General features: G+C 37.3%; 2 protein-coding genes across 2 annotated transcripts; one reads left to right on the forward strand and one right to left on the reverse strand.

Annotated features, from left to right (window-relative positions):
* Positions 1-2,371: 2,371 nt before the first annotated feature.
* Positions 2,372-13,812, reverse strand: WDR77 (WD repeat domain 77). Its single transcript, XM_014054098.2, has 10 exons — positions 13,578-13,812; positions 11,841-12,026; positions 10,666-10,807; positions 10,531-10,580; positions 9,012-9,082; positions 8,726-8,780; positions 6,207-6,278; positions 6,013-6,121; positions 4,499-4,567; positions 2,372-2,968 (listed from the first exon to the last, which is right to left on the reverse strand). The coding sequence occupies exons 1-10, from the start codon at positions 13,699-13,701 to the stop codon at positions 2,806-2,808; spliced, it is 1,041 nt and encodes a 346-aa protein (XP_013909573.1). The 5' UTR covers positions 13,702-13,812; the 3' UTR covers positions 2,372-2,805.
* A 1,575-nt stretch (positions 13,813-15,387) lies between these two features.
* On the forward strand, positions 15,388-27,273 carry ATP5PB (ATP synthase peripheral stalk-membrane subunit b). Its single transcript, XM_014053986.2, has 7 exons — positions 15,388-15,508; positions 15,603-15,651; positions 17,956-18,101; positions 19,576-19,739; positions 22,549-22,674; positions 23,343-23,522; positions 27,136-27,273. Exons 1-7 carry the CDS (start codon positions 15,478-15,480, stop codon positions 27,205-27,207), a joined length of 768 nt encoding a protein of 255 aa, XP_013909461.2. The 5' UTR covers positions 15,388-15,477; the 3' UTR covers positions 27,208-27,273.
* Positions 27,274-51,972: the final 24,699 nt, after the last annotated feature.

Consider the following 51,972-nt stretch of genomic DNA (forward strand, 5'->3'; position numbering starts at 1 on the left):
TCTTGAGCAGAACATAAGTAGGATTCTATACCAAGAGGTTAATGGGAAATAAAGCTCAAGAGTAATATGCAAGTCTTCTATGAGTTGAGAAAAAAACAAAAATTATCTTATTAGGCAAACAAGATGGCAAAATTTTTGCTTGTAAATTATATGGGCACAAGAATCTTTAACTGCAATTGAACAGGAATCAGTTTGTGATATGCTTCATGAACAGTACATATTTTAGACTGTATCAATATGATCTCCCAAACCATGGAAAATAATTGTTTCACTCTGAATATTGGCCAGAATAAAATATTTTTAAAAAATTAAAAACAAATATTGTATGTGTTTAAAGAAACATTTTCCGTTTCCTGAAGAATCAACAAAAATACCTGAAGATGTATGAAGAAAGCCTTCACCTATGCTCTATTATACTAGGATTCATGCTATGGAATAATGACCTTAACATTTTTTTTTCCAGGTTTAAGTGGGAGTACTTCACTTAGCTGCAGAGATATCCTCTGGCTGCACAAGGTCCATAGTTCCTCTTTGAAATAAAGAATGAATATCCCTGATACATAGGGCAAATTGCAGTAAAGTACTATATTCAGCAAAGCTACGTAACTATCTGCCTCCTTGTGGTACAACAGTAGAAACAGTAGACCATGTAGCAGAATGAATATTAGCACCCCACCAAAGTGTTGTTGTTTGATCTTATATTTCATGAGAATAAAGTAGCATTTGGATCTTGATCATTTGCAATGCAAACTTAATCAGTTTTAACCATGGGTTGTGGTTAAGTGACAAAATTTATGTGCAATTTGAAAAGTAATATAGGTTCTGAAAAATGTGACATGACTATTTTTCACACTTATGAACTTGGAGCATCCTCATGGTCACGTAATTTGCATTTGGATGCTAAACAAGTGACTCATATTTATGACAGTTGAAGTGATCATGTTTTGTGACCTTCTGACAAGCAAAGTCAATGGGGAAACCATATTCGCTTAACAGCCGTGTTACAGAGTCATGTACTTAACAAACATGTAACAAAAGTTGTAAAATGGGGCAAAACTCATTTAACAAATTTCTCATTGGGCTCAATAGTGGTGGTAGGTTGAGGACTGCCTGTAGTCCCCAATTTTATTAAAACCTGCAGACATAAAAAGGACAAGATTCAAACAAAAGTCACAAATTTAAAAATGAAGTCTATTTTAAAAACTGCCTTCAATTTGAGTATGGTTGTTATGCTTTTCAGATTTCACAAGTCATGGGACAGTACTCAATGGTTAAGAACATAAAATAGCGATGTTTCTCCACCTTCCCCAGAAGTTCTCCTAGCATTTCATTACAAAACCATTATGTGCCACATCAATATGCTTATAATTTTTTATTCCAGAATGAAATTAGGGTTGAATATAGTGAATAAAATAAAAGCATACATGCTTAGAAATCAATGGTGGACAACCCCAACAACACATTTTACAACAAACTTGTTTCTATGTCTTTCCCAAAAATGTGGAAGCTCATACTGAAGACAGGAGTTTGCGAGATTTCAGACTTTTTATACTCAAGAAATCCTGGAATGTTTGATAACTTCAGAATAGATTCCCTTTTCCATTCATATGCACATCTATCTGGATCTGTTATACAATCTAAATTAAAGCCATTAGATTCAAAGTGACTCCCTCCTCCCTCCATGCATACCTAAATGCTGAGCCAATAGGAGAATTCATAATGTAAACATATTCAAAGTCTTCTTGCCAAGGAGCAAACAAGGGAATCTGCAGAACAGTGTCTAGGATGCCCTGTAATTCCCAGAATTCTTAGCCAGCATATCCTATGGGAAGAGCAATCCCAATGTCTTTTGAGAAAGCCCATTTTGGAAGGCTTTTCTAATGAGTATTGTAAGACAATTTAAAGGCAAACTGCACTTTAAGAGGCATAGAACTTACAATACCATTTTTGTTATATTACTTATCAAAGACAGGGGGGGGAGGGGAGTAGGGTGAAATAGTAAGTATCTGCTAAAAACCCCTAAATACAGTAGCTTTTTTATCTTTAGGAAAAGATGTGGACTTTAAAAAGGAAACTTGGAAGGCTGAGTCAAGTCCAACAAGATACGCTATGCAAAACATTTTTCCCAACTATTGTCTCCGGCCTTTTTTAAACAGCACATCCTAAATTTAAGTTAAAAATTATTTTGCAGACATCTTGCTATTGTTACAAGTGAGGTTTTGTCTGCAATGTATGTTAGAGAACCGTGGAAAGAGTTGCTGTTCAAGAAACAGAAATCCCAAAAAACTATTGGATTTTATTACTGCACAGTTGAATGTATTAAGAAATTCTGTATTAGGAAATTGGAAAGATTTTTTTACTTCACACTAGAAGATTCCCCAACTGCAATATGTCAAATTGAAGCATTCAGCCTCACAACTAAACTGATGTATATGCCCAGAATATATTAAATTATAAATTCCGCCAAAATCTGGCAGGCAAATCCAGGAAGGCCTGTAAGATTTATTCCACAGTAAAAAATACACAAAAGAAAAATACGCATTTGCAACATTTTTGAGGTTGTATAAAGTATTGCCAACAAAAATTGAATGAAACCAATTCTTTTGTATTATTGTCCAAATCACTAGAAAACTTCAGGTTCTTGAAGAATGTGACTGGCTGTAATAAGCAGCTGGAAGGCATCTCCCATTCATTTAACTTGAAATTGTTATCAGACCACTCTTTACTGCATGGAACATTATTTAGCCCCATTACTTCTCCTCACAAAAAGAGCCATTCCAGAGGAAAGGAGCCCGGAAGTACAAATTATGCAGTGATAATATCATTTTTTCCAGAACGGTGGTTATTCTGCACTGGGATTGTGTGATGTAGAACTTGATGGTCCCATCCAACTGTTGTCAACAAGTTTTTATTCAAGGGAGACCATGATAAGCCTGTTACAAAATCTCGATGAGACCGATTCCTAAAACTGGGAAAGATAGGAGACATTTCTGCTGTTAGTTTAGAAATCCACAGGTGAATTCATAAATAAATAATTAATACCAGACTACCTGCAAATTGCTAGGAGAAAAATATGAATTGCTAAAATGAGGAAGAACTAATGTTTGTAAGCACTCCACATGGGGTTATCTGTAAACATTGACTATGTTCCTTCAAAAATAAGCCAATTAGCAAAAACTGCTTTGCTCTGTTCAAAGGGCCATTCTCCACATAGCAAAAGGTAGGACATTATTATTTGCCTCATACGCAGGAGAAACAAACAAATGAAAGAGCTTCTGGGGGCAAAAAAGGTTCCTCCTCACTAAAGTCCCACCCATTTTTTCCAAAATATTCAGCCACTAGAGTGACATCAACCCAGCTTTCAGTCTGCATTTAATTTCCCAATTTTAGATAAACCCTTATTAGTGAAAGCTAAAGGAATCCGCTATTGATTTATTTAAAATATTTATAGCCCACACATTATCTATTGCACAGAGTAGGCCTCCTCCGAATTCCATCCGCCAGTCAGTGCCGACTGGCGACTACGCGGAGGAGAGCCTTCTCAGTTGCAGCTCCGACATTATGGAACCACCTCCCCGTGGAGATCCGTACCCTCACCACAGTCCAGGCCTTCCGCACAGCCCTCAAGATCTGGCTATCCCGTCAGGCCTGGGGATAGGATTACTCTCACCCCGCCCGAATGTTGAGTGAATGTTGTGTTTTTATGGATAATTTTCTTTTATTCACGATTTTTTTTCTTTTAAGTCTTGTCTTGCACTCCCTTCCCCTCATTGTTGTAAGCCGCCCTGAGTCCCCTCAGGGAAAAGGGCGGCATATAAATCCTCAATAAAATCCTAAAAAAATCCTAAATCCTATTGGGATCTTCAGATGGTGGAGATAATGTTGCTGTTCCACTATTTGAAGATCCTACTGAACAATGGGTGGGCTATAAATATTTCAAATAATATAATGGTTCCAGAAAAGGGAATATTCAACCATTTCTGAAGCATCAATGTAAGCAAGTTTCTAATTTTCTCTTCTTGTCTAGAACAGAGGTGGTATCTATTCTGAACAGAGTCTACAGGCATACTACCTCCCTACAATGCAGCGTCCAATTTCCTACTGAGGAAAATGCACTGTGTGGAATTCTTCATTTTACTGTATTATCCTACGTGCAAGCTGCTTTCATTGTGCAAGGATCTGGATAAATAAACCCTGGATAAACTATGTTCTACTCTTGCATGGCTCCATTCATCTGGTAGACCAATTATGAGACTCAGGTGATTTGCCTTTGGCCATAAGATCCACCAGGATAAAAATGGGCATGCTTTGTTCTGATCATCACTTTAACCAGAGGGGGCAATTTGAGTCTGAACTGTGGCACACAATTATTTTTATATAAATATATGCAACTTTTAACCAAGATGGCAATCATATCACTGAGAGCCTAAGTGACTATATGGCACAGAAACTTAGAGAATTGCAAGAGAGAAGTGGATTGAACTCTTTTGTAACTCACATTTCTGAAAAACTGGAATCAAGAACAACGACAGAACAATCTTCACTGATAGAAGCCAGCTGAGATGAACTAGAAGAAAAAGCTTCTATTAACACATACAATATTTTTTCTGTTACTTTAAATGTGACAAACAAATATGAGAGCTTATTAATGACATATAAATAAACATGTCATAGCAAAGAAAACCTTATAATCTGTATGTTAAAACTGGAGAAGAAACAGAAATAATTATCAGATTAATGCATGTGAGCAGACACAGAGATGTACTTATGACTGATATAGGATGGACTAAGGGATAAAGCAAACAAAGTCATCCAAGAGGAGAGGTATAAAAGAGATTGCCTGAAGTGAAAAAAATACACTATATATTTAGTGAGTTCCAGAGAGAATGAATGTATTAGCTTTACATACAAGAATCTTTTTTTGTAACAACACAACACAAGATGAGCAAAGATAAAGTAGCTTTTGTAGTTTAAAACTGAAATTAAAAGATTAACAATATCTTAGTAAAAGCCAAATCTGGTTAGGTAAAATCATGTTGTATTTTAATTTTAGCCAAGCGTACCAATCAAGTCCTTTTTTGTTACAAAATAGCATCAACTGAAAATAAAGATACCAAATCAAATTTATAGAAAAAGAAATTATTGCGCAGAATCTAGAAGTATTTGTAACTTTTTAGCTTTCATTGTTTCAAAGGAAAATCTAAAGTTGAAGGACAAATTTCTATAAGACGACTGTAAACTTGAAAAAGACTTTCGGTAGCGATTTCCCCTTCTGTTGATTACTGAAGCAAAATAATCTTCCAGGTCCCAAGTGATGACAACCTATAGCCAAAGCCATATACTTCTGAATTATATAGATATTTGTAAATTGAAATGGCCATGGGAAAATTCTTCTGGAGGTAGTAATTTTAGAAAACATCAGGGAAGAAGCAGCTTTTATCATCTTTGGCATCTTTGGCAACTATTTTTACATCCAGTGGAAGAGAAAAAGCTGTAACGCTTTTATAGTGTTTGTAATTGCAAGGCAGGATTAGTAGGCCTTTTATATATCATGCTGCTGTTTGTACAGTTTTTAGAAAGCTTTTCTTTGTGTACATGTAATCATTAAGAGACTGAATCAGTACGCTGCAGTATGAAGGCCTGTTCATAAAGATTATAGATTATAAATCAATTTGATCCAATATAGGTTGATAAACATTTTTTACTTATTTAATTGATTTGTAAAATTTCTTGGCTACCCATCTTACCACAGGATAATTCTGGGTGGTTTACAATCTTAAAAGCGATAAAAACTATATAGGGACATATATTCACTGAGACACCTTCCATGACTAGAACCCAACTCTCCACATTCCCAGGCCAGCCCCTTAGCAATTACCTAACATTGGCTCTCATACGATTATGAGATAATGTACACATATACATGAATGAGTTGACTTCCAAGAGTGAATGGCACATACATTTGTACATAAAAACTACATACAGTTTTTTCTTTTGACACTGCAGTCCTACCTGTGTGCAGAAAAAGCAAATCCTGTGATACTACGGGAATGCACAGTTGAACTGATGATGGTATCTGGCTTCTTTGTATCTATAAGTGCAATCATCCCACTTTCGTCACCTTTGAAATAACAATGGAGAACAAACAGCTGGAGTTAAATGGGTATTTAGTATGTAAAAAGGATTTTAAAAAAAATATTCCTTACCCAAAACAAAAGTGTCATTTTGATGTGGATGCCACGCCAGTGAGGTAGCAAGATTACAAGAGGCATTGCAGGCTGAATATATGTAATGGCAGAAAAAAATATAATTAGGTTCACAAGCCTATATCAGAGAAGACAATTGATTACTAGCTAATATTCAAAAGAAAACACACACAAGTAGACATTTCCTCCTTTAAACACACTTAGTTAGCTTATTTCTAAAAAAAAAGTAGTTTAAGACTTTACTCATCTATCTAAAAATACATGATTTTTAACTATAACAAAAATACATTGAGAGAAGTTTTACATATTTATTTATTTCTTGCATTAATATTCTGCTTTTTCTTGGGATCTAAGGATAGAATTAGAATTGTGAATTCCCCAAATTTTATTCCCAAAGCCAGCGTGGAAGGTTGGTTAGCTTGAGAATGCTTCACTGACCATAAGTAAGTGTTGTGGCCCAGCAGGAGCCGTTAGAGCTGCAAACCCTTTGGGACGAACTCCCCGTGGAGATTCGAACCCTCACCACCCTCCAGGCCTTCCGCAAAGCCGTTAAAACCTGGCTGTTCCGACAGGCCTGGGGCTAAAGAGCTGTTGCCCCCGTCTTGAATGGTATGACTGTTGTGTGTTTTTAAATTATGTATTGTTATGTATCGTTTTTATTTTTTATTTTTTGTCTGTACCCCCCCTTCCCTGATTTGATTTGTTAGCCGCCCTGAGTCCCCTTCGGGGGAAAAGGGCGGCATATAAATATAATAAATGAAATGAAATGAAACAGACTTCAACAGCAAGGGGCCCTATGAGTCGACTCTGGAAGATGTGGAGGACCCTGGACAGGGTTCAGACTCCGAGCAGGGACCAGAGGCTGGTTGGCCACCATGAGGCGCCTGAGACATGGAGCAGCAGTGAAAGCCAAAGGGAATTGGTCCCTGATGTCAGGCCCTGGAGCAGTGGGAGGAGCTAAGGGAGTTAGTCCCGGACACCAGGGAAAGGCGGGCAGATAAGCGCCGACAGCAACTACGCAGATACAGAAGATAATTGGACCCAGGTGGTTGAAATTAGGCTCCTCCCAAGAGTGTATATAAGGAGAGACTTTGGGAGGACGCTGTTTGCAGGATTCAACTATTATACTAAAGCTGGAGAAGCTCTGGTGTGTATTTCTTATCTGTGGAAGTCTGGGTTGCTGCTAAAGTCTTGTCGGTGTGTTAATTTACTGTGAATAAATTGTCTAGCAGTAATCTTTGTGTCGGCGTGCTTCACCGTATGGAGTGGGGTCAGAACAAGTAACCATTCAAATTTAAGAGGAAATGTGAATCAATCCTATATTTTATGCTACACTATTTCAATTTTATATCTTTTGATTTTCCTTTTAGAAGGCTAACATCTAAGAAAACAGGGTTATAAAGGAGGGGGGGAACACTTAAATCTACTGCTCAGAAGTAATTTGAGCACTTAATTAGATTACTTGTTACAATACTTCTGGATCCTGCATGCATTTCTACAATAAGGACAATTTAACATAAATATTTTTAGAATTCATAATTGGATTTCCTTCTTGATTCAAGTGACTCCATCTGCTGCAAATAACTAAGTACTGGGATGTGAGCTGGCTTTTAGGTATACTGGTAAACGACTACAGTCTTGAACTACCTCCATCTGATTACATCATGCTCAGTGAGCCCCTTTGACCAAATCCCACCTCAAATCCATTCTTCTTTTTTTACTTACTTGGAATAATGTTATATTTCTGCATTCCACATCCAATAATTTAAACCAGGCTTTAACTCGAAGTGAGAGTGCAAACCATAACTTAGTGATCATTAATACCCACTTTGTGTATCTATAAAACTGCTCTAATGACTGGATTAAAGCATTCCTACTATGAACTATATTTTGTGATTATAATTTTTACACAGCACAGTGATTCAATCAATGTTAAGAATGTGTGCTTAGAAAAATTCATTTCATGGGAACAATCGCGTTTCTCCCTAACCTTTATCAGAAAGATCTTTAACAGCTCCTGCTGGAAACTATAGTTCACTGATATTTGAAAGTTACAGGCTGCAGTCACTTGATCCCTTGGGCTGTTCTCCTGAAATTTATCATCCTCCACCCCCAGACTGAAAGGAGGTTGACCCTAAACAGGCAAAATCTTACATGTCTCCATTCCCTGCCAAAAAGGCCATAATGCAGACTAGGCATTATGCTAGGCACAGACTAGCTTTGGAATCAAAGACTTAAAACTTTTCCAACTTTTTGCCACCTCCAACTGTCAAAAAAAATAAACACTAATGTTTCTTTAGGCCTTCTTCTGATGGCAATGGATGAAATACTCTATCCACCTCCACCCAGAAGTGGGTGCGCAGGAGTACATGAGAGTATGTATATAAAAAATGGTATTTTAGGACTTTCCAACTGGCTACTGAATAACCCACTCAAAGGTTATGTTGGAGGAGAAAGAACCAACATTTTTTTCTACTTAAAGGAGAAACATTTCCAAAACTATCAAGCATAAGACATACCAATTCGAGATGCTGGCTTTGGAGATCTTGTATCCCACAGTAAAACCCTGCTGTCCTAAAGAAGTACAAAATTAATAAAACAGAATTAAAAGTGAAATTGTCAACCAAAATATACACTTCAGCATTCCAATTTTGCCACATTTTCCCCATTTCTTTGCAATACTGTACTATTATACTTTCATCCCTTTGATGATTTCTAACATTCCATTCACTTTTGCCTTAAGAATACAGAGGTTAAGTCTGAACTTATATCTACGGTAATTCAGAAATAGAAAGTGGAGTTTACCTCAGCGCAGGACAGGAACATTGTATCCTTTCCAGGGCAGGAGGCTACACAGGCCACTTGACCAGAATGAGCTAGTCCAAACCAAAACAAAAATTATCATATCCCATTCATACAGATTTGCTTATGATTTAAATCAAAGATACTCCAGAAAACATCATTGGATTCACACAAGACAAAAACCTTTCTACACAAATTCAGTTCAAAACCATTAGTGCTGCTCAGAAGGTAGAAATAATAACATTATATGTATGTGTGTGTGCTACAAACAAAAGTTCAAACTCCATTAGTTATGAAGTTCAACAGATAACCATTACTCAGCCCAATCTACTCCTTAAATGTATGAAGCCACAACGGAATGAATGTGTCTGTGCATATGTGTCTATGCATATAATAAATAAATACATAATGGGAATAAATAGCCATAAACAGGATTATTTAAGGAATGAGAATACTTCCAATTGAGACATAAAACCATAAAGCTCCTAGAGATGAGAAAATACATTTAGATCCACATTTCCTAAAACATTGCATTCAGTTTAAAGAAGGCATACTAAAAAGTTTTAAAATACATATAAAAGGTTTTAAAAGTCTATATAATTTTAAATTTTTAAAGTTTGTTTTTTTAAAGCTTTATGTCAAGCATTGAATCTTTAGGCCTGCCACATTTAGTCTATGGAAAACTGGGGGGTGGGGGGAGTTGTATGGAGCTGGGGAAGATATATAGTCATAACAACAGTCCTTTCTCCGAAAATCAAAGACATTCTGCCAGGCACCTGGTGTGACTGGCAGGCATCTCCAGTTGGGATGGTGCGTTGATTGGACCATATGAAGGACATGTGGGTGCTGATTAGGTGCTTGGACTTTCTTTCTAATTTTCCCAGATGTGCCAATATGACATCTCTAATAAAAAAAAATTGATATCAAGTTATTTTGCAGTAAATTTTAAATATGGTACCTGAACAATTCAAAAATTTCATATAACTTTCTGTCTCCAATCCATGCTGGACAGAACTTGAAACATGGCTCAGACAAACGAAAAGTAGCAACTACATGACTAATTCTTTCAAACTCCCTGTAAAATGGAGCAAATCAGTCCTGTCCAGCATAAATGGCATAGTTTTCATCCCACTGAGATGATTTCCGCTAAAAAAATTAGGTGAATAAGACCAATGGAAAAACAGTAAACCTTTCATAACAAAAATTGATTTTTGAAAACTACTGGGTGTCTGAAAGCACATCGATCTTCTGTCAAAGTATGTACAAAGTATGACAAAACTCAGATGCACTGACTACAAATAGAGAAAAGAAAGTAACTGGACACCACCAGTGTGTTGAAGGTAGACATTTTGATTAAACTCTGCTCATTCATGAAGTTTATTAGATCAGATTGCGATAACTGTCCTCAAACCTCCCATATGAAGATACACTGTGACAAAGGTGAATCGCTTGCAATTTACTTGGGAAGAAAGACAGGATGAAATAATTGAGTAAAGAAATGTTTGGCAAGCTTGGCTCTTACCTCTATATGTGCTGAGTACTGTTTGTTGAGGGATATCCCAGATCTTCACACTAGACATAAAATTCAGATCAGGTTCATGATTCAAAAACACAGATGTTTTTATATAAAGCAGAAAAACAACAGCACAAGAGTCACCTGAAATCTTTGCTGCCACTGATGGCCTGTGTGTTGTTGGAAACAACACTCACAGTTGTCACAATGTCATCATGCTCGTATTTACAGAATTTGTTCACTATCAAAGTCTCATTCTCATCCAGCTCCCAAAATTCCAGAGCACCTGAGGAATAGGGGAGAAGAAAGTCAAATTCATATACTGCAGCTTGCATTATTTGACTGTCTTACTCCAAAAACTTTAGTTTGTATATAACTTGGCAGCTAGGCTTGTCCTAGTAAGAATGTAAAGAGTCCATATTACACCTGGGCTTAAAGCACTCCAGTTGACAATTTTAAGGCCCTTCAAGACTTAGATCCAGTCTATCTGACAAAACACTTTGTTTCATACGAACATCCATGCTTTTATAGATTGTCTACCTTCGTGTGGCTAAAGTTGCTAAGAGTTTGTCTGATTTGGAACCAAGCCTTCTCTTTTACAGTCTCAGTTCTTTAGACCACATTCCCTATAGAGTTGGGTTTAATATTTCCATTAGTCTTTTAAAAAACCCATTAAAACGCATATGTTTCTGTCAACCTTTAAAAGTTGATTTTCAAGTTATTTTAAAATGTTTAAGTTTGCTATGTTCAATATTTCTAATGTTTGCATTTAAAACAATATTCAATTGTTAAGTCCCTGAAAGATTTCAGTACTGAGCAGTGTGTTGAAATTAAATCGTAACCAAGTTGCTCAGCTGTGATATGTGGTATTTTGATTTGTTCCATCAAATGTTCATTGAAATATGGGATACCCTAAACTACAATAAAATGCAGCTTCATTACAAAAAGGAAGAGAAATTACTCAAGCACTCACAAGATCCTTCAATAATTTTTACATCACTCATTGTTTGGCTAAATCACACATATGGAATAGATAAGGCAGAGAGAAATAGACACTTTTATTTTGTCACCGGCTTTAAAAAAGAATTAAAGCAAAATCCCAAATTTGCATTTTGTATCCAAACTCCATTGTCCAGTTTCTCCAGAATATTCTGATTTTCTATATGATCATTCTGTTATTTTCTGGAAGTGATTCTTCCAATATTGGAAGTAGTTTTCAGCAATCTTGAATCACTATGTTCTAGGAAATTTCATTCTATCTTTGACACTATCTTTAAACTCTAACAAGTTTTAGGAGGCAAATATCTTTTGACATTCACCTGAATCTGATGCTACCAAAATTCCTTTGTCTGCTACCCACTTCAGATCTGCTATTCCTGCTTCGGTTTGAACACCCGCAGAGCAAAAGCCTTCATTAGGAGCTCTTGATGTATCTTTGAATACCCAAATGGAACCAACCCAGCAACGTCCACTCAAACTGGATGCCCCCAGGAGAAGAGAACCATCTGAAAAGCAAAATTAAAACAGATTAGTGTAATAAAATATTTTAATATATAATGAATAAAGCATACAAAGATTTGAGTTTTGCATTTTACCCAGGACCTTTGTTCTTCAACAGAGGACTGTTCCAATAAAGAAAATATAGTTTTGTCTTGAATGATGTTCTTAATTCTTAGTCCCGTTTTGGATTCTTCTCGTAGAGAGAGAGAGAGAAGTACAGGCTTTTTTTTTTGCATATACTTTCAATTTACCAAAAAGAGTAAAATGAGTATATGTTTAAAGTATAAAAATATGAAGCAGCTAATGGTATGCTGAGGACAAAGATATATTTCATGACAGCACTAAAAATATCTGAGTAATAGAAGGGAGTTCATTCAAAGATGATCTAGCTGTTTGCCAAGGTGAACATTTAGACTCAGAGTTCACCAAACTGTTATTTAAGATTTTTTTTATAACTTAAAAAAGATCAGAGGATTGTTCAACTCAGGTAAGGTTTGAATCTGATTTTTAAATGACAAACGTTTATCCATCTTTAAATTATGATAAAATTGTATAAGAGGTGCCTTTCAATCAACATTCACATGGATGTGTGTGTGTCTGTGAACCTTCACATATGGAGAAAAGCTGTCTTTCCCGAGTGGTGTCCAGGTTTACAAATAATGCATTACACATGAATACTTTAATACACAACTATAGAAGCAGACCAAAGCACAGTGATTGGTACCAGCAGTTTATATTCCTAAAAGTGATTGATAACCTCAAAGAACTTTCAATAGCCAGGTGATGTCTATATTTACTATATTCAAAAATGAAACCGACAGTTTAAAATGTTATTTGGGAATCACACTTTAAAATCGACTGATTTAGATTAGAGCACCCTTGCCTACATCAGACTAGGATATCTGCAACTGCTACTGTCAATCCTCATCACTTGCTATGAAAGATGGGGATTGTAGGCAAGGATAGCTGGAGTTTGAAGTGCGGGAAGACTGATCCTACAGTAAGAGTTTTATACTCTATAGTGCAGAGGTCTTCAAACTTGGCAACTTTAAAACTTGTGGACTTCAACTCCCAGAAGTCCACAAGTCTTAAAGTTGCCAAGTTTGGGGACCCCTGCTGTAGTGATTCAGAACATCGCAGGATAATTGTTAAGTTTCTGCCATTTTTTTAAAAAAAAACCGAATAGAAATTATAAACACATCAAAAGGCGGCAGATTTAAATTGCGTATAATGAGTACTATATAAAATATATCAACAGAATGAAACTCGGCTCACATGGCAGAAATGGCCAATTTAAGAGAGGCTCCAGCTAACAGCGGAGTTCAGGAGAAAGATAACGTGGGCAGGGCACCCACAAGGCATACATCCTTGGATCCCCAGCCACGAGAACCCCGTAAAAGATCGCAAGATCTCTGAAATGCAGGCTGCAGGCTTCCGCAGCTTGCTGCCTTTCAGACGTTCGGGGCTACACCTGTCATTATTCCCTGGCAGCGATGGTGATGAGTTGTAACAAAGGGCGCCTGGGGACATCAACGTGGTAAACACTCAAGGGGTACCTGTTCGGTAATGGGCCCCGTCCAGGTGGCGCTCCATGCAGGCGGGAGCATTGGGCGGAATATTCCACTCGGGTCCGGCTTCTGTCTCCACTGCATGGCCGGGACTCGCCTTGGCTTCTTCCATAGATGCAGCAGTGAAATGCTGTCCAACAAACTCCAAGAACGCCCACGTGTTCCAAAAAAGACACTCTTACCGCTCCGATAGTACTCTCCCTTATCTCGCGAGAGCTTCCAAAATACCCTCAAGGCGGAATTCAAGAGTGCGCCTGCTTTTCTCGCGATATTTTCCTAGACCGTATAATCGAATTATATAGAGCTAGAACCAAGTGTTTCTAAATCTTAGCCATTTAAACCGTACGAACTTCAACTCCCAGAATTCCGCAGCCAGCATCTCGCGAGAACTTCCAAGATTCCCTTCCAGGGAAGGAGTCAAGGCAGTAAAAGATTTTCTTGCGAGATTTTCCGAGACTACAGAATCAAACTCTATAGAACAGAATAGGAACCAATAGAGGAATCAATGTTTCTCAACTTCAATAACTTAAGTTGTGTGGACAAACTCCCAGAATTTTCCGGTTAGAGAAAATTCCCCATAGTGGCTAGGGAATTCTGAGAGTTAAAGTTCACTCTTAAATTGCTGAGATTCAGAAACACTGAAATAGAAGACACTTAACTAACAAGACAATTTACATTATGGAGCTTAACTTTTTCTCAGTGTAGGAATTTAAATTAAAGTACAGATGGCTACCATGCCTGCACTTGAACTTATCACGGAGAATGCTATTAAAATAAGTCATATTTTAATATTGCTATAGACTTGGCCCTTTTCTTATATAAATGCATGGCTTTATAGCTATACTTTGGAATGATGGAGAACAGGACTATAGCTATTATGAATCTTGATGTCAAAATGATCAAAGATGTCATATCACAGTGCTGTTTTTGTAGCTGTATACTACTACTGTATTATACAAATATGCAATCAACTACTATTCCAAGATACTTTTCATTAGAACTTTTGCCAGGCCAGGGGTCCCCCACTACAAAATCTAAGGGAAAGTGTTAAACTGCATTCTGTCTGTAGTATTCATCTCCAATCAATCGATGTAATTTGAACTGATATTTATCAGGTATGATTGTTGTAAGACTTCGGAAAATGGATTAAATGGCTGTAATCATGTTGAATTCTGGAATCCTATTATATGGTTCTAAACAGCTGTATCTTGAGACTTCCTAGTACATTACCAAGTGTTCATAAATAAATTTTCACTTTCAGCTGTGCAATGCATGCACAACAGCAGAGGGGGGTGTTTTTATTTTACATAATTGCTCATTTATTTTAGTTTCATTGTAACAATTTTGGAGATTCGTTTTAGAGGTGAAAAATGATATAGACATGTTGAATGAATGAATGAATGAATGAATGAATGAATGAATGAATGAATGAATGAATGAATGAATAGCGGCATTGCCTTGCCTTGAAGTAATCTCAGCCACAGCCTGGAAAAATGAGACCAATGATACATTTAAATTGTGGGGTGATACGAACCACTGCCAGTTTACCAATTGTTTAAAAGGGTCTTATCAGATTTCCCCACAAACTCAAGCTTGAAAAAGAGCATATTTCAGCATCAAAGAAACACAGTCCTGCATTCACCAATAGATATATATCCCTGTCGAATTTTTTTTAAAGCTCCGCGGGTATTACCCCCACCCGCCTAGCTTTTAAACTACTCTCCGTTGCCTTGTCGTAGCTCTATGGTGATAGCCCTTGAGTCGGAGGCGGCGCTAAGAGGACACAGCGCGAGTCCGGTTTTCTCGCGAGATTCTGGTGACGGAGGCGGCCATTTTAGTGCTGTGACCGGGGGTCACAGGGACGTTGGGCAGTGCGGGGGAAGGCAAGATGTTCTCTCGCTTGGCGTTGCGTGCCCTGGGTGAGTAAATTGAGAGAGGGGTGGCCCAGGGGGCGCGAAGCCGGGGAGGAGGCGTTGCACTGTGACCTGATCTGCTTTTTCGCCCTCTCTGCAGCCCCGGCCGCCCTGAAGAGCTCGGTGGCTCTACCCTCCCTGTCATCGGGGTGAGTATAGTTGGATCAGCGGGAAAGGGAATGAGACGCGCTGATGGCCTAGAAAGCTGGGGCTGGGCCCCTGGGGCTTCTCTGTTAAAAACACCGGTTTGTTCCTGCCTCGAGTGAACCCACACGCCATTTGTCCTAAAAGGTGCTTTTTTTTCAGGAGGCAACTGGACTTCCTTGTTTTCCCTTTGAGGACGTTTCCCTTCTCATCCAAGAAGCTTCTTCAGCTCTGACTGGATAGTGGGGAATGGAAGGATTTATATTACTTGCAGACAAGCTGGTCATTTGCATCCGTTTAGAAGGTCATTGATTGAAGCACTTGGAGGTTTATCTGTGTCCTCGGGGTCACCTGAGTGGTGCTCCTGTTTCCTGTGGACTGCAATTTTTCCTCTGAAAACCCATTCCGACTCCAATGCCATTCAAAGGATGTTTATCCCAAATTGTATAACTAAAAGTCTGAACAGATTATCAGTCATCCAAGTCACGGTTGTCCCAAAGGTGCTTTTTCAGAAGGCAACTGGGCTTTCTTGTTTTTTCTTTTGAAGATATTTTGCTTCTCATCCAAGAAGCTTCTTCAGCTCTGACAGGATAGTGGAAGGAATGGAAGGATTCATATTCCTTGCAGACAGCTGGTCACTTGCATCTTTTTAGAGTGCTGTTGGAGGCTTACCTGAGTAGTGCTTCTGGTTCCTGTAGTCTGAAATTTTTCCTCTGGAAAAGGATCCTCTAAAACGATGCAAATGACCAGCTGTCTGCAAGGAATATAAAGCCTTCTTCCATTACCCACTATCCTGTCAGAGCTGAAGAAGCTTCTTGGATGAGAAGTGAAACATCTTCAAAAAGAGAAAACAAGAAAGTCCAGTTGCCTTCTGAAAAAGCACCATTGAGACAACCATGACCTAGATGACTGAGAATCTCTACAGATACATGCCATATGAATATTTTCATCATTTGGATGGCAAATGCCTTTTGATTGAAAGCCTTAGATGAAATTGCAATGAACCCTGCGGTTGGTCAGCGACTCTTGGCCACATTTACTGTGGTTTATACATTGATGCAGATTTATTATCACAAAATATGGGAAACAAAACCTGCGTTCTATACTTAGGTGGAATTGAAAAAAGTAGTGAATTGCCTGGCTACAAGTAATCCAGCTCTGTAAAGGAGGATACATTTATTCAAGTCTGGTCTCTTATTAGCTATAGGAATGATGGTCTTTGTAATACATGTTCTTGTGCGGACATAACTTTGCATAGTGATAATGAATTGATTAAAACATTTGTATTTCTCCTTAAGGTTAGGTTAGGTTTATTTGGTTTGTATGCCGGCCTATTCCTGGAGGACTCAGGGTGGCTAACAATCAGGGGAAGGGGTACAAAAGAAACAAAAAACAAACAATTTAAAAATACAGCAACAGTCATAACCTCGGAAGGGGCTGGAAAATTCAACAGCCCCAGGCCTGCCGGAACAGCCAGGTCTTAGTCGCTTTGCAGAAAGCCGGAAGGGTGGTAAGGGTCCGGATCTCAACGGGGAGATCATTCCAGAGGGCCGGAGCAGCCACAGAGAAGGCCATCCCCCGAGGGGTTGCCAGCTGGCACTGGCCGGCAGATGGAATTCGGAGGAGGCCTAGCCTGTGGGATCTAATAGGCCTTTGGGAGGTAATTGGCAGGAGGCGGTCTCTCAAGTACCCAGGTCCGATACCATGTAGGGCTTTATAAGTAACGACTAGCACCTTGAAGCGTATCTGGAGACCAATAGGCAGCCAGTGCAGCTCGCGGAGGATAGGTGTGACGTGGGTGAACCAAGGTACACACACAATCGCTCGTGCGGCTGCATTCTCTACAAGCTGAAGTCTCCGAACACTCTTCAAGGGCAGCCCCATGTAGAGCGTGTTACAGATTAAGATTGTATCTGTATTCATAGTATTCAATATGCAAGGTTTTTTATTTGCATTTTGTGTACCTTCAAAATTTTGCCTGGTTATTTTAGAAAAAAATATGGAACATGAAGCCAATATTGTATTTCCTTTGTAAAAGTTTGGTTGGGAGGTGAAGAATTTGGGAAGTTATGTTTATATTTGCATAACCTGGCAAGATGCAATGTACTTACAAAGGTTAGAAATATGCTGGCTTCTCCCATGACAAAGAATGGCTAACAAATAATGAATGATATACTATGCTATGCAAATTAGAAGGACAGATTTTCTTTGAAAAATAGACGTACTTTTGAATATTGTCAAGAAAGCAATTTAAACTAAAATAATTGGATTTATTTAGCAAAATTATTAAATGACTTTTCAAATTACAGCATAATTCATGTATCAAGATCACTTCACACAAATCAGCAACACTTGGCTCCGGTGCCATCTCTTCCAGAGAAAGGTGGAAAAGTTCGCCATGGAATAATCCCTGAAGAATTTTTCCAATTTTTGTATCCTAAAACAGGAGTCACAGGTATATCTTTGAAACTATTCTAGTGTTAACACAATTACTGATTTTTCAAAGTATTTTATATATGCATTAGGGAATATTGAGGTGCTGCCATTAATGGAGGGATATTCTATTGTACTAATTAGTGGCAGTGAAATGATAAATATAATGAATTTATGATTTTATTTTTAAATTATGCATTTAAACATATTTGTGGCAACTGCAGGCTTGTGCAATGAATTTTTAAAGGCATGTATTTACTATTAGGAAATAGTCAGATAATCACAATAAAAACTGACAGTCTGGGGCGACACATTCCCACATATCAGCATTTCTCGGTTTTACACTAGTTCTACTCCAGTATTTGCAGAAATACCAATACCTTTTGGGGTTTTGAGTGAATGGTGTTTGACTGGGCAGAAGCAGAAAAGGAGAAAAAATGCTTTTTAGGTCCCACTATATGACATTAATTAAGGAATGGGACCTGGGGCACACTTACCCTGTCTGACTTGGTGGGATGGTTAGATATCCTGACGAAGAAACAGTCCTGTAATTTTTCTTTTAAAATTGACAAACATTTTTGTAGTTAGACCTGTGCATTTATCAACTCATTTCAAGGTTAATATAGCAGAGCCCTTGTATCATGTGGGAAAGCCCTATTACAAGTTGACTTATTGCTATTACAGAGACAGTTTGGTGTAGTGATTTAGTGATTTTTGCTCAATTTTGTCCCAGTCCCCAGGAGCACTCTAGAAGCTTCCTAAAGGCTATGCATGCTTTTTTTTTTTACAAAAACCTGGCCTGTCTTCTTGAAAAATGGCCCATTTTTTGCTCATTTTTGGCAGGGAAACCTCCTAGGAGCACTCTACAAGCCTCCTAAAGGCTATTCATGCTCTTTTTTTGGGGGGGGGAGAACCGGGCCGGTTTTCACGAAAAATTGGCCCTTTTTGGGAGGTCTGCAGAGTGCAAAAACTTTTTTTTTAATTTGCCTCTTCAAAACCTTGGTGCATCTTATAGTCTGAAAAATACAGTACCTTAGGCAAAAGCACAGTGAATAACCTTGAAGTATTCACACTCTTGCAGTCCTAGAAAGCAGGCAATAGGAAATCACTTCTGAAATCTTGCCGTGAAAACTACAGAGGCTTTCCCAGGCAGTCACCAGGAGTCAACACTGATTCATATAATCAGTAGCATTTTAGAGAAAATTGTGAAGTGATAAGGTCCCTGAAATATTACTTTAATGTTTGAAAGGAAAGTTAATTAAACTTGCTTAAGTGCTATATCTTGATGAAATTTTGTAAGAAAAAAAACCAACAAAATAAGGTTTGCATTCTTTCAAGCTTATGTGGCCTGCCTCAAGAGCAATAGCTTTTGTCTCTTGCAGTTTACATGCAGGGGAAAGATAATGTGCATAATATTCTCAAGAATCATTTTGCTCCTTTCTATTATATTGAGTATTTCTGCCCTCTGCATAATATTATATTTTGCTTATTGTTAGGTCCATATATGCTTGCAACTGGATTGACACTCTACCTTCTATCTAAGGAAATTTATGTAATAAATCATGAAACAATAATTGGCATTACTGTTTTGAGTGTATTAATCTATGGAATTAAGAAATATGGTCCTCTTGTAGCAGCTTTTCTTGACAAAAAAATGGACGTAAGTACAGTGCTTCAGTTGTATTATACTTTGTTGAATAGCTTATTTTGTTGCAGGTACAGTATATTATAACTTAATATATTCTGCATAATGTGAAGCATTTTAAAGTGATCTTTAGAATGTAGAATACTTTTTGGTATTTGCAAGCATATTATTGTAATAAATAGCTCCCAATTTGACTTTGGCCTTTCTAATTCCTATTTTAATTATTTATTACTGAGATTTCTAGTTGCTGTAGGCTGGTTGTGAATCTTTTGCAGGAAAATACCATGCATTAATAGTAACAAAAAAGACAAAAACAATAGAATAAAAAATAATATCCATTATGGGAAAAACCCAAACTAACATCTTCTCAAAGCTTACAAAATATCCAGGTTTGTACAGCCTTGAAAAGCCCAGATTTGTAAGGACAAGCAGTTTGACAAAAATATCATACGTGTGTTTACATAGGCTAATTCCATGATTTTCATCCAGGCTGCCTCCTAAATAAACATTTATAGGATTGTAACAAAATCCTAATTTTTATGTGATTCAAAATCATCTTGCAGATAGTCCTTGGATTGCAGCCCTAATTGGAACTGGAATTTGCATCACTAATTTGCTTTGTTAAGCAAAGCATCACATGGCTACAATGCATAGTGATAGCAGTCCTTGCAATCCAGATTGTAGTCATTAGGTCACAACTGTGTGGTTGTTAAACAAGGACTTCATTCTCCTCCTGTTCTGATTGAATCTCTTCTGCTTCACTTCTCCCTGCTTGCCTCTTTTGATTGCCTGTACTTTACTGCCACCTTTGCTGTTCCAGTTGACTTTCATCATTCTTTTCCTCTCAATGCTGGCCTGGAATCCAGGTGCTGGGAGAGGACATAGCCCTAGTAGGGCATCAGAAACTTCTCTGCTGAGGAAGCTTGCCAGACTGGGCTAGGGAGGTAGCAAGACGGAGCTGGCAGATGAGCAGTGAGGTAGTGTGAGTTGAGGAGCCCCATTTTGTAACACAAAGAACAAGCCCTCAGATTGTAAAGAGCGCAGTGAATCAGGCCAGCAAAGTACAGCATACTCTGTGGCTGGGTGGGGCCGGAGAGGCAGAGGTGGTTCCCGGGGGAAAGATAGCGACTGCGCAGGAGGAAGGTACTATTCGATGTGGTGGAATAGTAAGAAGTGAGTAGGCTCTTTTGGTGCTGGGCTCACCTCTACCCTTGCTGAAGCCCACATGCTAGTTTCTTGCATATGCTCCATAGCATGCATTGGAAGCTGCTGGCCCTTTACAAGGCTTTGCAAGAGTAATGCTGGACTGAATGAGCAGAGGGTGTGTAGGTAGCCTCTTTGGGTTCATGTCCATCCTTCATTGAAGCTCACAGGCTGCTTCTTTATGAGCAATTCAGGATCTGGAGACAATGCTCTGTGCCTCTGGGAAGCCCTCAACCCTCTGCTTCCTCTGGTTCCAGTGCCATCCTGAATAGGACTTCCTGTAGAATCACCATCTTTGCCCAGGGATCTCTTGTTTTGCTCAGCAATGGAGGCTGTGGCCTGTTCTGCAGGTGCTGAGCAAATGCCATCTTGCCTATTCCCAGCTGGGTCTGGCAAGCTTTCTTTGGCACATAAGATTCTGCTGCTCTGCCATGCTCACAGTGCATATCCTTGGACTGCATCCTCATTCAGTGCCTAGACCTGGAAGAGCAGGAGAAGAAAGGAAGGAAGATCAGCTTGGAATAGGAGTGGCAGAGTCTAGGGTGTCTGAAAGGGCAGATATTTGTGTGGAGAGAGAGATAGAAGTGGCTGGCCCATTGGCAGACAAGGCTCTCTCACATTGCCACACATGTCCAGGGATGCATCCTTACAAAGCACATGGTTCTCAGACCAGCAGTGGGAGGAAGAAGTCAGTTGGGGTGACAATGGCATAGTCTGTGGTGAGTGCAAGGTGTCAAAATGGGCAGAGATTGGGGGGAGATAGATGGGTGTTGAAATTGAAGCAAAGGTGCTTCTCGCATGGCGGGAGAAGATAACTGGGTGCTATGATGAAAATGCAGATTGGTTGCCTAGTTCTCATTCTGATCACGTGACACTTCAAAGATAAGTTGTAACTAGCACCATCCTAATTTCATATGTGAAATGTCAAGAATTTCAAGGAGGTAAAAAAGCTATGCAGTAAAACTTCTTACAGAATTTAATGTACCTGAATATTCTACGTTCGTGTGTATTATTACTAGAACTGTTATCCAGAGTTAAGAGATGCCATTGGAGTGTTATTATCTGAGTCAGGATGGTAGGCACAGATATTACTTATCTGTTCAAGTAGGGAAACATAAATGAAAACTGATATAATAGGTTGTTTAATTAGAAGCAACCAGTATTTTTGTTTGCTGTTTAACTAATGGGAGAGGCAATACTGTCTCCTGCATTATTCAACATTATATGAACTGGAAAGTCTGCCGTGTTTGTCTCATAAACAGAACTTAATGATTCCAGTTTCTTCTAACAAACTACGGTTCTGTGTATCATATAAATGAAATAGAAGTAGCCATCTTTATGTGCTTGGCTATTCTTGCTAGTAGAAGGAACCAAATGAGAATAGTGACCACCTATATTCTGGTTGTTAACAGTTAAACCAGAATTCAATCTGAATGCAGCCTATGATGTTAAATTGCTAGTGTTTGCCAACGTTTATAACTTCCTATTTTTTTCACAGTAATAATTATACTTTCTTTTGCCAATAGTATTGTGTTGAGGTAAAATTAGCATGTAGCAAAAGACTGAACATTTTGATTTCTTTTAGGATTAATACTTTAGGTTTATACTTCTTTCATTGTAGGAGGAACTTGCTTCTTACGAGGACTTTAAAACTGCTTGTATAAATAGATGCCTGGAGGGAATTGAGGAGGAGAAGAAAGAACAATGGAGACTTGATGGTCGCCACTATCTCTTTGATGCCAAGCGGGTAAAGTAGAAAATGGGACAGTTCTAAAAAATGCTTGGAAACAACTCTTAAAACACTTTGCTTGTCCAAACCAGCTAGGGCTGACAGAAATTAAAATCCAAACTTCTGGATATTATGAAGTTATCTTCCCTCACTCTAGAACACAGCCTTCTGGTAACTATTACAATAATGAATACATGGTTTCATTTTTATGATCATACTTGTGATTTATGAGAGTAGTACTCAGTTTGTTCATACCTTAGTCATGTTATGGCTGGATTGTTCTGACATACTCTACATGGATTGAGTACTAAAAAGTACAACTGGCACAGAATGGTTCATCCAGGTATCCTCTTCTCTGTGAACTGCACTTAATCATCTTATACTTTTTCATACAAGAGTCATATGTCTCGCTGTTCCATTTTCACACTTATTTTTCCATTGTCTTCATTTCTTTGTGTAATTGTCTATGCTTGCTTTGACAGCACCAGAACATTGCCTATCACTACTTGTATTTTTTTCACTAGTTATATCACTTTCCTTGTAAATAATTAAATCAGCTATGCTTTTTTATTTACATTTATTCCTTTACATCTGTATGTATGAACATATTTACGTTTTATTCTTATATATCACATGAATATTATAATCAAAATAATAAGGAATCTCATGTTTTCTGGTGACTCTAGAACAATATTGCTATGATCCTGGAGGCCAACTATAGAGAAAGGCTTCTCACTGCATCCAGGGAGGTGAAGAAGAGGCTAGACTATCAAGTCGCATTACAGAACCTCAAGCGGGGTATGGAACGAGATCATATGATCAACTGGGTAGAACAAAGCGTTTGGAAGAGTGTTACAGCCCAACAGGTAATTAGCAAGTATTTCCTTACAGGTGGCTTGTGGACATTTTACTGCTGCAAAAGCCACTAGCTTTCCCTTCCTTTACTCCATAGTGAAAAAAAAATATCCAATTGGGTGATAGATACATCTCCTTGATCTAAGAATTAATGTTTCATTTTATTGATATTACACTTTTGTATTTTGTTGATGAACCGTTTTAATCAAACTATTTATTTTCATGTTTTTTATATTGTTTCATAGTCTGTGGTGTAAGATACATGTAATAAGTATATGCTACATATTTTTAATGTTGCATATTCTTTGAAAAGGTTTTAGAAAAGGTTCTGAGAATATATGCTGGACTTGCAGATTCTTCAGCTCATCAACCTCGATATTTGGAGATCGATTGTTAATTGATCTCCAAATGTATCTGGAAATAATTTAATAACTATTGCTTTAATTAATAGTAATACTACAATAATAACCCAATTTTTACCTTTGGGAGTTAGTATTGATCACATTGGGGAACGCTCCTGTAAGGCAACCATGTCTTTTTCTAAACTTCCACAGACTGAAAAGAGAACACAGCTGCATTCATGGCCACACAGAAATCTAAAAAAATGTGGCTTGGCTGCTCTAAAGATATCCCACAGTTCTGAATTCCAGCATAGCTTTGAATTAATGTCACAACATACAGAGTCTTTTTGTACATCTTTTTTGAAGTATACAAGACATAAAAACAAAAGCAACTCTTAGATATTACCCATTAATACTTATTGAGAATGAGCAATATTTTGGGGCCAGTGAAAACTGTAATTTTAAGGGGAAATTGTGAGTGTCACAAATGGTTGTCATGGGCTACAAATGGTAGCTTATAGATAAGTGCTATTTTACTTTCAAAGTTGCTGTGTGATGTGATATTCTTACAAATAACAATTATATCAACTTTCCATTTTGAAATTAATGGTCAGGCAGAAAAGCAACTACCATATTTTTCAGAGTATAAGACACACTTTTTTTCCTCAAAAAAGAGGGTAAAAATCTGGGTGCATCTTATACACTGAATGCAACATTTTTGGCCTCCCGAAACCCCACCACCATCACCAAAATAGCCGTGCATGGCCTTTAGGAGGCTTCCAGGGTGCTCCTGGGGGCTGGGGAGGGCAGAAATGAGGGGAAAACGGGCCATTTTTTACTCATTTGCCCCTCCCCCCCCGCCCAGCCCCCAGAAGCACTCTATAAGCCTCCTAAAGGCTATGCATGCCCTTTTGTTTTGACAAAAAACGGGGGATTTTTTGCTCGTTTTGGGGGGGCCCTCTGAGCCCCCAGGAGCATTCTATAAGCCTCCTAAAGGCCATGCATGCACTTTTTTTGACGAAAAACTGGCCCGTTTTTGCAAAAAACAGGCTGTTTTGGAGAGGTCTGCAGAGTGCAAAAACTTTTTTTAAAATTTGCCTCTTCAAAATCTTGGTGCGTCTTATACTCTGGTGCGTCTTATACTCTGAAAAATACGGTAGATACTGGACTCCTTTCTCAATCTTGGTTCTTTTATTTTATTTTAAATATAGCAAGCTGTAAAACAAAGTACAGACTTCTTTACTGGATTCTCCATAGCAGATGGGCTTTTCAAAATCATGAGTACAAAGTAACGGATGACAGTCTGGTATTTTATTTGGAAGGGAGTAAAGAGAAATAAATTGAGATTCTCATTCTTTAAAAGTAAAGGAGGCATGGGAAAAAGTTTCCTTTCTAATAATATGTGTGTCATGGTGACCATGGCCATCATGGCAGCTATGTTCGGAGAGCCCCCAATAACATACCTCAAAATCTTGACCAATCTCCACCCTGTAGAGATTGGGAACTTCACTGTCATTCATTGTTAGAATGACAGCTATTACTTTTTAACTTATTTGTTAAATCACTCAGTTGATGCTAAGAACCATGTTAGCCTCAATTAAGTGAAACTGCTTTGTTTTGTTCTTTATTTTGCAAGTTTGGCAAAACATGACTTACAGACTCAGCCAAATATGAGCTATTCAACAAATAAGCATATATAAAAGTATGTGAAACTCCATTGGAATTTGGAGTGGGAAGTTTTTAAAAAATATTTCTATATAAAATTAATAGATTGCAATTATTTCTCTAGAGGTCCAAACCAGATTTTACTTTAAATGCATAGTTATCAAACATAATTTCTGTTTTTCTTAGCTTTTTAAATGAGATTAATCACTGTATTTGGAGATAATTTTTCATTATAATAGTGATGGAAAGGCATGATTAATTATGTCTTTTTCCTTAGCTCAAAATGCAGAAAATGAAAATATGATATGGCACCCTTTTTCCTCATAAAATTGTCTTGTCTTTTTTCATATCATGAAAAAAGATGCTAAAAAGATTACTTCATAAACCAACAGTATGCTTTAACAAAATGTTTTTATTCTAAATACAGGGAAATTGGTCTAGGGTAGTCTTCACAAATCTTATATCTCTACATTTTAAATAGCAGATGTTTTCATTGAGAGATTGGGTAAAGAGTTAAATATTTTTCAATATGCCAATTAGATTCTCTAGGAATGGATTTCTTTAAGTTACATTTTTCCTTCATGGACCAGAATACTTTATTTAAGAACCATGTATGTTCTTATTTTTTGTGTAGTTTTATATCTGATCAGTAGATTATTTTTTTAATACTGGTTTTTGGAAAGATAAATGTAGTTTAAGTAACTTCATTCTTGGGTCTTAGTTGATTAGCCATATCAAAGTGCAAAGTTCCCAAAACAAATTATTACTAAAATTTGATAAAAAGCAAATTTAAAATGAAATTGGAATAAAATATGATTTAAAATGAAATTGGAATAAAATATAGTCTAAAATGAAATTGGAATAAAATATAGTCTAAAATGAAATTGGAATAGAATGCAATAATTTATGATATAGATAAAATATGATAAAATTATATTTCGGTGTCACCCCTGCAATCTACTCCAATTAGTCCCACATATGCAGATTTCAACTGAACCATTTTGCTTAAATATTGTGCTGTGTTAAATTTATTTTTAGATTCTGACCGCACATAAGTTATTTTGGTATGGGGAATCCCAATGGCGTTTGTTTGGTATATAGACCGAGGTACCTGTCTCTCACCCTCTTGTATAAGGCAACAATCAAATAGGATGTAAACCAGGTCTTCTACCTCTGCCGCTCCGCAAATGCAGAGATGTTCATTGTAGGGTATAGAATGGAATCTTCCATATCTGACCATTGTGTCGAGTTATTCGAATCTCGTTTGCGTAAATATCTTCCTTAGATGTTTTGGCAGTTGTAACTTCAAATAGCTGTTTACTTGAAAAGTATGTTTGTATTTGTTCAACCATTTCAGATTACACACCTTACTAAGGATAGCTATGTCATTTTGTGTTTCTGTATCCTTAATTCTTTGGGCAGCTCTTTTTTAAAATTAAATTCTTAATTTCAGTCAAAACTAAATGTTTTAAAATTTGTGTACATTTAATAGCATGTAATTTGTTTTTGTACAGAAGTCAGTTGTGTAGAATCATAAAGCTGCAGTGAAGCTCCAGATCTTGAATATTTTCTGTAGGTTCTTTAAACTTAAAATGTTAATTTCTTTTCTATATTATAGGAGAAGGAGAACATTGCCAAATGCCTTTTGGACCTGAAAGCATTATCAACCTCTGCCCAAGCATCTCTTTAAGTCAGACGTTATTGAAACTTCCAAAATTGTACAATTTCTATCTTTAATTAAAACATATGTATCATGGTTTGGTTTACTCTGAAAGTTCCTTGAATGTGTTCCTCTCCCTATATAGTATTCAGAAAAGAGATACTTTTGAAAATTTAACCACAAAATAATGTAAATGAAATTCATATTTGTCTTCTCTAAATATGGCTAATACTGTTTCACACACAAATATTTCAGAAGTGTTTTATCGGGCCTCTTCACAAACTTGGAGAAAGATTTTCCTGTTTTAAGAAATTGACTTATTGTAGTTGATTCAACTCTTAAAATAGTAGCACACTGGTGGCATAGGATCAGAGTTTATCAGGTTGGGATTTTATGAAATATCAGTAACAGCTTGATATTCAGTAGATCAGCAAATAGTACTTTTTAAATATTTAACACTGGTCTAGTAAGGTCTGTTAACTGCTATTCTTCAAATGAAGTAAGTGTCTAGTGCAACCTTATGTAGTGGAATATAGTAAGGAGGTGGATTCCCAGAAGGGAGAAGTGCATTTCAAAGGAGTAAGAGGCAACTCAGTCCAGATATGTGTGAGAGAAAGAAAATGAAAATGTTTCCTAATAGTTCACAGGGAAGTGTATATTGTAAATGAAGATAGTAGAATGCTCAGTTTGGCAAGATTTTGTCTATTGGTGTAAAACAATAAAGGACATCTTAAAAGAATCGCATGTGTCAGTCTTGGTTTGGGACTGACACCTTAGTACTTGGCAGTGTATGTTCAAAGTAATCTATCAGCATTTATACCTTGTGGCTAAACAACTATTCACATGTGTATTTAATAGAGATTAAAATGTAAAATACAGGATTCATTTCTGTATATAGGTAACAGATAACTAACCCAGTGATATCAAATGGAAAAGGTAATTGAAAGTAATTACAACTACCTATACATATTCACCAGGCATTTCTATATATTTCTAAATCCATTACTTAACATTAAGTATTAATTGTGTTCATATATATGAATGGAATTTCTCTTATGATCTGATTCTGAATAAATAGCTACGCTATGAAATGTGGAAGATTTCCTTAGATGTGCAGTTCCCTGGGCATTTTTATTCTGCTCTAAATCAAAGGCTCATACTCTAGATACAGATTTTGTTTTAGAGCAGTGGTGGCATGATCTCGAAGTCACTTCCTGTTAATTGTGAAGTTTTGTGTGGGATTTCTTCGCTGCAAGCAAGAACATGTTAGATTGATCCAATGAAATACCTAATAGTCACCATTGATTTTGAGAGGATATTGGGTTGTCTAGAGTTCTTATGCATAGTTTGACTGAAGGAGTTTTTTATTTAAAATAGGCAGGCAACTGCATCATTGGATCAGATCATGCCTATGCAGTCTCTATAGGAATTCCAGGAAGCCCTTTTTCAAAGGAACTCCAGGAGATGAAATTACAAGAGACGCATAGAACGGGGGTCCCCAACCCCTGGTCTATGGACCAGCACCAGTCTGTGGCATACCAGAAACTGGACTGTGCAAACAAGTGAAGCTCCATCCGCGGGATGCAAGCAGCACATGAAACCAACCCCCCTCCAGTCCGCAGAAAAACCTCCATGGAACTGGTCCCTGGTGCCCAAAAGATTGGGGGACACTGGCCTACAGCACTATTAGTAGAAGATGAGCAAATTTGTATGAGGTAAAGGTTTACTTTGTGGCAACAAGAATGGTGAATATGCAACATAGTTAATGTGACCCAGTTATTTCTGGTGAAAAGAGCAAAGAAAGCACCTGCTGGCCTCCTATAAGGAATGCTCTTGGCATCTGTTATATCAGGTTACTAGGATCTGCTTTGAATTAGGTGCCAGTTATACACCTAGTATGGAGTTTATTATCTAACGTAAACTATCGGGGAAGAGTTTGGAGTTTGGTTCTGAGGAATTGGACATCTTGAAGCTTTTGTCACCAGTGTTTAAGAACCTGGTTGGTGAAAGACTGTGCTGGTGGCATGTGGTTAAATCCATGTAAGGGTTAATCCAGTTCAGAGGGGTTGGTTCTGACAGTTCTGAAGGAGACAGTAATTCACCCCTTCAAATGGATGTCATCCATGCTCCAAAATTTCTTGGGAAGATTGATGAGAAGAAAGCTGAAGAGTGTCTTCAAAAGGCCTTGGAGGAAGTGCATTATATGGATCTCTTCCAGTCCTTAGATAGCACTGTATATTTTTGATGTCCTGTGATTCTCTTAGGATGGGGAAGTGCATTCCTGTTTAATCTCCTTGATGTGTCAGCGGTCTTCCATATGAATAAATATGGTATCCTTCCTTTCATTAATGAGTGGAGCCATTAGAGAATCTTGAAAGTTTTGTAGAGGTCCAGGTGCTTCTTATCTGTGGCATTCCCCTAATCTACTAAAATAGCGACTACCAAAGAAAGAGATTAAGGTCAGTGTGACTTATTTGTTTGCAGAGAAGCCTTGTTGGCCTCTTATTCATTATAGCCTGCCTAACTAAATGTTCATAAAATTACTGCATGATAATCTGTTGAAAGACTTTGCCCAGTATAGATATCAAGTTGACAGGTCTTTATTTTCCTAGATCATCTTCATTTTGAAAAGTGGGATATCTTATTGAAATGGATTTAAGATCAGCAAATTTTTTGCCCTTTTAGATTTATTAAATCTGAACATCAATATACATAATGAAATTTAGGCAAAGAAATGTACTTCAAAATGATGTTTTCTTGGCTGTCCATAATATCCTCAGGAATCTTCCACAAAACCACTTTGGTATCTTGTCAATTCTAAGGCATCTCAAAAATCGCATCATGCCACAGTGAAAAGAAAAGCAGATATAAATGACCACAAGGTGGCAACAGTGTCCCATAGGAACATTCTCCTGTATACTATACTTGACCTGTAAAGGAAATCCATTGTGCTTATTTCTCAGCCAAGTGGTGACAAGGGTGTGTCCAACCAATATCCTTCCACACCATTTTTCTAGTGGTAGAAAAAAAAATTGTCTTCTGAGTTGCTTCTACATGCTCTAAAAATCTATACCACAATTGCTTGCTTGTTTAAATTGCCTCACTGTTGGATATTGAATAATATAATGTCTTTGTTCTTATTTGTGTACATAATCATTGAACTAAATAATTGTGGATTTGGAAAGAATTGTAAATATAACGTGCAATGTGCAGGAAAAACTATTAAATCATCCTTGAGAGCTGGCCATTCAGCATCTTAAAATTTTCCAAGATGGAGAACCCATAGCTTTCAAAATAGACTATTCTGGTGACAATGAGACAGATCTTATTGTCAGGAAATTTTTCTTTATATACAGTACAAGCAAACTATAGAAAGCTGCAATTTCATCCATTATTTCTGGACTTAATTTCTGTGGTATTGGAAAATAATTCTTGATCATTTTCTCTATGCCATTCTTGTATCTATCTCAGATCTTCCCACATTCTCTTTGTGTTTCATATCTAATTTACATTAACCCAAGGGAACTCATGAGTGAACTGAACTACATCAGTTGTCAGAGTATTAAACATTTTAACCACATTAATTGTTTCACTCCAGGTAATGGTTTTGTATATGCTAGACCTGTCACACCTAATTTAGTTCTTTAGTTCTAATTTGTGCCTCATAAATCTCAGCATAGTCAACAGCTGTGCTTGGCATTATAGAAGCTGACGTTCCAGATTGGAAAGATACCAGATTGGGAAGGTTGAACCGGATAATAGTTTGGATGGAGGACTTGTGTTTGGAGAGAACAGATGTGTTTGGATGCCTCCTCATGAAAAGCTCTAGTTCACTTGATTACCATATTTTTCGGAGTACAAGACACACTTTTCCCCCCTAAAAGAGGGTGAAAATTTGGGTGCGTCTTATACACCGAATGTAGCCCCACCCACCCACCGGTCCCCATCCTTTGGCCTCTGCCTCCCAGCAATTGACCTCTTTGCAGCAAATGTGGGCTTGCAGAGGCTTCAATAAACTATAGCAATCCCTGCAGCCTCTAACAGCTGATGATCAGGAGAAATTGAAATGAAACCAGCTGTTAGCTCCACATGGCAAATTGTTGGGAGGCAGATTTTTTTTTCTTGTGCTAATCAGGCTGTTTGCTGCAAGGAGGTAAGTCAACAACTATAAATGTATATAGAATGTTCAAATTATTAGACATTTTTTAAAGACTGCTTTATTATATTTCTAGACAACTTAACAAAATGAAGCTTTTTAAAATAAATGCTTGATCTGAAGAGGCCTAGTGCTATTGTTTTAAAAAGTGCTGTTATAAATAGCAGAGAATAACTATACTTCCAGAAAGCACATTTTTAACAGCATCTGTACAAGTATAGTCTGAAATATAACACTACAAACTGTATATTGTCTGTTCTGTTTGTTGCAAGGAGGCAAATTGCTGAGAGGCAGATATTTTTCCCTTGTTTTCCTCCCCAAAATCTAGGTACGTCTTATACTTCGGAGCGTCTTATACTCCAAAAAATATGGTACATTTTTTCCAACGCTTAAAGGTGCCACCAAGAACTGATTTGATTGCCTTATATTGATAAGAAGAAAAAAGCAAAGGCAAACCCTTTAGATCAGGACTGTTAAACTCGTGGCCCACGGTCTGGCCATATCCATGTCCAGTTTAGCGAAGGAGAAAAAAGTCCAAGCGACACAAGTTTAACACCCTTGATTTAGATTCTGGATCAATTGGAAATTATTCCAATCCAGCCTTTCGAATGTTTTTCTTTACATACAGGGATTTCAGTTGTCTTAGTTCCTAGCTAGCACAGCTAAATTGCCTGGGATTTACCTGTGTAGAAACCTGTCGAGACCATCAAGTTGGAGAAAGGCTTATCTAATCAGTATTAAACAAGTAGTGTGTTCTATTACGTGAATTGTTTTTGTTTCATAACATCTATTACCTTAGTCAGAAGTATTATCTGTTATTTCCATCTCTGTTGAAATCCTCACTGGCCCCTTCTCTCTCTTTCTTTGCATTGCATAGCAAGAAATGTCATTTCAAGGCAGCATCTTGAGAAATTATCTCTGAGAGCTGAATGGCCCCACCCTGCTAGTGTTTGGTGAAGGACCTTGAAGACCTGGCTTTTCACCCAGGCCATTGGAGAGGATCACTAAAGCTTCCTACTTTTTCCACTCAATTTTACCCTTGTTTCTTTTCCTGGTTATTGTTTCTTTTTTCTTTTAATATTTTAAGTAATTTGCAAACCACCCTAGTTGTTGGCAGTTGGTAGTGTGTAAATGTTAATAATAGAAATGCCAAATCAAGTTTCAACATCTGGCTGGCTGTGCGATGTAATAAGGCCAATTTTTGATATCTGAACAAAGAATAGGCATTGTATTAAATATGAGGTTTAAAAGTGAAACAAATTCAGTAAATACAGACTACATGGTAATTCAAACTGTAAGGGGGGGGGGGGGAAATATAGCTATTGTATTTTCCAGGCAATATAAAGTCTTCCAACCAGACAATGATATAATAGGCAGCTGGATCCAGTGAAACAAGTCCACTGGCTCCTTGCCAAATGACCCAAGCTATCTGCCTGTGGGATAGATGTTTTCCCTTAGGCAATATCTGTTTCTTGTTCAAAACCAAGCAATCTACTAACTGGAGACGTTACTCTTAGCTTGTGCAGCAAAGAACAAGAAGTTATTCTCTTAAAAATTCAGGTGGGCATCTCCATTACTTGAACTCCAGGTTACAAAATACTCAGAGTATCTCTGTGTAGCTCTCTGTGAAAGTGTCTCTGTGAAAATGTCAATACATTCCTTTCCACCCCACAAGCCACACATTTCCTGTTTCAATCAGCACCTTCCTTCTGGTTTCTAAAACGACATGTTTGCAGAAAGATTATAAAATAACCCTTCTTGTATTGAAGTTAGATCAGAGTTAATTCTTTGGGTGGCTGTCTCTCTTTTCTTTTTTATTTACTCCATTGAAAAAAAATTGCCTCTAAGTCATTCAGACATCTGAGAGTGGACTCTTTTTTTCATTACCAGCTTGCAGTTTAATTAATTCTGGAACTTGTAAACATCCAATCTAGATACCTCTCATTATTATCTCTAAGTGATCAGGCACAGGAGAGAGCCCAAGTATGGTGCTGTCTACTGAAATTCATTGCACTGTAATTGAAAATCTATAGTTACACTCATTTATCTAACAAGGGAATCACATAGGATAATGTTTTATATGAAGGTGATAGGATATTTTCAGAGAGAAGGCTGCTACCACACAAAAAACCTCTGCACAGGTATGTCTCAAAGGGGCTTTTTCTTTAAGGAAGATATTTTAATTTTCATCCAAGAATCTTCTTCATCCAAGAATCTTCTCTAACTGATTCAGGGGTGGGTTCTGGCAGCCGCTACTGCCGGTTTGCTCATGGTTGCGCAGTGCACAGACTTGATGCGCACTGTGTGCGCATGAACAGTTCTATAAAAAACAAGATGGCGGTGCCTATGGCGCCGGGAGCAGCGACCCAGGCGCGGCAAGCCTGGGTCGCTGCTGGTTCCAGTGACCAGGCCGCCAAGGGGGTGGGGCAGAGAGAATGAAATAATTTATATTCCTTTGCAGGCATCTGATCGTTGGCACTCTTTGGGAATTGTTGAGGCCACTGGGGGTTTATCTGTTCCCCCAGGTTCACGGGATTCAGTGTGCAAATGGGTGTGGAATCTTCTTGGAACTGCTGAAAGGACTGTGTAGTAAACAGGAGATACTGTAAGTGGTGTCACATTCTTCTCCCTTTGTTGAGAGAGGGCTGTTCAATTTTAACATAGATGGCTGTAGAAAGTTAGCATACACACCCCGCCTAGAAAAATGAAATATTCTGGGAAATATTAAAAAGGCAGAATATTACATTTCCCTGGATGAGAAAAGGAGAAATATGTTTTTAAAGACAAAACAGCTTCCTGCAGCTCCCTGCCCCACCTTCAGATCCAGGTTGATGGGATTAAGACATGGCCCTCAGGACACGATAGGATTAGCCCTCTACCCATCTCACCACAATGCACCTGGGAAGATTGCATCACCCAGCAAGGCTCAACCAAGCTTGGGACTCAGGACAGCCTACAGAGTTGCCGTTGCATGGCCCCATGGGAGTCTGACAACCAATCAGAATACAAGCTCAAATTCAAAAGCCCAGATAGGGTATAAAATTCAGGCACTCTCAGCAACTCTATCCTTTTTTTCTTCACCCAACATCTTCAAGGCATGTGATCCTATCCACGATTAAAACCATCTTTCCAAACAGCCACCATGTTTCCAGTGTCTTTCTCCCCACTTGGAACTGAACCCAGAAGGACATTTCTTTCAACATGGCCTCTTTTACCCTTCTTTCAAACTAGTGGTCCTCTCTGTTCAGATGACTGCAAAGGAATATGAATCCTTCCATTTCCCCACCCCACCCCATAGACTCTTAATAGATATCTGCACAAATACTTTATTTTTCACCATTTATGTTGTTTAAAAAAACAAGTGATTGACAAATGGGGAAGATTATAATCTGGATTACTTGCGAAGTGTTATTTGAAGCATGTAAATGCACAACAAAAGTTTCATCTGGGAGTAGCCCACTAGAATAATTAAATAAAAACTATATCTGAAGACAAATTTCAATTTTGGAAAACAATTAGGAAAAGATTGGACAGAAAGAATGTATGAGATGTAATGAAAAACAAGTTATTTAAGCAGCTTCACACAACTTTAATTTGACTTTACATATGCTTAATTGGAATTATGGCAGCACAATATTTTGTAATGGGTTGCTTTTAATTGAATTTTATTCAGCTTCATTACTAAAAAAAATAGCTTATTTTGAATTTCAGCAATTAACACTGTATTTTTCATACACATATTAGTATTTCACTCATGTTACTGATTAGTCACTATTTTATGGTAATAATGATGTAAAAAGAAGGCAGTGACAAACCAATTCCTTACTGCTGTTAAGAAAATTACATGGGTATACCCATATATTCACCAGGATTTGCACTTGATTTTAGAGATTTCATTTTAAAGATTTTTTTAAAAAACCCTAATAGTATCTTCAATATATTTATTCTCTCTGTGTTACTTGTCTGAATGTTTACATATATAATGACCCATTCGTAGAAACCATCACTTCAGCTGTTACTCTGAATCCTCATACTTTATTTTGATTACTGTCTTCCTACTAAAAATATATTTGCCTTTCTTTGTTTTTTTTATCCCAACAGTATTCTGAAATAGCGACTAGAAGACCAATCCTTCCATTAGGTGAAAGTAAGATATAGTCTGACACTGAATTATTTTATTATTATTTTATTTTTATTGCCAATGATCGGAGGAGAAATAAATAAGGTTTTCTGATTTCTATATCCTACAGTAAAGTGGTTCGTTTTGGACAAAGTATCTTGAGCTAAGATTTTGCAAGGGAACAAGAGCTATACATACTTACACATGGTAACTAAGAACCCCCATGTATCTGTCTCCTATATTGCTGGAATTCTGCCTCCTTAACATTTATCACAGTCTTCATGCCACTTTTTTTTATCAGCTCCTTCATATCGCAGGATAAGATTGATATTCCTCTATTCTTTAAAAAAAAAACCACTTTTCCATAGCTTACCCCAGTAAATGCTTCTGGCTTCACACAAATTATTACTGACGGGAATCTGACTGGACACTAGATTTTGCATTTCCTTCCTTCCTTCCTTCCTTCTTTCCTTCCTTCCTTCCTTCCTTCCTGCCTGCCTGCCTGCCTGCCTGCCTGCCTGCCTGCCTGCATCTTTGTCAGTTTGTAACTTCCAGTTATTTCAGGCAACATTTTTTGTGGTATGCATCCAAGTTCATCCAATCAGCACCATCTAACTCAATACATCCTTTGCATTATTATTACATGTCATTTGTTTCAATGAAGCTAGTCATGTTAAGAAAAAAAAAAGTAAAGAAGTCCCTGTGGATTTTACTCTACTAGTCATTGCTGATTATAAAGGGTGGTATTGATCTCTGTTTCAAGGCCATTGAACCAACACTGTCGAAAGATATTTCCATGGTCATGACATCATAGAGTGCTGTTACCTTCCCACCAAAGTGGCACCTATTTATCTACTCACAATTTGCATGTTTTAGAACTGCTAGGTGGGCAGGAGCTGGGGCAAAGATGGGAGCTCACCTCATCGCGTAGTGCTTAGGTCTTAAACCTGGGCTGCTGACTTTCCAGCCAACAAGCCTAGTATTTTAACCACTGAACCACCACACTGCCCCATGTTAAAAAAAGAGTTACCCAAAATTAATTATTCTAAAGGGACAGGGATATTCAGAGCTCATTCTTTGAAAAGACTGACATTCAGCAACAGTCATGACATATATCGTAATTGATTACAGCTCTATTTCAGTGGCATTTAAACTTTACTAATTCTAGCCTTGAGCCAGTTCTGCTTTCCAGAAATGTTTACATAATTCGTTCCAAGGCTGATAAAATGTATTGAGACTAAAACTTTCTGGTTATTGCAGACTCCTCAAATGGAGATTAAACATATATTCTCCACTCATTGACGGACATATAATATTACAGCTTGTATTTAACAATGATAGGGTGATAGAAATTCATTCTCAATTTTTGCCTATATTACTGAACTCAACTTTAGAGACTAGCAGAATAGATTCAGTCATGTGTGTAACATCTTTTTCAGGCTAATTTTAACTCATTGTTTAGCTGACTTGTCATTATATTCAAAGATGCTTTTTCTTTACCATGCAAAATCACCAAATGTTCACATCATTCAAATCTTAGGTAGAAGCAACCAGATCTATTGATATACTTTTCAGAGGTGTCAAACTGGCACCCCACCGGTTGGATGAGTCATATGCAGGCCACACACACCTCAGCTCCATGAATGGGAAAAACATCACAAAACATCATGTGATGATAATGTAACGTGGTAAGTTTGACACCCGTGGTTTATATTGTTGGCTATCAGAGGAAGTTTTAAGTATGCAAATAGTCAAAGGGACAGGTAGGTGCAACTCCACTCAAGCTGAGCTAGCAAACCTACTGAGCACTTTGGGGCAGTTGTTCAAACCTCAAACTACTTCACAAGGTTGCTGTTGTTAAAAATGGAAAGAGGGAGGATTATACTATAGGGCATGTTTTTCAACCTTAACAACTTTAAGCTGCGTGGACTACAATTCCCAGAGTTCACCAGCTACCCTGTTTCCCCCAAAATAAGACTTCCCTGGATAATAGGCCCAATTGGGCTTTTGAGCGCATGCGCTAAAATAAACCTTCCCCCCAAAATAAGCCCTCCCCGAAAATATTGCAACACAACAGCAGCCATGAGGTGACCACTCTTGCCACCTCCTGCATCTCAAAAATAATAAGACCTTCCCGAAAAGAAGACCAAGTGCTTATTTAGGGGGTCAAAAGAAGACCCTGTCTTATTTTCAGGGAACTACAGTAATTCCTAGAATTCTGGAAGTTGAAGTCCACATAGTTTAAAGTTGCCAAGGTTGAGAAACACTGCTATAGGTATACAGACGTATTGTAGTAAATGATGATGATTGATGAAGGGGTTACTACTCTGGCAAAAAGTTAGGATTATGGTATGTGGTTTAGCAATGCAGCTCTGATCTTAGCATCAGCTATTCTGAGTTTGCTCCTGACCATTCCCCAGTTGCCACAATTTTTTTCTTAATTCCATTTCAGGACAATTCATTCATTCTAACAAGCACAAAAGATGATTAAGTAGGAAGACTTACCAGACTAACCATTTGGTCATTAGTAAGAGTGATTCATTCAGACCTGTTGGAATACATTTAGAACCTGTGTTGCTTTAGTTTCATATATGGAACTCCATTGTCACAGATACGTTGGTAGTATCTGTGACAATGGAATTCCATATCTGAAATCAAAGCAACACAGGTGAAAAAGAAATGGGGTTTTGGTTGTCACACACTGCCATCCTGACTTTTTTATTCTTAAATTGCTGATGCCGACAGTATCAACTAAAGCCTTTATAAGATTATGGGAAACCTGGCAAACAAATGATGTTTGAGCATTCTTCTTTCTTCTAAGTCAATGCATTTTTTTCTCTATAGAAGTCAGAGAAAAATACCTTTACTACCATAAAAGAAAAGTATTGACCAACTGATCATTTCAAAAATGATCCATGGCCTGATGCAACTCCCCTACATGTGTTGAGGTAGAACAATTGTTTCTGTCATTTTTCTTTTAAAAAGAAAAAAATGGCTTCAACTCAAGGTACAGTAAAAGAAAGTGAGGATTGATTAGATAGCAATAGCACTTAGATTTATATATCGCTTCATAGTACTTTATAGCCATAGTACTTTATAGCCCTCTCTAAGCGATTTACAAACTCAGCATATTGCCCCAAACAATCATTCCTCCTTAATGACTTCTGTAAATTAATTCCATAATTCCTCTGGGTTTCTATCAATGTTCATGACTTCCAAATGATCCCTGATGTTCTCCTTGAAAATGGTACATATATATTAAGATCAGATCATGCAGATCATGCCAGATTAATCTTATTGCATTCTTTGATAATGTGACAAAATTAGTGGACCAGAGGAATGCCGTCAATATAGTTTACTTGGACTTAGGTAAAGCATTTATAAGGTAGACCATAACCTACTACTAGATAAAGTAGAAGAGTGTGAGTTAGACAGCATCACCACCAGATGGATTTGTAACTGGCTGACCAACTGCACTCAATGTGTAGTCCTCAATGGAACTGCATCTTCATGGAGGGAAGTATGCAGTGGAGTACCCCAAGCTCTGTTTTGGGCCCAAGCTGGCAGGAATAACTCTCCAAAAGATAGGCTAAAGATACAGAAGGATCTTGACAAACTTGAATATTGGGCACTCTCTAATAAAATGAAATTCAATGGTGAAAAGAGTAAGATTCTACATTTAGGTAACAAAAAATGAAATGCACAGGTACAGTATTGGTGTACCTTGCTCAACAGTAGTAACTGTGAAAGGGACCTTGGAGTCCTAGTGGACAACTATTTAAATATGTGCAGCAGCTGCCAAAAAAGCCAACACAGTTCTAGGCTGCATAAACAGAGGGATAGAATCAAGATCACATGAAGTGTTAATACCACTTTATAATGCCTTGGTAAGGCCACGCTTGGAATACTACATTCAGTTTTGGTCACCATGATGTAGAAAAGATGTGGAGACTCTAGAAAGAGTGGAGAGAAGAGCAACTAAGAGGATTAGAGGACTGGAGACTAAAAAATGTGAAGAACAGTTGCAAGAACTGGGTATGTCTAGTTTAATAGAAAGAAGGACTAGGGGAGACATGATAGCAGTGTTCCAATATCTCAGGGGTTGCCACAAAGAAGGAGTCAAACTATTTTCCAAGGCACCTGAGGGTAGAACAAGAAGCAATGGGTGGAAACTAATCAAGGAGAGAAGCAACTTAGAACTGAGGAGAAATTTCCTGACAGAACAATTAATCAGTGGAACAGCTTGCCTCCAGAAGTTGTGAATGCCCCAACACTAAAAGTCTTTAAGAAGATGTTGGATAGCCATTTGTCTGAAACGGTACAGGGTTTCCTGCCTAGGTATGAGGTTGGACTAGAAGACCTCCAAGGTCCTTCCAACTCTGCTATTGTATTGTATTGTATTGTATATGAAAGAAAGTCAGAAAATTATATATATATATATAAATATAAATATAAATATAAATATATATGTATATGTATATGTATATGTATATGTATATGTATATGTATATGTATATGTATATGTATATGTATATGTATATGTATATGTATGTATGTATGTATGTATATGTATGTATGTGTACATATATATATATATATATATATATATATATATATATATATATATATATATATATATATATATATATATATATATATATATATATATATATATATATATATATATATATATATATATTACTATAATGCTGGTGGTCTTACTGGAAGATTGGCAAGGAGGATTTGTATACGTCTTTCCTTTAGGAGGATGAGAACTGTATATTTATCTCTAATAGTTGAGTACATATTATGGAATTAAATAAGCATTTATTTTAGTCTATATAGCAGTGATGGCTAACCTTTTTGATGCCAAGTGCCCAAAACGTGCATGCAAAACTCCAACATGCAATGTGAACGCCTCCCGCTCATGTACCCCACCCCCCTGCCTCCCGTTTTGGCTTCCAGGTTGGTGCAGGAGAACTTCCAGGCCCAAAACAGGGTGCGGGGGTCATGCGCTTGCACGCGAACCCCCAACATGCAAAGTGAGCACCCCCCCCGCACATGCCCCCCATCCCCAATGCATGTGTGGCAGAGACCCGAAAACCAGATGGGAGGTGCACGCAGATGTGCAGTGAACCTGGGTTGGGGCAACAGCTGGCGTGCCTGCAGAGAGGGCTCTGCGTGCCACCTGTGGCATGCATGCCACAGGTTCGCCATCACGGCCCTATAGGATTATATTTCAGTCAGACTTTGTTTTATCCCGTCCTTGGAGGGGAGGTACTTGTATATAATAGAATGATGTTTTTCATTGTTAATTCAAAAGGCTTGAGAAACAGATGCTTCTTAACTTTGAGATGGTGTCATTGCCTACTGCCATAAACTAATACTCCTTAACTTTGATGGTCTCATCCTTGGCAGATATCCATAACCTTGAAACAATTCTCATTTCTGGCAGGACAAGGCAATGCATTCTAAGATAAGATAAATTCATCCTCGTCCTTAATGAAATCCAGTGAGATATGGCCATCAAAAACAGATGTCAGTCATGCTATTTAAGAGCTATTTAAGCTGTCAGAAACCCACCATGGGGTGTCACTTCAGTTTAGGTCTAACTAGAAGAGTGCTGCATGTTTGATGGCTTTAAAGAGTTCCATTCTACTATAACATGTTTAGGTGTCATGATTGTCAGAAAGGGCATAACATCTTTCTTTCTTTCTTTGTCTAACAAAACATGAAGCAGCAATAAAAAATATTCAATAATGCAATGTTACTTTCCTATCCTGTTTTGAAATAAAACCTTACGTACTCATACTATATGATCATTGCTTCCAAAACCCAAAGAACCAATGATATCACTCTCCTGGGCTCAGGACAGAGCAATGCAAGACCTGACTAAAACATGTTATGGTCGGGATGTGCAGTAACTATATAAATAAAATCGAAAGGTCAACAGTAAAAGGTAGGTGAGTCACACTGAGCAATCACAAAACATTGCCATTGTTTTTCTGAATCCTGAATTTGGTATTTGCTCAAATTGCTTGAGTAGCAGGAAAGACTCAACCTCTACCTTTGAGTAAAAAACCTCTATTGATAAACTAGCTCTTGGTGTTTATATGTGTGCTAGGTATAAAGATAGCTTCCTCCTGGCTTAACTCCAATCATAGCAATATGTCAAGATAAGCTACTTTGATGCAATGAGAGTGAGAGCATACCCTTCCCTTTTTGGAAAGTACAACTTTGCAGACTTGGCAAATACATCCAAGCCTGGAAATATTTGACATTGTAAACAATAGCAGTACCTTTCACAATGCATTGCTTTTTAGGAATTTTGCAGGCTTGGGATAGATGACTAGCATGAAAACTTTGACAGCTTTGAAAAACATAGATGTTAACTTCCACACTGTCAGAGGCACAAAAAGGGAATGGGAGAAACTAAAATATTATGGGAGTTTTTGGGCAGAGAGCCTCCAAGAGAACTGCTGCCAGGTCAATGTATTGCCTCCACTGTTAAATGAGTTAGCTCCTTGTAAGTCCAGAGTAATTGTGCATTCATTGCTGCTTCCATTTAGGGATATGGTATTCTGTCACAGGGCAGAATTATCTCACTCCTAACCAAGGGAAGGCTGCTAGAAATCTTTCTCAGAAAGCATGAACAGATTACAGATTTTGTCACTGACAAGTGCAAAAGTTGACATTACTAAAGCCTATTTAACTGTTAGTGGCAATAACACACTGAAGCACAATGAAAAACTTGGTTGTTGGCTTGTTTTTCAATGTCATTTTATGGTATGAGACTTACATGTCCAGCCACTACCAAATCTAAAATCCTGGTGGAAAAAAATAGATTAACATCCATGATCCAGGATTGACTAATATAGACCTATTTACAAAAAGGTTACTTTTCTCAATAATGACTGCAACTGCTTTTGCCTATTCAAAGCTGGTTCTGAATAACTATCAAGCTGGAATATTGATTACACTAGCCTAATCACAGCTAGAAGGAAAGCACAGCTAGAAGGAAAGCAAATTAAAAATTTATCCAGTGTCCACAATGCATCCTAGAAATATAGCTCCATTGGCAAATAACCATAACTCACATTTTTATAATTTAATTTTTGACATAACCAAGAATAGGCATTGATTGCTAAAAGTTGTATACCTCATGTATGCCTTCCTTAGAATGGTTGCTTTAGAAATCATCAAATTTGGTTGGACAATTAAATGGGAAAGAAAGATTAAAAGAAGCTTAGTTAACAGACCATTGATATGTGTTATATTTTTAGAGATTGGCATTACTATCTACTTTGAGAAAAGCATCAGCATGAATTTAGCCAGAAATTCAAAGCGTTGAAATGAACAAATGAATGAATGGCTTGAAATTGCTCCTCTGTAATGCCTATGTGATATTCTTAATTCTCCAATACAGCAACATTATCCAGAAGGATAGGTTTAAATGTGCTAATCTAAAATTTGGGTAGAAATTATGGTTGAATTTTAAAATGTTCTTACTTCAAGAAAGGTGTGGGGTTTGTGTGTGTTCGTGTAATAGAAAAGGGGGCCTTAAATAGAAGGGAGAAAAATTATATTCACTATATTTTAATATTAATTAAATCAAATATTGATTTTTTTTCACCTAGTTTCATTCTCAGGTATGTAGCTGTCAGCATAACACTTAAACTTCAAGTGCCATTATTGCCTCCCCTGGACACAAATTGCATAATTGAAGTCTAAGGACAGCTTTTTGTTATAGATGTTATACAGTACTCTGCAGTACTGCAACACTGTTCTGTAGTTAGTCGATGCTTGTAGACTGCAAGCATTATATGGAAGTTTCTAATTATCTGAAATCAGAAAACCATATACTTTATGTTACTCAAGTAAAAAATATGCCATTTTATAGTATTTTATTTGTTTTTTCTTCTAAAATTTTTGTTTTGAGAGGAGTATTTTCTCTACTGGAAAAACAATTCCAAAACTATCTTGTCTAATGACATTGACTGATTATGGGAGCTGAGCTAGTGGATTTCTCCTTCCCTCTCCCTCTCTCTCCTCATCATTTCTTACTATCTTCTGGCAAATTTGAACAGGGACGTCCAGCTTTCTCTGTAACCTGGTCCATGAGACAGAAGATTTCTATACTGCATAAATAATTCTCTTTTTCTCTTGTGAATTGACTTTAGGCTAGTTTCTCTCTTTTTGAAGTAGCTCTTGCAAACTGCTTGTTTGCATTACAATGCAAAGTCTGCTATGTGTGCTTCACATCTCCCTTCATTTCTGTAATCATGATGATAGGCAAACAAATGCAAATCAAAGTGCATGTGTGAGTGAAAATATGCATAAAGAGAAAAAATGCTATGTAGTAAGCATTCTAAAATATGCTTCTTGCATCAAAAGTCAAGCTGTTTTTAAATTATAAGCTTTCAAATTAAATAGTTATTAATGGTTAATATTTAATCATTACTTGCAAATAATTAAAAAACAGAAACATGGACTTGAGCCTCTTTTAACATCTTCTTAACTTTATAGCTTAATAATATGACTAATACATTCTGTACATCTATCCATCCTTTTGTAATGTTATGAATTCTGCAGTTCTGTACAGCCACCACCATGAATAAGATTCTTGACAGGAAAGCCAATATGTACAGGGCACCAGTTTGTGATTAGTGTCATACGATTTTTTTGTAGGGAACAGAAGTCCTTCAAATTGGAAACCTTGGAATTTGATTCAAACTGGGGGCTTGTGCTGGAGAGGAGAGGTTGTCCTTCCACTTCCAAATGTTGGTGAAATATATTTCTATCTATAAATATATTAATTGGGATTATTGCTACACCTTCAAAATGGGGATAACACTTCCATTATTTACAGAGTATTTGCTTTGCTAGCAGAAAGGGTTAGCAGAGGATACTACGGTAATAGGAAGAAAAGGATGGTCCTTAATGGATATTGGGTATCTCATAATGAGCTGTATCTTACTCAGCCAGTGTTCAAAACGAAGCAGAGATTTAAAAGACATCCTGACTAAAGAAAATAAATCTGTAAGATGTTTTTCTCTCTTCTTACATTAACAAAACAATCTCCTACTAATGAACTACCTGCAGTTTTTCAGAAAGTGTGGTACTTTGTCAGTAGATAACTTTAATCAACTTTGATTTTTCCTCAGCTAAGGTTGGGAGGTCAACTCACAGATTAGTGAATTTTTGTTGTTGATCGTGTGAATTAGACCCAAGTTTTTCAGTTTTTCTCAGGTTTCTTTTATTTGGTATTATTAAAATAAGGTATGACCTTTTTTCTAGATCTAAAGAAATATCTTCCTTTACATTTCTTCTTCAACAGTAAGAATTAGCTTCTGATCATTGAATTCAAAGCTATTTCACCCCTCAGTATGATTTGGGCCTTCAAATTTTTAGCAAGGTGCTCTCTTCCCGGTTGCTGGGTTGGTGTGGGTGTGGCCATGGTGAGTGTGGCCTAGTTAGCCTCCTACACCACGGTGGTGGGGAATTTTTGTCCTCCCTGGGCTCCGGAGGCTTTCCTCAAGCCTCTGGGGGAGTGAAAACAGCCTCCTCAGGCTCCGGAGGCCCTCTAGAGGCCAGAAATGGGCCTGTTTTTCGCCCTCCCAGAGCCTCTGCGCGGGCCCTGCATTTACCTGAATCCAAAACGGGCCATGTGGGGACTCCTGGGAGGGGTGGGTGGGGTGGGTGGGTGGGGTCCCCAGGAGTGGGATTTGGGGGTTCTCTAAACTGCACAGTAACTTAGCTAGAGGTTCTCCCAAACCCTTGCAGCCTATCCCTGATTTGGGGAATATGCAAATGTAATTGAGCAATTAAATATTAAGGCCAATTAATACAATTTTTTTTAAAAATGTTTTAAGTCTACCAACAGACTGACTAAAAATCTTGTAAGAATTCACATCATTTCTGTAGCAAATTATTTTAAAAAAAAATCCAGAGCAAATTATCTTGTAAAGGTATATTTTCTCTAAAGATTCCACATCTTATTCATTTGTGCCTGAACAATGTATAACATTCAGCAAGCTAGAATATTGCATCACTAGCATATTTCTTCCCCCAGTGCATTTGCTCTTGACCTGAAGAGCAGAACAGAACTAGTTCAGGAAGGCTATATGTACCGATTTTGTGGTATCCCTTCACCCCCCCCTTTCCTGCAGCTGTACTAGATTAACTAAAGGGCATGCCAATGATCAAGGATGCAGGTATTAACAGTGTTGTAGCAATAGTGAGACTGAATTCTGCTTATAATTTATGATGGAATTGTTTATCTTATGCTTCACGTCAGCCATATTTTGTGTGTTGTTTCCTACCTTCATAATTATCAGACAGTTGAATGTTCTGGGTATCAGTTATGGCAGCAGTAATTGTTGTATCCCAGGTATCAATCAGTGCAGTAAAGAGCTCTCATTGGTCAAGACGCACTGAGTATGCAGGCGGGAGAATTACGCGTTCTAATTGGTTGCCGGTTTGACAGCTGCCTTATAAAAAGCTGTCAAACCGAAGTTGCTTGTTCTGTTTCTTAGAGTTGTTAAATAAACACTTCTGGTTGACTTGCCTCTTGCCTCAGTCCGTGATTCCTTGTTCGGAATACACAAAAGTAATCTTAATAGTCCTGGAGACAAGTGGGATGATCTGGATTTGTTGTTATTGTCTTCATGGCAAAGACGTGATTCTAATCCTGTTTAACAAGTACTTTGCTTTGAAAATAAAGCACTTCTCTGTAACTGTGGTAATGTATTTGGTACATTACCAAGAAAGCATGCAAAAACCATGGTCTTTCATTCAGTTTTTCTACTGCATCAATAAGAACCCCAAGACTGCCATGCAAACTGCTTCTAAGAGAAATGTAATAGTGTTGTGTAAATTTCAATTTCAATTATTAAATAAGTCACAGTGGCAATGATATTAGATGGTGCCACAAAGATTGGCATCCAGTCTGGATTCTGGAGAAAATGATGTTAAGAGATTTTCCTCCTTATTGATATTTCTATCAACTCACTTATCTAGAAGTGCTATTGTTTCATTTATCACTTCCCTAATCCTTCATTCCTTAAGGATTTTTATTCTTATCTACTTTGTGGGTAAATACTTATGTATCCCTGACTCTCAAATAGTGGCTAGAAGCTCCTTTTATTTCATAAATCTCAAGACTATCATTATTGTGTTACAGTGATGACAAATAATACCAGATTCCACACCTCAAAGCAACCATCAGGACCAACAGAAGCCCCTTGTGTATCACTGTTGCTACAATCTCTATTATACCCTCAATAAAAAAAAATCCAGAGCTATATCTTTTACTGCATGTGTCCTCTTTTTGAAATTTTGTATCCCCATAGAAAGCCATTATGTAATTATGTGTAGGGCAGTGCAGAGGATAAAATTGAAATTTAGAAAATTTTTCTTTTAAAGTTTCTTTTCTAATGTTTTTGGGTCAGGATACTTTGTACTGAAAGGTAACTCCTGCAATTGTTTTTTGCATATGTATAATGTTGTACCTGTTATAATATTTTTTTTTAATTTCCCCAACTTCTTTCTATTGATTTGCCATAATGTACCTGACAAGCAACTATAATAAATACTCCATGAGCTGCCATTCACAAGCAACTATAATAAATACTCCACAGCTGCCATTCATAACACAAAAGCCATTAAATATATTACTGTAGAGGCAAAAAGGGGTTTCCCCTTCTGTTTATATGGAATAAAAGGTAGTGAAGAATGTCAGTGGGAAGCTGATGGGATGTTTTCCTTCTTTGCATTAATCTATGAGAACAATATCCCAGTTCTACAAGCTATCAAAGTAAAGTTCCTATCATAGTATCAAGTATTTGTGCTAATAGCTATGTTCTGTTCTCTCACATAAAGAATCATAGGACTGAAACTCTGCAGGAGAACTATGGTATTTAACCACCCAGTGCTGATATCAAAATCTGGTATTTATTGATTCTGTCAATATTCTGGAAATTTAACCTTCATAATACTCCGCTTCTTTAAACCTATTAAGTGATGCTGGGCGTATAGAGTTAGAGCTGGGCAATCTTTCTCACAATACTTCCAAATAAAATGTTACAGCAACTTTTTTTTAATTGATGTCCTCTAGAACAGTGTTTTTCAACCTTTTTGTGCAAAGGCACACTTTTTTCATGAAAAAAATCACGAGGCACACCACCATTAGAAAATGTTAAAAAAATTTAACTCTGTGCCTATATTGACTATATATAAAATGTTTTTCCCACGGCACACCTTACACTATGTCACGGCACACTAGTGTGCCGCGGCACAGTAGTTGAAAAACACTGCTCTAGAAGATTTGGATTTTTAAAAAAATGCACCATTCCTCAGTTAGAAGAGCCAACGATTGAAAAAAACTAATGAATATTGTGTAGAAATGTGGACTTCATCTTTCCCAATTTTCAGTGTTAGCTAGGAAATGTTTACAATTGAAGCCCACACTTTTTGATGGCATCAGATAGCTAATCTCAGCATGGTAGTAGTAGCTCCGACCCTTTGGAACGATCTCCCCGTGGAGATTCGTACCCTCACCACCGTCCAGACCTTCCGCACGGCCCTCAAGTCCTGGCTATCCCGTCAGGCCTGGGGATAAAGATCATAATCTGTCCCCACCCGAATGATGAATGAATGTTGAGTGCTATTTTTACTCATGTATTGTTTCATGTTTACTGTTTTGTACCCCTTTCCCTATATTTTGTAAGCCGCCCTGAGTCCCCTCAGGGAAAAGGGCAGCCTATAAATATTAATAAAACGAAAAAAAAACTAAAATGGTAGGAATAGCTACAAGAAATTGCAGTTAGCTAGTAAACTCACCATGGCACAGAATAGACAACTTATTTTTACTTATCTGGCTAACATGTCCTGAAACTAGGATGCACTAGTGCAATTACTATACTACAGACAAAAAGAAGAAGGGGACCTATAAGCCTTCTTTGTAGATGTGTGTGCACATGCATGTAGTCATATAGCCTTTAAACAAAGAGGAGAAAATACCTTTCAAAATGTAAATATCTCTAAATCAAAGAGAGGAAAAATTGTCAGTTTAACAGAGGCACCATTGGTGTCATGCTTCACATTAGACTTGGCTATTAATATTGCCTCTTCAGATGATTGTTTTTTAAAAAACAATTTTTTTTTGAACAAGGACAAACAGACATAAAAAATAAAATAAAAAAACCCATCTTCCATTACAAATTGTAGAAAGTGTGTCAGTTGGTTACAGTATTTCCATGCATCTCTTCCATAGTCACCACCTGTTTTTCATATCAAATCGCATATTATAAATTCACCTATATTCATGTATATCACAATTATTATATCTCAACCTTAATTTTACTATAATTGTTTTTACATCCTTTTATATGTAATATTCAAAATCTAGAATAGGATTATATGATAACATTCCATTAAATCATCCTAAAATCATCCAATCACAATACATCTTTATAACATATTCTAGATAAAACTTTTAATCCTCCTCTCGTAATCTCCATGTGTTGTTTATATAAAATTTCATATTATCAAACTAACATATCTATATGTATTATCATTATTAATCATTATTTAACTATAGCTATTGTTGCTTCATTTTATACCTACTACTAGTAAACTAAATTTAGCTTCATTTTTATTATACATTTTCATTGCATCAACTTATATCTTTCCAGTAATAGTACGGTCTTATATCTCTTACCATTTGTAGCATTAATGTTCTAGTTACTTTCTTAATAAATCTTGTAAAACTTCTCTTAACAACATGTTATTCCTTTCATATCTCATAAAAGCTTGAAACCCAACATCTGTTCTTTCCATCAGCTTATCTTTGGTTATTGCTAGTGCTTCGGTCAAGATTTCTCTCCTTATCTCCGTCAATTTTTTTCTCTTTTCTTTTTCTATGCTTTAAAGTCTGGGGTAGAGTTCCAATCCATCTATCTCCCCTTTCCATATTCCACTCTTGCCATTACCAACCATGCTCACTTTGTTGTCAGTATCCACAGTTTTCTTATCTCTTTGCTCATTTTTTTCTTCCATCTTTTGAACTCTGTCCTCCACTTTCTTCATTTGGTAAACATCCTCAGTTTCTCCATCAGATTTTTCTGTTTTGTATTCCATATTCTCCATTCTCTTTTCACAACTAATAGATTTTGAATTTCAAACATAATCATTTGCAATGTTACAGCTTCTTTTTCCTGCTAAGCCATTCTTTCAATTTTGCAGACACTGCCACTATAGGGTTCGAGGCTATTTTAATAAACTTAAAACAGGTTAATTTATTATCTTTCAAGTCACAATGTTGTCTTCGCTCCAATAGCCAGTGATAGAACTTCCAAAAGGCACCTGTATAAACAACTTGTGCTCTTCCTACTATCACTGTCAGTAAGCAAACTGAAAGAACCTTGAATCTCAAGTGATGAAAGAGGAAAAAGAAAAAACAATGTATCCAGCCTCCAGCCTCTAAGTGACAGTATAACTGCTTTTCCTCCTGTTGTTACAACCCCCTTTATAATCCTTCTTATTATCTTCTTTATATTCCAAGTTTAAGAAAGAAAAAAACCCCTTAAATGGAGATCCAAAACAATCCAATCAATCAAACCAAGCATTATAAAAAAAGAATTTAAATCCATAGGTATAAGTAAAAGTGAAAAAAGAAGAAGAAAGAATTAATTCATTCAGTTTAAAAAATAGGGAGCCCCTGCAAAAGTTCCATCTGTGAAAAAAATAAAAATAAAAATAAAAACTGGATAACACACTAAGTTCAATGAAGATCAATCTCGCCGCCTACAGTCTTCTGTCTTCAATCTTAACTTAATTTTTTTCTTGGGTAGTCTCTTCCTCTAATAATAAAATTTCCTCACCAATTCGACACACTTTCTCTTTCCACTTTCTTCCCATTCTGGAGCTGTCCCAACTTCAGCAGCTTCATTAGCTGTGTTTCTATTGCCGGAAAAAAGGGCTATTCCTGGATCTTTCAGGGACTTTGCGGTGTCCCTGAGAGCAGCAAGAGGTTCCCTTCTCAATCACCATCTTTGCAGGATGGTTTAGGTCCAAATGGACCATCCAGCAGCAGAAATTTGACTGCGATCTTGGAGCACCAAGATTGCACGTCGTGCCGTTGCGATGTCAGCTCTCCTCCAGATGGTTGTTGATTTAGACTGAAATAGTAGTAGAAGAAGCGTCAGAAACAATAAATCCAGGTGATCATGAAGCTTCCTGTTCTTATAGAAACCAAACTATTTTTTTCTTTGTTTCTAATTGACCCTTTTCTACATCAAAAGCTGGGCAAGGGTGAAACCTTTGAAAACCTGCTTATACAAAACAGTTCCTTGAATGTCAGTCAGATACCATGGTGACAGATATGGGGGCTGAGATCACCATGATACAGGTGATGCCATGACTTTGTTCCTTTCTTTTTCTAAGCAGAAGACAGATTGAGATCTGTTTAATGTTATCATGCTTCTTTACAAATAGTTTTCTGGAGAATTTTTAAAAATTGCTAATTAACAAATAAATGGAAATAAATATGTGCCCTATATATCAGCACAAAAGGGAATGAATACAAACGGTAGAAACTATCACGTTTGGAGCACACAAATTAATTTCAAGTAGAAATCTGCATCCAGAACAGCTAGTTCAAAATCACTGAACATTGAGCAATTCCAGACTGGCTGTTGGCTTTTAGGAATGGAATTAGAATGTTGGTTCATCTTTTATTAGACTCTTCCAGAATGATAGGTTTACAGTGGGAAAATCTCTGGAAAGGAAATGAATTATCTTATTTCAGATTGGCCTTGTGTATTTTGGATCCTGCCTATGAGACAGTGGAAGATGAAGTATTGTTCAGTATTTAATTAATTAGTTAGTTTTTACATTCCTTTAACCAGCAAATGGTTCAGTACCCATTGTTTTCCTTTAAGCAGGAGTGTGTAATTTGTTAGGGCCAAGAATAACACTTCAAAAATTGTGAAGCATAAATACTTCTATTTAAGTTTCTATTTGCTACTGTAGTCTCTAACAGTCATATCTGTATTTAGGATCACATAGCTATAGTAGAAGCTTCTTCACAGCAGTTGTATAAATCTAGGAAAAGATTTGACTGATTTAAGGAGTTTCAAAAAGATGGAGTGAAGCATTTCTTTCCAACTAAATCCCATTATTGCACCACTATAATCTTTATTATTGCCATACTCTATTTAATATTTTCTCATTTTTAATGTTGGAAACTATTTTTGGAGGTGACTGAAAGACACTCCTAAAGCTTTCAGAGGATGTTGGAGCTTCAGGTTTTGGCTTTAAGGAAGAGCTGTGCTCTGGCTCAGTGCAAAGCCTGAAAACAATTGGAATGAGGTCATTTTGGGACATTGCTTAAGTAATCTAGGGCAGGAAAGGAGATATATAACTCATCCTGTCTCCAAATCAAAATCTCACATGGATTTCCATCTCTGGCATATAGTTTGGAATATAGTTTGCAATGTGTTAGGCAACTACGGATTCA

This window comes from Thamnophis sirtalis, unplaced genomic scaffold (genome assembly GCF_051295495.1).
Source record: "Thamnophis sirtalis isolate CommonGarterSnake01/CBP01778 unplaced genomic scaffold, rThaSir2_p1.2 scaffold_7, whole genome shotgun sequence".
Classification (NCBI taxonomy): Eukaryota; Metazoa; Chordata; class Lepidosauria; order Squamata; family Natricidae; genus Thamnophis; species Thamnophis sirtalis.

Bases quoted from the DNA above. Each gene is read 5' to 3' on its own strand.
- WDR77 (XM_014054098.2), bottom strand. From the start codon at position 13,701: ATGGAAGAAGCCAAGGCGAGTCCCGGCCATGCAGTGGAGACAGAAGCC. The intron at 10,581-10,665 runs GTGACTCTTGTG...TTTTATGTCTAG, and splicing joins AGTGGCAGCAAAGATTTCAG to TGTGAAGATCTGGGATATCC. The intron at 8,781-9,011 runs GTAAACTCCACT...GTACTTCTTTAG, and splicing joins TGTTCCTGTCCTGCGCTGAG to GACAGCAGGGTTTTACTGTG.
- ATP5PB (XM_014053986.2), top strand. From the start codon at position 15,478: ATGTTCTCTCGCTTGGCGTTGCGTGCCCTGG. The intron at 15,509-15,602 runs GTGAGTAAATTG...CCCTCTCTGCAG, and splicing joins CTTGGCGTTGCGTGCCCTGG to CCCCGGCCGCCCTGAAGAGC. The intron at 23,523-27,135 runs GTAATTAGCAAG...TCTATATTATAG, and splicing joins AGAGTGTTACAGCCCAACAG to GAGAAGGAGAACATTGCCAA.